At 37.4% G+C, this 71,484-nt stretch overlaps 1 protein-coding gene across 1 annotated transcript; it reads left to right on the top strand.

The window, feature by feature from the left end:
- Positions 1-12,050: 12,050 nt before the first annotated feature.
- LOC131857918 (uncharacterized) lies at positions 12,051-42,505 on the top strand. The gene is made up of 4 exons (XM_059210707.1): positions 12,051-12,156; positions 12,512-12,993; positions 13,225-13,757; positions 42,430-42,505. The coding sequence occupies exons 1-4, from the start codon at positions 12,051-12,053 to the stop codon at positions 42,503-42,505; spliced, it is 1,197 nt and encodes a 398-aa protein (XP_059066690.1).
- The last annotated feature ends 28,979 nt before the right edge of the window (positions 42,506-71,484 follow it).

The raw sequence follows: 71,484 nt of genomic DNA, 5'->3' as shown, positions 1-71,484 counted from the left end.
CGCTTTCTGAACACAAACGTGCCTATGCCAGACACAAACGCGACCAGGGGACACAGACGTCCCTACATGACATAAACGCTATTAAAAATCACAGACGCTGCTACATTTCACAAACGCGTCCGCATTCAACGCAAACGCGGTTCCAGGCACAGACGCGCCTGTTGGACACAGACGCGCCTGGCGCTGACACAGACGCGGTTACGCGTTTTTGCACTTTTAAACTATCCTATTCCTAGCGCATTTATTGCTCCTAAACATGCACTTATGACAAAACTCGAAATGCGTGAAAGTACGAGGAGGTTTTCGGGTACTTACCGGCTCTCCTGCATCGGCTGATCGCTGGAATCGGCGGACACGGTCGAATCTATGAACGAATGCCATCGCTGCTGACTGCTGCTGCTCTTTACTCGCTCTGCACTGTGATCTTCTATGGGTGTGGATGACAATGAGGATGTCTTTTGCCCGTGGTCTATCTTATAGCCTACCCTAGCCCTGACCTTCATTTCCCGAGTCAGTATTCTTCATCCTGTGACTTTGTCACATTATCCACTCAACCCATTCTATTTTCATCTTTCTTATCGAGAGATTGTCTGCAATCTTTTCAGACATTTTCATCCAATCTCTCGAGGGGGCATATAATTCCTTATTCTGGGGCAACTCTGTATCAGTTCATCTTATCTTCTTTGAAACAACGCGACAAGCCGCATTGTCTCAAAGAGGGGCAAAATGTAGACACTCAAAATTGTCATGTTTAATTAAATAAATATTTTATTTATTTAATTATCTAAGCCTAATTCTTTTATTAATTAAATAAATTTTTATTTATTTAATTAATTCATTTATCCTCTTCTAGCCTTATTTCTCATTTAAATAAATACATTTATTTATTTAAATTATCCCTTTCCTAAATTAAATAAATATTTTATTTATTTAATTGTCCTACTTCTTCTATTAATTAAATAAATCTTTATTTATTTAATTAATTCATTATCTTTTTCTACACATGACACATGTCATTCATCTCTTATTTCCTACACTACCTACCTCTTTCATTATTTTGGTATTTCTTATACCTACCCTCTAATCCTAGCCGACCTCTCTTTTTACACCTCTCAATCTTAACCCTCCATTTCATATTGTGTCTTCTATTTAAGGAGATGCTTTCTTCATTGTCAAACCCTAATCAAGCATTCTAATGACATACCCTAACTACTGGATCAATTGACTACACTACAATTCTACTTGCAACCACATTCCATTCTTTGTTGAGCTCTTGTGCATACAAAAATCTGAGAGCAAGCATATCAAACAAGATCAATGGAGATAGGAAGAATGGAGATCAAAACCCTAGTGGACATGTGATGGTATAATCTTTGTGATTTTTTTTGAGTTATTTTGCATTGTCTTAGGTTATCTTCATATGTTATGGTGGATCTTTGTTCATTGTTAGGCTAGGGTTTGGTGGTTGAATCCATTTTAGTCTTTCAATATTGTTGTTTATTGCTATCCATTTTCACCATATACAACTACAACATAATCAAATCCCCTAACCAGGTAAGCTCTAACAAGCTTCATTGTACAAATTCTCTAACAAGGTGATCCATTAGTTTGGATTCTCAAATCCTCCAGCGAGGTTACTCCTAATAGGGTAGTACTCTTAACGGGGTATAAGCTATTGGTAGTCCAATTACAATGAGAGATTGTTGGCATTTCAATAAGGATATTGAGAAGGTTGTTGAAGATTATGGATATAACTAATCAAGGATATTTACTGTCTTAATATTATTATTTTGTCATTGATGTCAAGAAATTGATTTTCTAATTCAATATGATGTTGCCATATCTTAAAAAGTATGATTTGATGAATATAAAGATGTCGGTAAAAGACACAGAAAGAATGTGATGAATAAGGGGAGAAATAAGTTATTCAATGGGCAACTATTCCCGAAGATAATGATGAGATCATGATGTTTAGATTGTTTTGATATCCTATATATGTTGTTGATTGTAAAGTTAATACTATACTATGTCACCGAGCAAAGAACCTAGTCGGTAAACCCTAAGGAGCCTAGTCGGTAAACCCTAAGGTTATCACTATCGGTTAATGAAGGCAGAATATCTACCGAGTGAAGTTTAGTATTTACTGAGTTGCAACCGAGCAGTAACAAAATGCATTGGATGAATAAAAGCATTATTTAATGAAGGAAGCTAATGAACTGGAAGTGATTAAATGATTGGCATGCCCTGCATGAAGTTTGTTAAAGGATCTATGGCAATGGAAGATCGGCACGAAGATCTACAACTCAGATTGAACCGCAATACCCTAGCACAAGTTCCAAGAAATGTATGCAAGTTCCTAGGCGAGGTAAAACATTTTCAGATTGAAGGATACATTGAACCTAGTCAAGTTTGAAGATCTAATGGCTATGATTGATCATGGGAAATGTGATCAAGGAGATTCAGTGGTTAGCAAATTGTTTATAAATAAGGAATTGTTGATAAACAATGTATGCGGACAAGTGTAAGCACAGGGATGCTACATAGTGATTATCGAGCACAGAAGCTTGAAAACTTGTTTGAATAACAGAGTATAGAGCCTAGCAGAGGGACAAGATAAGTCCTATGACTAAGAAGTATTGAGCAAATAAGAATCTGCTTTAGCATTTTAGATGTAAAGTTGTAGATACATTCTTATTACTCTTATTTTGTAAAGTGACAGAAAATCTCTTAACCGAGTGGACTTAACAGTCTTATTTGTAAAACCCTCTAGCAAGGTAACATTCTAGTTGAGTGTTTGAAATCCTTTGATAAGGTCACTTCTAACAAAGTGAAGATCCTAATAGATCTGAGGGAAATCTCTTAACCGGGTCACATCTAGCAATGTGTTTTGTAATCTTGAACAGGATTTTCTTTTAACCGAGCATACTCTAGAAGAGTATATTTCTTAGTGGGTCCAAAATCCCATAGTGGTTTTTCCCTATTTGGGTTTCCACATTAAATTTGATGCTGGATGTGTTGTGATGTTATCTGTTTTATGAGTTTACATGTTTTACAGTTTTGGTTACATATATCTGTTAAAGCTACCAAGGTTGAATCTGTTGATTTTATGGAAGATTAAGTTTGTATGATTCACCCCCCCCCTCTCATCTTGTTAGCTTGGCATCTGTACTTTACATTTAGTATCAGAACTTAACAATTGGTATCAGAGCTTTGGACTCAGGAGGAAAAGTTAAAAGGTACTTGAGGCAAAGATCCAAAGATGTATAAGAGGGATGCACCGAAGCTTAACAAGTCTAGTTTCTCTACATGGTAGAAAAGGATGAAGCTGCACTGATTAGGAGTTGGAGAATATGCAACATATTATCTGGAGAATGATTTCATTACACCGATCACCTATCCATTGACTATGGAAGAGATAAAGGCAAAGCAAGAACACACTCAAGCAATGATTGAAATATCATCAGCACTGACTGACTCAGAGTTTAATGACCTAGAAGACCGTATTGATGCAAAAGCAATGTGGGACAAGCTCATATCTGTGTATGGCGATGATGAACATGTTCAAAGAGCAAAAGTGGATAGTCTAAGAGGACAACTTGAATCTATGAGGATGAATGAAGGAGAGAACATAACCCAGTACAGTACAAGACTAAAGGAAATTGGCAATCAAATCAAAGGAGCAGGAGGAACTATTGAAGAAAAAGATGTCACAAGTAAGTTATTGAGAACCCTTCTACCTGCTTATGCAATTTGAGCCTCTGCAATCAATGAATGGAGGTCTATACCTAACATGCCAGTTTCTTTAGATGCTACTATTGGTAAGCTACATGCATTTGAGTTAAGTAATTTTGATAACAATGGGTCTTTGGTAAATAAAGTTGAATATGCATTCAGTTCTTTTCATCTTGGTGAATCTAATGATTACAATGATAGAATGAGTAAGTATTCTGAAGGGAATCACAGTGGAGCAAGTGAAATATTTTGTAAGAATATGGAAGAAGTACACAAACTGTATGAGGAAATTAGAAAGAAAGAAGAGTTTGAAGCACTATTAGCCAGAAGGTTACCAAGAGGCAAAGGTAAGTATAAAGGAAAACTACCTTTAAAATGTTTCAATTGTGATAAGATAGGACATATGTCTTCTAACTATCCTGACAAAGATTCTACTGAAAGGAGAGATTACCGAGATGACAGACAAAAAGATAATCATTACAGAGGATATCGAGACTTTAGAAGAAGAGATAGAAAGTCATGCCTAATTGCCAATGAGGAAACCAATGATGATAAATCTGATGAAACTAATACAGAGGAAGTAGTTTATGTGGCTATCAAAGATGGATCAGATGAAGAAAAGTATGAAGAAAAAGCCCTAATATCTCACATAAGTAAAAATGATTCTTGGATCATAGATAGTGGATGCTCACATCACATGATAGGTGATAAACTCAAGTTTGTTAAATTAGAATATTATGATGGAGGTTATGTAAGATTTGGTAATGATGCACCATGTCCAGTAAAAGGTAAAGGATCCATAACACTTCTTGATAATGCTAAATGTAATGATGTTTATTGGGTTGAAGGTTTGAAATATAATTTGTTGAGTGTAGCACAACTAAACAACATAGGTTACCAAATAGAATTTCAGAAAGGAATTGTCAAAGTTCATGACAAGCATGGGAAGTTAGCAGCTACCGGGACTCAAACAAAAGGTAACACATTTCACCTTGACTCAACTCGGAATAATTGTCTTTATGCAAAGATAGATGATACCTGGTTATGGCATAAAAGATTTTGTCACATAAATTTTGATAATCTGATCAAAATAAGTAAGAAGCACCGTGTAAGAGGTCTACGGAGTTTGGAAAAACCTAAGAATGCTATGTGTCGAGGATTCCAGATGGGTAAAATGACAAGATCAAGCTTTACAAGTAAGTCCTACACTTCTAAGGGAATTTTAGATCTTGTGCATACTGATCTTTGTGGTCCTATGAAAGTTCAAAGTTATTATGGTGACAAATATTTCATATTATTTGTGGATGATTATTCAAGGATGATGTCAGTTATGTTTTTAAAAGAAAAATCAGAAGCTTTTCAAATGTTTAAATGGTACAAGGCAAGAGTTGAAAATGAAACAGGAAGACAACTAAAATGTCTTAGATCTGATAGAGGAGGAGAGTTTACCTCTGATGAGTTTAACTTATTCTGCAATGATCATGGTATAAAAAGACAAGTCTCTGCACCGAGAACTCCACAGCAAAATGGGATAGCTGAGAGAAGAAATAGATCTATTGTGGATTGTGCCAAAACCCTAATGATTGAAAAGAAAGTGCCACAAACATTTTGGAGAGAAGTAATAAGCACAACAGTTTACACCTTGAACTGAGTACAACTGAAGAAAGGAACTTTGAAGACACCATATGAAATCTGGTATGACAAGAAACCTAATGTAAGTTACTTCAAAATCTTTGGAAGTAGATGCTATGTACACAAAGATGATAGAAATGGAAAGTTTGATCAAAAATGTGAAGAAGGAACATTTCTAGGTTATTCTTGTAGAAGCAAAGCATTTAAATGTCTGATCAAATCATCTAACAAAATAGTAGGAAGTGCAAATGTGAAAATTGATGAATTTGCAGAAAGAAATGATGAAGGAAATTCCAAGGAACCAGAAGATTATGAAGAATTTGTCTATGTTCAACCGACAAGTCCTACCGAGAGAGTTACTGAAGAAAATAAAGAGGATATCCATTTACTGAGTGATGAAGAAGATCATACAGAGCCTACCGAGCCTGTATTAGCCAAGTATGTTAGAAGGAATCATGCATCTGGTCAAATTATAGGAGATAAGGATGATCTGGTGATGAGAAGGAATAAACTGAGACAGAACACATGTCTGATATCTGAATTTGAACCGAGAATAGTAAAAGAAGCATTTAACAGTGAAGATTGGGTAAATGCCATGATAGAAGAGATTGATCAAATCAAGAAGAATGACACGTGGACACTGGTCCCAAGACTGAAGGACAAAAATGTAATCGATACAAAGTGGATTTTTAGAAACAAGCTAAATGAAAAAGGTGAGGTCATTTGAAATAAAGCAAGACTAGTTTGCAAAGGATATGCTCAAGAAGAAGGAATTGATTATGGCGAGACCTTTGCACCTGTGGCAAGACTTGAAGGAGTAAGAACATTGTTGGCATATGCTGCTTTCAAAAATTTCAAGGTATATCAAATGGATATCAAATCTGCATTTTTGAATAGTATATTAGAAGAAGAAGTTTATATTGAACAACCTAAAGGATTTGTTGAAGACAAGAATAAAGATCAGGTATGTAAATTGAACAAAGCTTTATATGGTTTGAAACAAGCACCTAGAGCATGGTATGAGAGATTGCACTCTTATTTGATCAAGATTGGTTTTATAAGAACAAGTGAAAACAATAATATGTACATGAAGAATGATGAAGACAATGGAATACTGATCTCAGCCGTATTTGTTGATGACATTATATTTTGTGGAAATGATTCTCTATGCAAAAAAATTGGTAATGAAATGTGCAAAGAATTTGAGATGTCACTAATCGGTGAGATAAAGTATTTTATAGGTTTACAGATACTGCAAATGAAAGATGAGATTTTCATACTCAATCCAAGTACATAAAGGAAATCTTGAAGAAATTTGGAATGGAGGACTCAAAACCAGTAAGTACTCCTATGACTACCAACTGTAAATTATCAAAGAATGATGAATTTGCATCTATTGATAAGACACTTTACCGATCCATGATTGGAAAGTTACAATATGTTGTTCATAGTAGACCAGATATAGCACATGCAGTAGGTATAGTTGCAAGATTTTCTGCAGATCCCAAAGAAACACATATGACAACAATCAAAAGAATTTTCAGATACCTGTGAGGCACTAAAGATTATGGCTTAGTATATGGCAAGAGAAATGATTTTGATTTAAAAGTGTATACTAATGCTGATTGGGCAAGCAACATTGATGATAGAAAAAGCACAAGTGGAGGAGCTTTCTTTTTAGGAGAAAGACTAGTAAGTTGGCTTAGCAAGAAACAAGGATGTGTTTCACAGTCAATAGCAGAAGATGAATATGTTGCTGCAGCATTGAATTGCACTAATATAGCATGGATTAAACAACTGTTGGAAGACATAAATGAGAAAGTTACCAAGCCAGTAACTATATTATGTGATAATACTAGTGCCATTAACATTTCAAAGAATCCTGTAATGCACTCTAAGACAAAGCACATTTCTATCAAATATCATTATCTTAGAGAAGAAGTTCAAGAGAAGAAAGTGGTGTTGGAGTATGTTAGCACAAAGGAACAAATAGCAGATATCTTCACCAAGCCACTGCCAAGGGACACTTTTGAGTATCTCAGAAGCAAGTTAGGGGTCCTACCCCTATCTTCTACTCACTGACAGAGTTCAGTGAAAGCATCAATTCGATGAATCTACAGAATATTATGTGTGGATTGATGCTTATTTACACACTTTAGGAGGTTTTCTAAAAATGTGCCGAAAAAAATACATAACAGGAATTGAAGACACAATGCTTTGACCGAGATTGAGTTGATACATAATAGCAAGGAATTCACTTCTCAAAGGAAGAAATCATGTTTTAGTTCTTTTACTTTTAGGCATTGTTGTCAAAGGGGGTGAAGACTAATGTATGGGGGAGAAGACTAATGATAGGGGGAGAGCATTTCAGAATCTCACAACAATCTGAATCTGAATCAATTAGGTCAAATCAATTGGTTTTTCCATCAATGCCAAAGGGGGAGATTGTTGGTATTCCAATTACAATGAGAGATTGTTGGCATTTCAATAAGGATATTGAGAAGGTTGTTGAAGATTATGGATATAACTGATCAAGGATGTTTACTGTCTTAATATTATTATTTTGTCATTGATGTCAAGAAATTGATTTTCTAATTCAGTATGATGTTGCCATATCTTAAGAAGTACAATTTGATGAATATAAAGATGTCGGGAAAAGACACAGAAAGAATGTGATGAATAACGGGAGAAATAAGTTATTCAATGGGAAACTATTACCGAGTTAGACAATGATGAGATCATGATGTTTAGATTGTTTTGATATCCTACATATGTTGTTGATTGTAAAGTTAATACTATACTATGTCATCGAGCAAAGAACCTAGTCGGTAAACCCTAAGGTTATCGCTATCGGTTAATGAAGGTAGAATGTCTACCGAGTGAAGTTTAGTATTTACCGAGTTACAACTGAGCAATAACAGAATGCATTGGATGAATAAAAGAATTATTTAATGAAGGAAGCTAATGAGCTGGAATTGATTAAATGATTGGTATGCCATGCATGAAGTTTGTTAAAGGATCTATGGCAATGGAAGATCGGCAGGAAGATCTACAACTCAGATTGAACTGCAATACCCTAGCACAAGTTCCAAGAAATGTATGCAAGTTCCTAGGCGAGGTAAAACATTTTTAGATCAAAGGATACATTGAACCTGGTCAAGTTTGAAGATCTAATGGCTATGATTGATCATGGGAAATGTGATCAAGGAGATTCAATGATTAGCAAATTGTTTATAAATAAGGAATTGTTGATAAATAATGTATGCGGGCAAGTGTAAGCACAGGGATGCTACATAGTGATTACTGAGCATAGAAGCTTGAAGACTTGTTTGAATAACAAAGTATAGAGTCTAGCAGAGGAACAAGACAAGTCCTATGACTAAGAAGTATTGAGAAAATAAGAATCTGCTTTAGCATTTTAGATGTAAAGTTGCAGATACATTCTTATTACTCTTATTTTGTAAAGTGATAGAAAATCTCTTAACGGAGTGGACTTAACAGTCTTATTTGTAAAACCCTCTAGCAAGGTAACATTCTAGTTGAGTGTTTGAAATCCTTTGACAAGGTCACTTCTAACAAAGTGAAGATCCTAACAGATTTGAGGGAAATCCCTTAACCAGGTCACATCTAGCAAGGTGTTTTGTAATCTTTAACAGGATTTGCTTTTAACTGAGCATACTCTAGAAGAGTATATTTCTTAGTGGGTCCGAAATCCCATAGTGGTTTTTCCCTATTTGGGTTTCCCCGTTAAATCTTGTGTTGAATGTGTTGTGATGTTATCTGTTTTATGAGTTTGCATGTTTTACAGTTTTGGTTACATATATCTGTTAAAGCTACCGAGGTTGAATCTGTTGATTTTATGGAAGATTAATTTTGTATGATTCACCCCCCCCTCTCATCTTGTTAGCTTGGCATCTGTACTTTACATATATCATAACTTAACATAAGCTTCTAATCAAGCTTGGAATCTCTAACAGGATTTGCTCAGAGCTCTTTGTAAGGCCTTAACCGGTCAGTTTTCTATTACTGCAGATAGTTAACTTGTGAGTTCCATCTCACCATGGTTTTTACCTATTTGGGTTTTCCACGTATAAAAACTTGTGTTATGGTGGATGCTTTACTTTTTGTGGATACTATTATATCATTTTGGATAACATATATTTTGTTTAAATGCTTGGTTAAGTTCATCTACAATAGTGTTCGAAGTAGTGTTAATTTTGGTGTCACTGATTTACCCCCCCCACTCAGTGCTTTTCAAGTAAATCAATTGGTATCAGAGCTCAACTTCTTTGAAGCCTAACCGCTTAGAAGGGAATCTTGAAACCACCATGGGGGATAGAAGCTACTTTGAGATGGTTAGAGAACTAGAAGCTAGTAGAAATGAAGTTGACACTCTTAGGGGCAAACTAAAAGCTTCTCAAGTCAAGAGGAGAGAGCAATCTAAAAAACTGTTAGAAATATCTGACAATAGTTCTTCAGACAAAGCCAATATTGATGCTTTAACAGAAGAAGTTGAAAAATTGCAAGGTGAGAAACTAAATCTAAGGAGAGAGCTAGAAGGTCTCAGTATTTGTATGAGTCAGGAACTGGAAGCCAGGAGAGTTGTTGAAGATCTTATCAAGGAAAGAGATCAAGTGATTTTAAAGATCAAATGGGAAAGAGATATTATGCACGAGGACCTAATTGCTGAAACAGAAGAAAAGGAGAACCTAAAGCTAGACCTTGAGTTGGCATTATCTCTGAAAGAAAATATGTCTAAGCATAATGAAGATCTTGTCAAAAAGCTTACTGAAGCCAATGAGAAATTGGAGAAGTTCATCAAAAGTTTTGCCATGCTGGAAGAACAAATCCAATCACAGAGAATGAAGGGTAATATCTCTGGACTTGGCTTTCACACAACTGAGAAAGGTGAATCCTCTGGTACAAAGAGAAACTATCCAAAGAATCAACATGCATCTAAAGTCAATAAGACTACCGGCAAGAAAACTTTCAAACCTGTCTATTTTGTCTTTCATAAGCCTAGTCATACTGTAAATAATTGTAGGAACAAACCTATGAGAAATGCAAGTTATAATACCAATACTAGGTATATATCTAGAAAGTTTGAAGGACATTGCTACACTTGTGGAATGTATGGGCATAAACATATTGAGTGCAGATATGGTGCAAACAATCCTGTACCACACATGCATCCTAGACCATATGGTGACTGAACAAGAAACTATGATAACCAGGTAAACAAGAACTGACAAAGATCCTACGACAACAGTCTTAGTCCATATAAGATGGAAAAGGTAACAAGTGTGGTGTGTACCTTTTGCAATAAAGTTGGTCATGTGGCTATGAACTGTAGAAAAAGAACAGGAAGAGGAAGTATGAAACCCTGAAGATCATTTGGTATGGTATGTTATCACTATAACAAACCAGGACATCTGACTAAGTTTTGCAGAACAAGAAACAGAAAACCGGTCAACTCCTCTCAGGATCAAAAAGGCAAGCATAAGGTTGATAAAGAGTAAACAAGAGAAGACATGAATCGGAAATGAAAAAACAAGAGCAAAGAAGTGCCTGCAGAAGAAATCACTCCTTCACCTAGTGAAGAGAGTCTAGCACCAGTAACTTAAGCCTATCTAAAAGGGCTAAGGGGAGCGTAACGGTAAAACATAATTCAGACCCCTTTGTAGAATTTGTGAGAAAGGATCTTTTTGAATTTTGGTGACTTTTTTTTTGTGTTGACATGTTAATCATCTAGTATGTCTCTTAAGCGGCAAAATTAAGGTTTTTTAACCTAAAAGTATGAACATTTATTACGGTCAATAAAAAGGATAAAAGCAAGTTTTACCTTATCATTTTTACCCTAATCCTTTCGAAAAGAATTGAAGAAATTGCAGAAGTAGAGAAAAATAGTCTTGGTATGAATTATCAAATTGCTTTGAGATTGAGAGAAATTAAGTTGAATTGGTAAGCTGCAGAGAAGCGAACGAGAGTGCATTTGAACAATTCAACCAGGAAATAGAGCGACATACAAGACATTAGGTATTTCTTTGAACTTCGTCTTGAATCCTGTTTATTTTCAAATGGCATCTACATCTAAACCAATAGAGAGATTATTAATCACTGTTAAGCCTAAATAAGTTGTAAAGGCAAATAAAATTATGTCTTATAATGCATTATCACAAGTACCGAGTGGAGTCGTTGTCCAAGGTGATTTGTCCAGCTATATAAATTGCAAAATTGAGGATATGGGAACTCGTCACATCTATACTTAGCTGAAATCACTCTGTGATGAGGAAGGAAAGATAAAAACTAAGTATGCTAGAGTCTTTGAGAAAGGATTTCACAATTATTCCTACCCTCTTGAAGATTTTGAAGAAGAACACATAAGAATAATTCTGAGTCGAGTACATGGAGAGAATATGTATCTGGAAATGACTCATACAATTACCAAGGAAGCCATTAGGGCGGTAACGGGTTATTGCTCAACCGGTAAAATTCCTGAGTTAAGGAAAATAAAAAAAGATATAGTCTTCAAGCTAACCGGTTCCACCTTTGATGGGCGTGCTTTCTTTGTTAACAATATCAGAGATCCTGCGGTGAAGCTTGCATCAATGGTAATAGGCTACAAAGTATTTTACTCCAGTAGACTCAATATTGTTCCATCTGCAGCAATTCATACAACCTACAGTATGATTATTGAAGATGAAAACTATGATATCTGTGAAGCTATTAGAGAAGAACTTTTTCTAAATTTGAAATCTGTCAAAAAGGATAATACCCAGAAATTTAAGTTTGGTCAGCTACTAGTTGGGTTATTTTTTTATTTTTTAGAATTTTCTACCTGGAATAGGTGACATTGAATGGTCCAAGGAACAACCGGCCAATGCTCAAATAAGAAATAGCATCAAAGCTATAAAAAATACCTTTTCAGCTGCTGCCAACAGATACTTCAATGAATTTCAGAAGAAAATGAGCATGAGGATGATGCTACTGGAAGATGTAGTATGACATTTTGAAAAGGACATAATCTTCATGGTTACAACTAATTTTTGCTTAATGCAAGTAAGAGAACCTAGAGAGGAAGAGATGGAATAAATGAGCTATGAAGTCAATGATGACTTACTGGTTGGCTATGCTAATACTCTGTTAGCATCGCCTGTAGACAAAAAGAAGGTGAAATTGGATATTCTTGCAATCCAAGCTGCACTTGCTGAAACCAGTATTGAATCAGTAGCTAACGCTAAAGGAAAGCAAAAGAAAAGTGAGGAAAAAACTCCTGAAAAGAAGACTACAAGGGTGACTCGAAGCGCCCTAAGCAAAAAGGAACAAGGACCCAAAATAACTGAGACAAAGGAAAGTGTACCAAAGAAGAGGAGAAATGGGAAATTAATTTTGCAATCAGAATCTAAGGGAACAGAGTCTGATGAAGAACCTAAGAAAGTGAAAGCAACTGGCAGAATGTCAAAAAAGGCAAAGGTAGTACCAAAGGTAACTACACCTCTAGAAATTGCCTCCTACAAACCTGAAACCATGTTTGAAAGAATGAAAATGTTGGGAAGGAATAAGTTTGAAAATGTTAAAGAATATTATGACTCTTTTTCTAAAGATGAGCAGAAGCAAATACACCAACAGGTAATAAGCTTGTTGATTCATTACAATAGATATCCACATGAACTAGAAAAATAAATTTCAGTATCCCTGTATAATACTTTGTTAGAAAAATGGGAAGAAGCCACTCAGTTAGAAAAGGAAATTATCGATGAAATATTTGTACAGTATTTTCCCACATTGTCATCAAATGGAATTAGTGCTTTGACTAAGGAATACAAAGTATATTTTAATTTTAAAATTAGAAGATTGAAGCTTCTTAATGGAAAAAGAGCAATTATTGAGACAAAAACTCATCAATTGGCCTATCAAATCAAACAAAGGATAGATGCCCTCCAATCTATCGCTAAGGATGAATTTGCAGATGATGTTTCTCTACTCGAATTGGACATAGAGGAAATTGACCCAGCTAACATAGTCTTCTCAAATGAGAAGAAGGATGACTTAGTTATTCATATTGATGAGGACATTGAGGATTTAGTAGACCTATCGGAAGAAATTACTGCACCTAAAATGGATCTTCCTTCAATCATAGAAGTACAAAATACAACAGATAATCAACCAGCTACTCAAACAGAGGAAGTCCATATACCGGTAACTAAACAACAAGAGAAACCTCAACCGCCAAATGAAAAACTGGAGAAACCCAAATCTCCACCGGCCATTGAGATCACTCAAAAGGAGACCACTAAGGAAGCTGTTACACAGAAGGAAGAAGATAAAATGGAAGCAAATACAGAAAGAGCCATCAGTAAGTGCATGTCCTCTGACAAGGGAAAGGAAAAACTGTTTGATGATGATGATGATGAAGACTCTTTAAGTATTTCAGGACCTATTAATATGAATACCCTGAGTGCTTCTGAGATATTGAAGTTTGCGCATATGATGGAAGATCGTGCACATAAGAAGCGGATGAAAGAACAAAAAATTGAGGCACAGACAATTCAAAATGTTGTAGACATCTTGTCTAGATTACTACCGGAAACCTCTGTTGCACATCTTCCCACTCCTATCAGCAAACTCGGTTAGTTAGTTGTAGAGGCATTTGATCAAATCAAAGCACTTGAAGAGGCTGCTCAAATATCTGTTGAAAAGAGCCACAAGAAGGCATATAGAGATAAGCTAGCAAAACACATTGAGAATAGAAAAATGGCTTTATCTCACAATTGCAATATGTTGAAGAAAGCCATTGAATCTGGAGGAAAGTATCTTGCCTCTACCTCCAATGTTACTTTCTTTTATTCTGATATTTCTAAAAATCAAGCTGAAATTGAGCAAGAAATAGAAAGGTTATGTAAGGCATATGTCCCACTTCAGGACTCTATTCATGTCTTTAACCGGTCTATAGATGAACTGCATGACAGACTGATCCGGAATGATAATGAGAGAGCTAAGAGATTCCAATCTCTACGAGAGCTCAAGAATTAGCTCACCTCACAGATTGACATTCTTCAGAAAGCCTACTCTTGTGTTGAAGCTCTTCTTACTACTCAGGAAATGTGCTTGTATATGGTGAAAATGGATACAATAATAACGATATTGAAAGGCTAAATGAATTCAACCACAAAACCCTAGCCTAACAACAACAAAGATCCACCATAACATATGAAGATTACCTAAGACAATGCAAATCAAACAAAATCACAAAGATTATACCATCACATGTCCAATAGGGTTTGGATCTCCATTCTTCCTATCTCCATTGATCTTGCTTGATATATTTGCTCTCAGATTTTATGTGCAAAAGAGCTCAACAAAGAACGGAATGTGGTTGCTAGTAGGATCGTAGTGTAGTCAAGTGCATAAAAGATGATTAGAATGCATATAACGATTAGGGTTTGATAATGAAAGAAGCATCTCCTTATATAGAAGACACTATATGAAATGGAGGGATAAGATTGAGAGGTGTAAAAGGAGGTCGACTATGATTAGAGGGTAGGTAAAAGAAATAATAAAATAATGAAAGGGGTAGGTAGTGTATGAATTAAGAGATGAATGACATGTGTCATAGATAGAAAAGGTTAATGAATTAATTAAATAAATAAAGATTTATTTAATTAATAGAAGAAGTGGGATAATTAAATAAATAAGATATTTATTTAATTTAGGAAAAGGATAATTTAAATAAATAAATGTATTTATTTAAATGAGAAATAAGGCTAGAAGAGGATAAATGAATTAATTAAATAAATAAATATTTATTTAATTAATAGAAGAATTAAGCTTAGATAATTAAATAAATAAAATATTTATTTAATTAGACATGACAATTTTAGGTGTCTACATTTTGCCCCTCTTTGAGACAATGCGGCTTGTCGCGTTGTTTCAAAGAAGATAAGATGAACTGATACAAATTTGCCCCAAGATGGGAATGATATGCCCCCTCGAGAGATTGGATGAAAATGTGTGAAAAGATCATAGACAATCTCTCGATAAGAAAGAAAGGATAGAATGGACTGACCAGATAAAGTGACAAAGTCACGGGATAATGAAGACAGACTCGGGAAACGAGGGCTAGGGCAGTCTATAAGATAGACCACGAGGGGAATACATCCTCATTGTCATCTACACCTCCAAGAGATCAGAGTGCAGAGAGAGAGAAAAGAGTAGCAGTAGTCAGCAGCGATGGCTTTGGTTCACAGATTCGACTGCGTTCTCCGATTCCAGAGGCTAGCAAAGGTAGGAGAGCCAGTAAGTACCACAAAACCTCCTTGTACTTTGATGCATTTATTGTTGTCATTAATGCACACTAGGTAATGTAATAAATGTGCGTTCATGTCAGGAAAGCGTGTTTGTGTCTAAAAATGTGAATTTGTGTCTTCTAGGTCAAATCGGCAGTTCTGTGATGAACATATGCTGTCGATTGGATAAGCTGCTGAGAGGATACACTCAAGCAGGTCCTCTAGGGAAGACTAGGATAGATCAAGGCACTTTGTGATGAACAGTGAGTACCAAGATAGAGTACTTTGTGATGAACAGGGAGTACTAAAATATGAGCAACACTTTGTGATGAACAGTGAGTGCAAATGTGAGCAACACTTTGTGATGAATAGTGAGTGTCACACACGTAGTACTTTGTGATGAACAGGGAGTACCACTAGGATAGAAGCAACACTTTGTGATGAACAATGAGTGTCACTAGGATAGAATGCCATATGCATTTAGATAAAAAGTAGCATTTTGTGATAAACAGGGAATGCCACTATGACTGACATGATTGATTTGTTTGACTGCAGGAGTATTTGCCTATGCTGGAGTCACGGGAGAGATTCCCATCGACTCAGAGGTTGTGACTTGAGTTGACATTTGAGGATAGAGCCACGATTGAGGTTATGGGTCTGCGACATATTCTGTATGTGCCTGAGTTTCGGGCGAACATGGGATTGCTGACTACACTAGCAGAGAGGTGGCACTCTGTGACTTGTACTTTCCATTTGCCGACGGGGGAGATGACAGTCACCCTGGAGGATGTATACAGGATTTTGTGGATATCGATCAATGGAGAGCTGATTTCGTATGATCGAGACAAAGACAGGGATGCCCTTAGATGAGTGTTCTAGGATCTGGGACTGGAGATGAGGGCTGGACATGTGGCATGGGACACGATGACATAGACAGGATTAGCACTACTAGTAGTATTGGCAGGAGTTATCAGTGGGTTCCTCTGTCCAAATAGGGCGACATGAGGGGTGGCTGCAAAGGACATAGGGGCCAGGAGAGATGATCTTGGGGCGGGTCCTTCTAGGGCTCAAACTCCATCGAGGCTAGCCGGCTCTGAGGGAGGGAGTTCATCATAGCCGTAGAGGGCTCCCTATGTATTAGTATTGTACCATTTTGGTATGATGATGTAGACACCTGCAGGTGATTGTAGCCATATGATTTTGACATCATTGTATCATGACACTTTATATATATATATATATGAGATGATTCATCTTTGCAGCAGCTATATGCATGCGTACCTATGTGATGAGATGTTCTTATGTGATGCTTATGATATGCATGCAAATATGTATATGATGCAATGCAATATATATTTTTTTGTTCTTTTATGTTTTATATGTGTATGCATGATGCAAATGTGAATGTATGTAATGCAGATGAATATGATAATGCAAATGTAAATTGTGCTAACAGGTGTTGTGTGTAGGATGTGATGCAGTTGTGATACCTATATGTATGTATGAAATGCTTATATGTGGTAATGCAGGTGCAACTACATGAAATGCAAATGTTTTTGGTGTGTCATTATACTCAGTCATGTGATAGCAGGCTACGTGGACTCGAGAAGGATGATGGAAGTTAATCAAGAAAGGGGGATGGAAGACAAAAGATATGAAAGTGAAAGAGCTTCTTGTGTGTTATCATCATTGAGCTTTATTATGGCAAGTAGGTTATGACAATCGAGGCATATGTTCGACCTAGAAAGTCATTGTACCTGTTTGCATGGAGATAAGACAGTCATAAACAAGGAATGCCCTAGTTCACACTAGACTCACAGTGTCCTCATATCCTTGGACAAGTCATATCATTACTAAGAGACAATCCACAGACAACAAATACAAATAGGTGACGATACCCCATCCTTGCCTTTCTAGTCAAAGACATTCTGGAGATAGAATCTCTAGTCAAAGACATCCCGGAAAAGCTAAAAGACATGTCACCAAAAAAAAGATGAAATCAAAAGAAAACCAAGACTCGACACCAACATCCACTGTAGTCCTCAAGTTTAGTGTCTCTTGTCACTTGTATAAGTCTTATTTGATTGTGGTCACAATGTTTACTTTCATACAAAGGATAGATAGCACTGAACCATAATGTTGTCTGAGTCTATTGAAAGATTTGATTTGTTGAAGCCCATTGTTGCTACTGTGTCTCATCTGAAACTGACTGAATCCATGAAACTGATACTTTATTGTGGAGAAGATGAAACTTTATTGCAGATTTGTGAAGCAAATGTTGCTTTATTGCAGATTGTGCGCGGATAGACTAAAGGAAGCTGGAAGAAGCTGTACTCCTCGAAACATGTGATGTTCTTAGTTCCACACCCATCACTAGACGTAGGATTTGCCTTAGCCACAAATAGGATCAGATTTATTATGGATGGAAAGGGAGGTGAAAAGGGAGGTTTATTATGAATAGCTAACCAATCTTGGGTAGATGAATAACAAGCCATGATGGGAATGGGTAAGTTTATTATGAACGAATAGGTTGTGAGTGTGTGCAAAGTGAAGGATGAAAGAGAATCTTGAAGGAGGGAGGAGCAATGTCTCTACGCATGGCGTTGGTGACCCAGTTTTCACCATGGTACTTGCCCAGGGCGCCACCGAAGTGGTTTTCACTGTTGGACGAAATTCTCTTTACTTTTTTTTTTTCAATGTTTTTTGTGTCACAAGGCGCCTGTTTGCCAGGTTTTCACCAAGTAACAATTTTTTTTGTTTTATGATTTTTTTTGTATTTTTGAATTTTTTTATTTTTTTGTATTTTTGAAATTTTTGATTTTTTTTTTTTTTTTTGAATTAGGATATTCCAAAGAGCTATGTGTAGAACTTGCGAAGGTGCATGTTGTTGATAGGATCCTCCAAAGGTTCACCTTCTGTAGTTGAGAGCTGATATGCCCTAGATCCATATGCTGTTGTAATGATGTAAGGACCAAGCCAATTTGGTTCAAACTTGCCCTTCTTCTCTCTGTCTTTTTGATTTTTGGGATTTTCTCTGAGAACCAAGTCACCTACCTCAAATGTGTGAGGCTTAACCTTGTGATTGTAACTGCATTGTTCCTTGATTGAATGATGTGTAGCTTGAGTGTCTGTCTTCCTTGATGAAGGAACTAAGATAGAATTACTAGTGTGTGGACTACACAAGCTCGTATGCGTGTCACCTAAAGAAGCTTGGGCATCCCTGATAACAAAGTCCTTCGAGGAAGCTCCATTAAAGGTCCATGATGTATCGCCAAAAGGGAAAGGATGTGTGGAACATGTGGATGAGGAATGAAGGCTTATGACTGTGAAAAGAAATGAAAGTAGGATAGCATGATGCAGACTTAGGATCAACAAGTATGATTTTTGACTTAAAATTGTAGAACTTTTGCCCCCAGTTATTTTGATATTAGGGGAGATTAACTCTTGTTCTTTTTCTTTCATAGGGTTTTTATCCTTGACTTTGATTTTTGCAGTGTCCAATAACTTTTGATTTTGATTTGAACTAAAGGACTTCTCTCTATTTTTGACTTTTAGATTTTTCTTTTCAAAGCTTGATTCTTGATCCCCAATGGGTAAGGGCTTTTGTAATTCTTGTCGATCCAAGTCTGGAAGTGGAGTGGAAATGGAATGAGTGGGTGAAATGGTAAAGCTATGTGAGTTCTCAAGAGGGCTGGCGATATGCTCAATAGATTCTTTGTTGGAACCATTCTTAGGACTATTGATATCAAGAGCTGCTTGCACCACTAGAGGAGATTTGCATTTAGACTTAGTAGCCACAACACTAGGTGGTTCACACCCAATTACTTGATATTGCAAATTGTTTGTAGATTGTTCATGTTGACTGAATGTGTTAGGAGATAGTGGGAGTTGCTCAACATGAAATATATACTCACCACATCCCATGTCTTTAAACTTGAACTTTTCTTTGATCTCTGTTTGTTTGGATGTAGAAGCTTTCAAGGATTCTGGATCCACATATGCTGAAGATGGAACAACTTCTTGATTTACTGGGATTGTTATTTCCGATCTATGGCACAAATTGTTGCAATATATGAATGGATTTGGATCCGCTTTGACAGTCACTTCAACTCCATTATGAGGAAACTTGATACATCGATGATATGTAGATGGGACTGCGCTCATCTCATGAATCCATGGGCATCCTAGCAATATGTTGTATGTGAGATCTAGGTCTAGGACTTGACAAACCACATCTTTTGTAACTGGCCCAACTCTGAGAGGTAAGGTGACTGTGCCTTTGGATGAACATTCCTCATCATCATATGCTTTGATAGTAATTTTGTTTGTATAATTCACAGCTTTGTCGGAATATCCCAATTGTTTAATAGTGCTCAATGTACAAATGTTTAGACCTGCTCCTCCATCTATCAGGACTCGTTTTATTCGATGTTTGTGTAGGAAGGCTTCGATGTGTAAAGGTGAATTATGTGGTTGACTTACAGAGGCATCATCGGCTTCTGTGAATGTAAGGGAGTGTGGAATGGAAAGGTATCCCACCATGGCTTGAAACTGGTCCACGTTCAGATCAGTAGGAACGGCGGTGTCTCTCAAGATTTTGTCAAGAATGGATTTATGTGCGGGGGATATGCGTAAGAGCTCAAGGATGGAGATGAGCGCAGGTGTCTTCCCTAACTGTTCTACAAGGTCATACTCAGGTTTGGTTGATGAGGAAGCGGTATTTTTAGCTGGAGCACCTTGCAAAGTGAATTTACCTTGACGGGTTGTAACATGACATTTAGAGGTAGGTTCGGAAGAAGATCCAACACCTTTTAGGACAATCTTGGGTCTCCGGGTAGAATTCTCAGACGTTTTGTCCTTGATGATAATGGTAGAGACATAATTGTCCATCGAGATGTGATTGATAGTTGAATCATAGTTGTAGGATGCTTTGGTCTAGTTGGTTTGATCCTCTGTGGCTTTAGCTTTTCCCTTGTCATGTTTTGGGAATGGTTCCTTAAACATCTCATGTTCTTGATTGGAGGAATGTCCCTCAATCTCATTGTCACCTCTATCAATGAGATCTTGTATGATGTTCTTCAGTCGATGACAATTTCCTATCTTATGACCCTTACTCTTATGAAATTCACAATATTCATCATCATTCCACCAATTTGGTTTGACCTTTGGTTCATATGGAGGAAAATCTAGAACTGTGATTACCTTGTTTGCCACTAGCTTCTTGAAGACTGATTCAAGTGGTTCTCCCAACGGGGTGTACTTCCTTCGTGATCTGGAAGTTGTTTGAGTATTCACTTGATTGTTTGTAGAACTTGATCCAGAAAAAATGAATTTGGGTCGCACTGTGTTGGCATCAACAACACCATCATTGACTGTGTTCTTGTTTTTATTCCAAAATCTTGGCTTGTCTTTTCCTTTAAAGTCATCTTTGTTTTCCTTGAATATCTTGATGACTCCTTGTTCAATTAGGACCTTTTCTGTCACTAAGCCTTTTTCAATAATGTCCTTGAAGGTGGACAAACAAGCTTTCCTTAGATCATAGCCAATGTCTTTGTTAACATTTTGGGTGAACATTTCTACCATTTGTTTTTGTGGAATTTCACAAGAGCATCTGCTGGCTAGATTCCTCCATCTTTGTAAAAATGATGCAAAAGATTCTCCCTCTTTTTGCTTGGTGTTGCACAAAGTAGTGACTGATATGTCTGTCTCTATATTATAGGAGAAATGTTGAATAAATGCCTCTGCTAAGTCACCCCATGACTTAATTCCAGGTGGAAGTTGGGAGAACCATTCCATAGCTTGATCGCCTAGGCTCTGTGGGAATAATCTCATCAAATATGTATCTTCTTTTGCTATCTTAATGCAAGCTGTGAAAAATTGTCTTATGTGTGCCTTAGGATCCCCTTTCCCTCTATACTTATCAAATTTAGGTGTCACAAAGTGTGTAGGAAAAGGAGGCATTGGAATGCTCTTGTCAAATGGATAAGGACATATGTCTCTCATTGTGTATGTTGGCTTTGGTGTATTTATGTCCTCCATTTTCTTTTGTAAGCCCCTAATTTGTTGCTCCAAATTGCTCTTAGGTGGAGATCGACTTCTTGGACCATACCTCATGCTTGAGGCACCAATTGGAGGAGAAGCATGTTGCATATATGGATGATATTGATCATACACATGTTCATATGGAGGAGGTCTATAATGATGCTGCATATATGGACCACTTGGTATAGATTCATGTTGAGGAACGAAATATCTATTTTGTCCATGTATACCATACTCTACAGGCATGTCATGTTCTAATGTGTTGCCCCCAAATTTGACATGGGGTTTCCTTGTGTCCAAATTTTGAGCATGCCTTTGAATATCCAATTGCTTTGGTGGTTGATCCATAGCATTGATATGTGATTGAGCATATTTCTCTGTATAAGACTTCCATAATGGTTTGCGAAGGTGAGTATCATATGCTTGACCATGTGTATGTAGGACCTCTGGTTTTTGAAACAAAGATGATGGTGATTCAGGTACCATATGTGGTCCTCTATTGCCTCCACTATTAGGTCTCCTTTGATCCATGTTGGAGTGAGTTTGTTGCAAAGGTCGATTTTCCATTATTTGAGACATGTCAAAATCATGAGGTATCTTGGCTCCACTTTGTGCCATCATTTGTAAGAAGTATTGTCTATCCCTCCTCATTATTTCCTCAATCAATCGATTGAAGCGGGGGTCCATAATGGATTCTTCCACATCTGCTGAATGTACGGAAAAGTTGTCCATATAGTCATTGTGTGTATCATTGTTGTTTGTAGTGTCCATGTTCTCAACATTTGGAATGTTTCTATAGGCATTCATGTCAGGTAATGTGTTATGATTAGTATTGAAAAAGACATCATTGTCATACTCATAAACACTCATGTTTGCGGACTCTTGAGCCTCTTTAGTTTCTCTCCTAGATTTTTGAAGATGGGTTTCAACCATGAACTAGGTATTGACCGAGATGTGTGAGACTAGATGAAAATGGAAAAAATATGGAAGACCAAGGGTTGGATGGAATGTAAATGAATCTGAAGTGTACTTGCAATGTCCAAAGTGTAAGACCAAGTATGTATGTAGTAGAGTAGGTGTGACTTCCAAAGAGAGGATAGTTTCTCTTGATGAGGTAAGTTGACCTTGACTCTAAGTAAGACCAAATGAGACCCAAAGGTGATAGACCTTGATGAGGGACCACTTAGCAAAGTGTTGTTGTAGGTAATGTGTTGACAAAGTATGGTGAGGACAAGCAAGTGACCCTTTGACTCAAGTTTAGACAAATGTAAATTTAATGCAAGATGTAAAGCAATGATGGACTTTGTGAGACCCAAAGACAAGTTGAATGCTAGATGAAAACCTGGAGAAACAACCTAGGAAGCTCAAGAATTCCGAAATTGATTGCTCTTGTTTGCTGGACTGTAAAATTTTTCCAATTTGTGAAGTTGTTGGTTGTGACCAAATCTGAATGTTTGACTATTTTTCGTGACAAGAGGACACAATGTTGATGAGGACTCAATGTTTGCAAGTGTTTAGACTCAAAATGACTCCAAGAAAAGTTTGTTGTTTGATGTAAAAATGTTTTGCATACACTTGAAGACACAATGTTTTGCTGTTTGGTCTTGAATGTTTTGAATGTTTAAAATAAGTCAAGCACAATTCTTCTGGCTGGCCAAGACAATAGTTGTTGATCCCACATGAGGTTTTACCCCCGAGGCTACGCTATTCAGAGTGGATACTTAGATTCTTGACCTCACTGGCTCCACCCTCGGCACTCACTTCTCAGGTCAGCCAAGCATCAGCCCCCACGAAAATTCCCGGTGGTGAACTTTGTATCTCTACTAAGAATCGTATGTGTGTGGGCCGCTACCAGAGCTTCGACCTCCTGCCCCAACAACTAGAAGGATTCGGGCTTCTAAAACAAAAAGGTGCTAGTAAGGGCATCCGCTCGTGTGGCCATACATGCAACACTTTCAGCTCTATAAATATAGAAGGCTCCCAGCCGGTAGGGGTTATGCCCTACAACTGATCAAATAAATTTGATCAAACGGGTTTATGGGGAGACATAGTGTCGGTATGAACTAATCAGCACACGTTATCCATAGTTTTCACCATGAATACAATTGTTTATAGTGGTTCGGAAGAGGTGGGTTTTTCTCACTACCACTTGGGTCATTCTCTTCTCACTAGTAGTCCTAATGACCACACAGGAAGACAGGCCCTCTAAAGATTAAACAAAAAGAGCCTATTGCTCAAGACACAAAAGACAATGATTCAATTTTAGTGCACCAATTGAAGTGTTTGCTAGTCTATGAAAATAAGGCACACAATAAAAATCCAAAAACCCTTGCCAAGGACCTGCAACAAAGATTTATTAGTAGTTTGGATTGTTTCAAATGATCACCCCTTCCTGCAAGCACACAAGTTAGGTGAATTTTAGATCCAAAAGACTTTGTGAAATAGGGGCCTTCAACAATGTGTTTTGTTGACCAATTCAAAGATCTGATTCATCATAAAAAAATGACACTTGTAAAATTTCAAGAGATTTCCAGAAATGTAAGAAAATCCAAAAAAATTGCTAATTTGCTCCAAAAATTAATTTTTTATGAAAAATCATAAAAAATTCATATAAAATGCAAAATCGATCCAAAAAATTTGAAATTTTTACTGGAGATTCTTGATGCTCTTCCAAACCTGCATAAAAAAATTTCTGCAACAAATCCAAGCAGTTTGTGAGATATGAGTAACATAATGCAAAACCCTAATTTTCAAAGATCTAATTTTTGAGGAATTATTTTGCATCAAATATAAAATCACAAAGAACATATCTTATGTATAATTATGAGAGATTTTAAAAAAGTAAGAAAATCCAAAAAAATTGCTAATTTGCTCTCAAAATTAATTTTTTATGAAAAATCATAAAAATTTCATATAAAATGCAAAATCAATCCAAAAAATTTGAAATTTTTACTGAATCTTTCTAATACTTTTCCTAACTTGCAAAAACAATTTGATGTCAAAATTTGAAGCCTTTTGTGAGATCTAATCAAAATAAGGAAAAACCATAATTTTTAAAGATCTAATTTTTAGGGAAATATTTTGCATCAAAATTAAAATCACAAAGAATATATCCTGTGTATAATTATGAGTGATTTTTAAAAATGTAAGAAAATCCAAAAAATTCTCTCATTTGCTCTCAAAAATAATTTTTTATGAAAAATCATAAAAAATTCATAGAAAATGAAAACGTGCTCCAAAAATTCTGAATTTTGGATTGAGAGCTCCTCATACTTTTTTCAACCTTCAAAAAACATTTGGTGCAAAATTTCCTAGCCGTTTGTGAGATATGATCAAATCTCTCCAAGATCTTGATTTTGTGTCCAAAACCCTAGCTGCACAAGGTTATTCTCTAAATTGTTTTACAAAATAGCAATATAGGGTTAGAAAAATCTGCAAAAAACACAGATCTAAGAAAAATCCATGTCCCACAGGGCGTGCCAAAATGTATATGGTGAAAATGGATACAATAAGGACGATATTGAAAGGCTAAATAGATTCAACCACAAAACCCTAGCCTAACAACAACAAAGATCCACCATAACATATGAAGATTACCTAAGACAATGCAAATCAAATGAAATCACAAAGATTATACCATCACATGTCCAATAGGGTTTGGATCTCCATTCTTCCTATCTCCATTGATCTTGCTTGATATATTTGCTCTCAGATTTTATGTGCACAAGAGCTCAACAAAGAACGAAATGTGGTTGCTAGTAGGATCGTAGTGTAGTCAAGTGCATAAAAGATGATTAGAATGCATAGAATGATTAGGGTTTGATAATGAAAGAAACATCTCCTTATATAGAAGACACTATATGAAATGGAGGGATAAGATTGAGAGGTGTAAAAGGAGGTTGGCTATGATTAGAGGGTAGGTAAAAGAAATAATAAAATAATGAAAGGGGTAGGTAGTGTATGAATTAAGAGATGAATGACATGTGTCATGGGTAGAAAAGGTTAATGAATTAATTAAATAAATAAAGATTTATTTAATTAATAGAAGAAGTGGGATAATTAAATAAATAAGATATTTATTTATTTTAGGAAAAGGATAATTTAAATAAATAAATGTATTTATTTAAATGAGAAATAAGGCTAGAAGAGGATAAATGAATTAATTAAATAAATAAATATTTATTTAATTAATAGAAGAATTAAGCTTAGATAATTAAATAAATAAAATATTTATTTAATTAGACATGATAATTTTAGGTGTTTACAGTGCTCACTTGATTTAATGGAGGAATTCTATTCTCAATTGTTGTCTATATCAGAGTATACGAATCATATACTGCAATCATAGCAGCACACTCTATCTCGGATGAAATAGAATTTCAACCATACTTTCATGAGGATTCCTAATGCATGACTTTGTTTTCAAAAAGTCATATCTCCTAAACTTTTTGATACAGACTTTTTACACACACACACACACACACACACACACACACACACACACACACACACACACACACATATATATATATTGTGCTTTATCATTTTGGCATTGCTGTCAAAGGAGGAGTAATAATAATATGTATGTATGTGTGTTTGATTTTGAAAAAAATTGTATTTATGCATACACTAAGGGGGAGTATTAAAATGTTGTAGATATGTTGTATGCACACTTAGCAGTACTGTCAATTACTTAAAATTTTCTAAGTGTTTCCATCAATGCCAAAGGGGGAGATTGTTGGCTTGATGATGATTGTAATGTATTTATCACTTGTTGTCATTGATGAAACACTCTCACACACATATATGATTACATTGGCTACCGATGTAACTTCAATTGGCTTACACTGCTAACTGACATGTTTAAGGTGATAGTTCTGATACTTAATATAAGTACAGATCCAATAGCCAACAAGATGAGAGGGGGGGGGGTGAATCATACAAACTTAATCATCAATGAAAACATTAGATTCAACCTCGGTAACATATATCAGTCATAGAATAAAACTGTCAAACATGCAAACTCGAAAGCATGTGAACTATATAAACCTCATAACACCAGATTTAACGTGGAAACCCAAATAGCGAAAAACCACTATGGGATTTTGGACCCACTAAGAAATATACTCTTCTAGAGTATGCTCGGTTAAAAGCCAATCCTGTTAAAGATTACAAAACCCATTGCTAGATGTGACCCGGTTAAGGGAATTCCCTCAGATCTGTTAGGATCTTCACTTTGTTAGAAGTGACCTTGTCAAAGGATTTCAAACACTCATTTAGAATGTCACCTTGTTAGAGGATTTACTTATAAGACTATTAAGTCCACTCGGTTAAGAGATTTTATGTTACTTTCACAAGCTAATAGTAATACAATCTATCTGCAACTTTACATCTAAAATGCAAAAGCAGATTCTTATTTGTTCAATCACAATCTAGACATAGAACTAATCTTGTCTATCTGCTAGGCATCAATACTCTGTTATTCCAACAGGTCTTCAAACTTCTGTACTCGGTGATCACTATGTAGCATCCCTGTGCATACACTTGCCCGCATACACTGTTTATCAACAGTTCCTTATTTATAAACAATCATCTAACCGCTTAATCTCCTTGATCACATTTCCCATGATCAATCATAGCCATCAGATCTTCAATCTTGTCTAGGTTCATTGTATCTTACGATTTGAAAAATGTTTTACCTTGCCTCGGAACTTTCACAATCATCTTGGAACTTGTGTTAGGGTAATGCGGTTCAATCTGAGCTATAGATCTTCTTGCCGACTTTCCATTGCCTTAGATTTGTTAACAAACTTCTTCCACGGATTGCCAATCATTGATCCGCTCTAGCTCATCAGCTTCTTTCATTAAATATCACATGTAAACATTTAATGCATTCTGTTATAGCTTGGTTACAACTCGATGATAACTAAACTTTACCCGGTAGACATTCTGTCTTCATTAACCGACTGCGATAACCTTAGGGTTTACCGACTAGGTTCCTTAGGGTTTATTGACTAGGTCCTTTGGCTGATAACATAGTGTAGTATTAACCTTTACATTTTACAACATATGTAGGATGTTAAAACAATCTAAAACATCAAGATCTCATCATTGTCTAACTCGGTAGAGTTTCCCATTGAATAACTTATCCCTTTATTCATCATATTCTTTCCTATGTCTTTACCGACTTCTTTATGATCTTCATATCATATTTCTTAAGATATGGCAACATCATACTAAATTAGAAAATCAATTTCTTGACATCAATGACAAAATAATAATATCAAGACAACAAAACATCTTTAATCAATTATGTCCATAATCATCAACAACCTTCTCAATATCCTTGTTATATTGCCAACATAAGGATTATCTCTAAACTGGTACTTTGTGTCAACCGGTATGTACATAAGAGATAACGTGTGGCTACACTAAGTCGACATCAAAATGACAATGAAAATGAAGATGGAGATCAAGTGGAAGATTCCAGGACAACGGTTCACTAGTTTTGTTCCAATCGGTATTGATTGTTCTAACCCGTATCTGATTTTGTGATGGGTTACCAGCACCATTTTCTTGGCAGTCATTTTTGTGATAAGTTATGTTTACTTGTCTAGATACACTGCACCTAGGAAATTGTGTTGTGATTTCCTTGAGCCAACATAAGATTTGGATGTCTATTTAAAAGACATCTTAGTGAATCACTTTGTGCTTACAAGAGAGAGAGAGTTGTTATGTGAATACTAAGTGAAAAGCTTTTGTTGAAGAGCGATAAGTGTTAAGATGAAGAGCAGTGTTGAATGTACTTAGAAGGATCTGATCAAGCAAGTTTTGTGCTACTCGGAATAGATCAAACCGTTCTTGTTGTTTTGTAATCACTACAATATAATCAAATCCCCTAACTGGGTAAGCTCTAACAAGGTGATCCGTTAGTTTGGATTCTCAAATCCTCTAGCGAGGTTACTCCTAATAGGGTAGTACTCTTAACAAGCTTCTAATCAAGCTTGGAATCTCTAACAAGATTCGCTCCTAGCAGAGCTCTTTGTAAGGCCTTAACCGGTCAGTTTTCTATTACTGCAGATAGTTAACTTGTGAGTTCCATCTCACCATGGTTTTTACCTATTTGGGTTTTCCACGTATAAACACTTGTGTTATGGTGGATGCTTTACTTTTTGTGGATACTATTATATCATTTTGGATATCATGTATTTTGTTTAAATGCTTGGTTAAGTTCATCTACCAATTAGTGTTCGAAGTAGTGTTAGTATTGGTGTCATTGATTCACCCCCCCTCTCAATGCTTTTCAAGTCCATCAGGATATACATGGGGAATAGACTCTCTAGAAGAAGGATCAATATTACTCTCTAAAGTTTCACCTTTGATAGGGAGATATTTGAAAGATATGTAAACATTCTCTTCTTGAACTGAGGTATCCTTATGAGTAGAACCTAGTTGGGGGAAAGGAGATGCCTTACCTTTAGAGGAAAAATGATTAAGATTCATAGAAGGTGAGATGCTATCAAGGGGGGAACTCTCATAGGGTAGAGAATAATCAACACCTTATTCTAATGGTTCATCCCAAATAGTGAGGTCATTAAAAAAAATATTAGAAATATCTTGCACAAAGATGTCCTTATTGTTATTGCCAATTTTAGGAGAAGGGATAACATTGTTCATTAATTCTTCATCCTTAGGAGGGAGAGAATCACTACATGTGTTTGAATCATCATCTTGCCTCAAAATGTGTTCAATATAATATTTAGGGGAGAGAGAATTAAGGAAATCGATTATGATTTCATCTTCTTTTTTTAAGGCATATTTATGGGTAAGACAAGCTTCGGGGCAAAGAGAAGAATTTCTCACTAATGCGTCATATCTAGTGGGAATTTTGTTGAAGTCAAAAGAGGAAATTCCATCACTAGGAAAATTAGGGACAATACCATCTTCTTGCACAAAATGATCCTCATGAGGGGAGTATTCTTTAGGAGGGAGATGAACATATTTCTCCAAAGATTCATGCTTAGGAAGGAGATCTTTGAAAGAAGTGCTCATGCCCCCATTGGTAAGACCAAATTTAGGAGAAGTTAAGTCAATGTCCATCGATACCTTTTCACTTAGAGAGGCATCATGTAAATAAGGTAAAGTAACATTAAGAAAGGTGTTTATGATATCATCCTCTTCCTCTAAGATAGCCAGATGGGAAGGGAACATTTTAGGAGAATTGTCAAGATCACTCTTCAAATCTTCATCCTTAGAGCATGGGAGAGTTTTGAAGGGGTTGTTTACAACTATTTTAGGCAATAAAATGTTGTCATAGATAGGAGGAGTTTATTTAAGAGATGGAAGAATTGAAACAAGGGAAGCTAACCCATTATCACATTTATGAAATGAATACATCATGACAAAAAAATTCCTCTTTGAAATGATAACATATGAAAAATAGAAGGAAATGTTCACTTTTAACCAATGCTAGCACTCTAAATGTTGATTTAGAAAATGAAATTTATGAGTGAAATGAGTTCCTAAATCAGATCTGAAATTAATGATCCAAATTAAGTTATCCACATGTTCAATTTTGAATTGAAAAATTAGGGTTTTAACAAAATTGACATCTAATTTTTTTTAAAATTGCAAGGAATTGAAACTTGTAAATGTAAATATGAATTTGAAATAGAAAAAGCACTCAAATTTGAGAATATAAATCAGAATTAAAGAAGATTGGATTCACGTTGGGTTCACCAAAATGTGGAGGGGAAAAAGCAAGAATAGGTGACTAGGACCTAATCCCACTTTGAATATGAAAGAGCCTAGGGAGATAGATCACTTTGGCTACTTCTTATGAGAAAGAGAGAGCCAAATATTATCTCTTAGGGTTTCTATTCCCCATGTTGTATGTGATGAAAAAAATAGGGTTTGATTAATCAACTAGACTAGCAGATAAATAATGAAGCACATATGAACTGAAATTGAATAAACTTGCAGATCTGAAACTGAGATACTGAAAGAAGACAAGGGGGGGAATTTGAATCTACACCCAATGCTGAAAACTGAGCCAAATTGACCAGGACCAGGGTGGCATGCCCTTGTCTTGTTTCTGCAGATAGGAGGTTGTAACTGACAGACTGCCCAAAAATCATTGGAAAGTGGAGGGAGCAGGGTACCATTCCCTTGTCCTAGGTAGGACTAGGGTGCTATTACCCTATCCTAGATAGATTAGAACAATTTTGAGGGTTCTAGGTTGTACTTGTGCCCTTTTCTGAGCTTTAAGTCCACCGGGGTACCTATTTCTGCACCTGCGACTGAAAAGAGAGGGTTTGGGTGGATAGAGAGGGTTTGGGTGGATATATAGGGTTTTGCCTCAGTCAAAACCTTGTTTTGGTGTTTTCCACCTCCACAAATAGTTTATAATGTACTAAAAATGTGTGTGCTAGAACCTTGTGTGTATGAAAGATCCTAAATGAGAAAGATAAGAAACTAGAGCTACCCTACGCTTTGGAGAGTAAACCCTAAATGTAAATGTAAATGCTCTAAATAAAATATGCTAAATGATCTAAAGTATGAATGTAAATGTGCAAATAAGTGTAAAGAAGCTCATACAAAGACATGAAAATAACATGAAATCATACCAATCCCCAAGGGAGAGATATTTGCCACTAGATCTCCTATTACTCTTCAATGTCTTCAAGGCTCCTAATTGATGATAATTGATTGATGAAATTTTGTTGCATATTGTTGAATTTTGTTGAAGACTCCACATAGAATTTTCTTTCACTACATAGAAGGCTCCTTGTAATCACTTTTTCAAAGATCTTAGATTTCCTTAGATTCGATTCCTTAGATCCCTTAAAATGAAGAAAGAGAACTCTTCTGTATGATACCCTAGATCTTAATTTCATCTTTAGGTCAACTTAGAGATTGAATTTATCACCAATTTATTGGGGTTAAGCATTATAATATCATAGAATTATGCTCCCGAAAATTTGGGAAAAAAGTCGATGATCATGTGCACTTTTTACATGGTCTGACCAACTTTTCACAAAATTTTTAGGGCCATTAGATATGATGATATTGGAGTGAATCAAAAAGTTAAAACTTATTTTGAGATGTTTTGATATGCGAAACCGGGCCTTAAAAGTCAAAATAGGACATAATTAGGGTTTATGAATTAATGATTTATTGGAGGAATAAAATAAAAAGGGGCACACTTAGAGTAAAGGGCCCAATTTTATGATGCGGGGAGTGATGAAATATGACTTTATATTTAATTAAATTAATTTATTAAATGCTTAAAGGTAAATTACAATGCAAGATGCAAACACACTTTAAGGCGGGTGCTAAACTAAGCATAAAATTATGCCACCCTAGCAAATGTGTATAATTTACGACGTTGAAATACTATATGAAATGATAGATATGATTAAATGAATGCAACTTAAATGAATGCAATATGTTTTTCCTTGATAATGTCATAATATCACTTTATTTGTTTTGACTCAGATATACCTTTGAAGAAATGTTAGTAAAATGAAAGAGAGAATAAATTGATGAAAGAATACTGTTAGATGATAGAATGTGATTCAGAAAGAGATGATGGGAAAAGAATCATCAAACCTTTAAATAAGCATATGAGGTGAAATGAGAGTAATTGATTCACAAACTTGTGTCATTTATTTATAGCACAATATATATTCATCACTGAGCCTTATTATGGAATAATGAAAGTTAGCACATCAGGGTATAAGGAACCAAAATGCAAAGATATCTCATTGAAGAAACAAACACGTAGTAGACAAGGAGTGAACCCTCCATTCTGGGAATTATTCTAGGGGTCGGGGCATGTTTAACATTCACAAGCTGAATGCTCCTATCATAGACACCCACTAGAGCAATTGCCCTAGAAGTTGATTGGTTCACACCACAAACAAAAAACAAAGAAAAAGATAATGACCATCGTGGCTCCTCTAGTCACTTGTGGAAATCCTTGAGTAGCATAGGTACATAATTTGTCACCAAATAATAAAAGATAAAGACTGACCTGGACAAAACTCAACACCTACACTGACATGTGCCTTCATTCTCAGTTTCCTGATGTGATGGTTGACAATGTCTAATCTTAGAAAGTGCGGACCCCATTGAAGACAAACCTGTTTGATTTAAAGTGTATCCATCTATGTTTAAGACAAGATAATGATCACTTGATAAGGATATGATACGATTGATAAGACAGTTTGATCAGTTGATTGTAGATGTTAGATTGGATAATTGTATCCTTTGCTAACTTCATGCGAAGCCTTTATTGGATATCTTCTAGGGTGTTTGATTCTTATGAGACATTTTATTGTAATTTTTTTGATAATTTTTTTGTTGTTTTTGGTTGTTTTCAGGACTTCATCTAAATGTTTTTTGGATTTTGTGGATTGATATTTGAATGTTTTTTGGTAGATTTTTTTAGGATCGTATTTGAATGTTTTGGATTGATTTTTTTCAAGATCCTATATGGATGTTTTCTATATTTTCTCTAGATCATATGTGAATGTTTTTTATTTTTTTTTCAGGACTTTATCTAATTTTTTTAGGATTTTGTGCTTTTCGATGTTTTTGACTTTTTGTGTTTCTCAATGTTTTTGGATTTTTTTCAGGACTTTATATGATTTTTATGATTTTTCAAGGTATGCCCCTAGTATGAAGACCTATATGACATGATTATATGTAGAGTGAATGTAAAGACAATGAATTTTTGACATGACCTATGTTAATGCAATATGCATGATGAAGACGCATTTCCTATTCGAACAAGGATTATTGTGTTTGTTTAGAATTTTGTAATACACTAATTGAATTGGAGGTACAAAACATTTCATGGATAAGCGATCAATTGATCCTTAAGGTCCCTTGGAACATCCAAATTAACACACTTAGTGAATAGGATTTACAAATGGAGACGTGAAAAACTTCCCCATTGAATCTTGAAACTTTGATCTTTTTTTCCCCATGTGTGTGCAAATGAGTTAATTCCTGCTCTTGTGTTCACTAAATATCGTTAGCATACTATGTGACTAGCTACATGGACTATTCTAACTTCAAAAGAATCTCAGATAGAGCCTCGCTGCTAGCAAGCTTTTAGAGCTCCAACGAGGTTATACACTATAATTTATCGAATATTTCTCCATTGCCAACATGCGTCCATAAGCCTGATGGAGTTATTCGCATGTTCCCATAGTCAAGCTTTTTATCACACTTGTATGCGTGATATTTCAGTTATATATCATTTCTCTTTTGCCTTGTGATGGATATTTGGCATAACACTTTTTCTTTTTATTTTCTTTCCTTGACTTGTAAGTAATGAAACCTACATGGGTGTGACAATTACATCGACGCTGAAGTAGAATATTGGATTTTTCACTAGCCATATGATCAGTTAGGTGTATAGAATGAATTAGATATTTTGTTAATGTATTTGAGATATAGAAATTGATAGAATTTGTGTTAACAAGACTCAAATAGTGAAATCGCTTCCCAACTAAAGGTAAATCATCGTCAGAGGGTAATGTTTAAAATGAATAACCTTAGGATCTCAAAGACTTTATGTTCGAATATCTAAGAAAGTAGATGAACCTTGTTTCTCTTGAGTGCAAACAGATGGTAAACTTGGACAGTTGCCTTGTTTTATTGATTCCGCTATATATAAATACAAAAACTATATGCTATGTAAATTGTGAATGTGATGTGCTTGAAAATAAACTATATACAATGCAGTGCTTTTTAAGGAAATGGTATGCAATGCAGAAAGTAAAATCTAAACTAACCCAACCCTTAGATGTAGTATCGTTTAAGGTGCCTGTTGTTCATAGGGTTAGGAAGTGGATCTCCCTCCATAGTAGCCAAGTTATATGCTCTATTTCCTATGACCCTTGTTCTTATAAAAAGACCTAGCCAGTTAGGTTCAAACTTTATTGACTTTTCACGCTTTGCTAGGATCATTTGGTTCTCTTTGAAAACTCGATCTCCCACTTCAAAATTCCTTGGTCGTACTCATTTATTGTAACTCCTTAGTCTGTTTTGGTAGCCTTGCAAGTGATTTAAATAAATTTGTCATTTTTCATTGAGCATTTCAATCTCTTCCAATCTTTCAGCTTGATAGTTTTCCTCCGATATGATGCGTTTTAAGAAGACTCTTAAAGATGGTAGTTCTATTTTAATGGGAAATATTTCTTCTATTCCATAGATCAATGAATACGGTATTTCTCCTATAGGTGTGCATACCCCTATTCTATAAGCCCAAAGAGTGGGATTTAACTGGAGATGCCAGTCCCGTCCTACATGAGTGACAACTTTCTTCAGTATCTTCAATATTGTTTTGTTTGTTGCCTCTGCTTTTCCATTACTTTGGAGATAATAGGGCATTGTAAATCTCTATTGTATCTGTAATTGATCACATAGTTCTCTCATTTATTAATTCTTGAATGGACATCCATTGTCTATCACTATACACATTGGAATCCCATACCAACATATGATATTAGTTAAGAATAAATTTTTCTATCTACTTACTAGTGGTGTATGTTAGAGGGATTCACTCTACCCATCTGCTAAAATACTCAGTAGCCATTAAGATGAATTTATGACCATTGGATGAAGTAGGATTAACTTTACCAACAAGATCTAACCCCCATTGTGAAAATGGCCAAGGTTATGTGATAGGTTGGAGATCCTGCGCTGGTGCATGAATGACATCCCCATGCACTTGACATTGTGTATACTTTTGTACATATTTATATGCATCCTTTTCCATAGTAGGCCAATAGTATCCAGTTCTTAGTAGCTTCTTTGATAGTGCAGGGCCACTTGGATGTGCACCACAAATTCCATCATGTACCTCTTTTAAGGAGAGTTGTGCTTCTTCAAAATTAAGACATCGGAGACGTGTTCCATCTAGACTCTTTTTGTACAATGTGTCGGTGATAATGGTGTGTCTGGACACTTGACGAATAAGAGTCTTCTTTTGATTTCTAGACAAATCAGGAGACATATACTGATTATGTAAGTATGCGTATATCTCATTATACCATAGGGATTCAAGACCCACAATGACACATACATATTCTGATGAGGGGATCTCATATGTTGGTACCATCAACTATTCTACAGTGAACTCGATCCGAGTTTCATTATTAGGCATATCTAGGAGAGACCCTACTATATCCATGACATCGGCTTCCTTGTTTTGTAATCTTGGAATTTTCTCAAAAGTGATGTTATTGAAATGTTCTTTGCAATCTTTTACCATTTATTTATAAGGCATTAGTTTATCATCTTTTGTGTTGTAGTCATCATTGACTTAAATTATAATTAGTTGTGAGTCACCATATACCTGTAGTTCTTTTATCCTCCATTGTATGGTGGTACAAAGTCGTATGATGAGAGCTTCATATTCAGCTATACTGTTTGTATAGGGAAAATTGATTCTGAATGACTTCAAGATAGACTCACCTTTGGGGTGATGAAAAGAATCTCGACTCTTGCTCCATGATTTGTGTAAGAACCATCAAAGTACAATTTTAAAGTTGTGTATGTTGTTAATGTAAACATGGATTCATCCCAAAAATCCACTAGTAGTAGGTGAGTGTCTCGCAAGGGAACTTCTTCTAATTGATCTTCTATAATCTTCCCTTTGATTTCCTTTATGTCCACGTACTCTATATGTCAAACTCACTTAAAATCATGACCCACTTGGCCAATCTTCATGTTAATGTTGCTTTGCACAATAGATACTTGAGTGGATAAAATCATGCTATGAGTTGAACTTTGTGACTCAACATATAGTGTCTTAGCTTTTGAGATACGAAGATCACTGCTAGACATGCTCATTCTATGGGAGTGTAATTAAGCTCATATCCAATTAGGGTTCTACTTATATAGTAGATTGCTCTTTCCTTTCTTTGTTCATCATGTTGTACCAAAAGGGCTCCCAAGTATGAGTTTGTTGATGATATATATAGTAATAAAGGTTTACCTTGAGTAGATGGAACTAATACTAGAGTATTCAGAAGATAATCTTTTAAAGATTGAAAAGATTCTTGGCACTACTTTTTCCATTTGAAGGTAACTCCTTTTCTGAGTAAATTTTGAAATGGGCGATATTTATTTACTAGCTATGCTATAAACCTTCTTATAGACTGTAATCTTCCTTGTAATCCTCTTAAATGCTCGAGTGTTGATGGTGGTTGCATATCAAGGATTTATTTGACCTTTGTTGGATCTACCTCAATGCCTCTATTAGAAACAATAAATCTTAAAAGCTTTCCAGCAGTGACACTGACACACTTCTTTGGATTTAATATGACATTATATTATTCTAATCGATCAAATATCTTAGCAAGGACTTCTAGGTGACCTTCTCTTGTTTATGATTTAGCCAACAAATCATTAAAATAGTCTTCCATGATATTGTGGATCATGTCATGGAATAATGTTGTGATATCCCTTTGATATATTGCTCCAACGTTCTTAAGACCAAATGACATGATGTTCCAACAGTATGTTCCCCATGGATAGGTAAATAAAGTCATATGTTGATCTTCTACTGCAATCCTAATCTAGTTGTATCCTAAGAAATTGTCCATTAGTGAAAGCATTTCATTCCCAACAGTTAGGTCAATTATCATGTCTATGTTACGTAACAAGAAATCATCCTTAGGACATGCCTTTTTTAGATATTGGAAGTATGTACAGATTCTTATGTCGCTAGTGGGTTTAGTCATAGGCACTAGATTGGATATCCACTCTGCATAGTCAATAGGTCTAATGAAACCCACATCCAAAAGTTTCTATAGTTCTAGCTTTACCAGTAATGTGATCTATGGATACATCTTTCTAAGCTTTTGTTTGTCTGGTTTGATTCCTGGTAACAATGAAAAGTAGTGCAATACCAATTTTGGGTCTAAATCTGGCATATCTTCATATAGCCAAGAAAAATTGATTGAGCGTTGTTTGAAAAACTATATGAACTTGTCCTTTTCTTCCTGATTCAATGATTCTGCTAAGTGGATATTGTGTATAACCTCTCCTTCTGTTATATTGATTTCTTCAATCTTTTCCATGAGTAATATTAAATTCTCTTGTTCAATAGGGAGATTGTCTAACTTGCTTTTTCCATTGTTATCACTTTCATCCGTATCTTTTGACATAGAGGAACTTGCCTCACCAAAGGATGTTGTTCTATCCAAGTCTATAGAAAATCCTGCCTTATGATCACCATGGGGAAACCCTTCTCTGACACCAAGGAATTCCGTAATAGCTTCATAATTCTCAAACTAGTCTAGACTTGGTTTTTCTTCTCTCCCCTAGTCAATTAAATTTGAATTTACAAGGGGTAATTCATTGCTTTCTTCTTGTGAAAAAGTCTCTGACAATATGCATACCTAGTTATTTTGAACATGTTTTACTAAATTTGGATGGTCTGGTATATCCTAATTGTCAATTTCATCATCAATGGGTGGTTGGTTATGATATGTTGTGTCTATTTCTTGTGGGATACTATCATGGTTAGATAGAAATTCATAGTCGTGAGAATCTGTCACACTTTCTATGTATGTTCCATTGTCTGAGGTTGTGTCACTTATCTCAAATTATTCTTGTAACTAAATTTGTTCCTAACTTGTGGATCTCCTTTGTGTGGTGGAGACCCTTCTTAAGCCTAGTATAAGACATTGCAACCTTTCTTTATATGACTCATTTGGTAGAGATAGGTTTATTTCCCTTGGTAAAAATATTGACAAAATCCAAGGATTATGCTCATTTGTAGGTGCTAAGACAGGTTTTGTTACCACATTTTCTTATGAATATCTTTCAAGTACTATATTGTTAGGTGATTATGCATTAGTTTCTTGTAGATGATTCCATACTAGGATATGTTATTTCTTTCTTACTTCTCTAAGATGAAGGAGGAAATACTTGTGTTTCAATAACTAATTTTGCGGTATGTACTCTGATGGTAGCCTAGGTTTGTTCAATATGTCAAGTGTCCAATGTCTTGCCTCTGTTATCTTTGGGATGTGCTTATAACCTAACTCTTGATTCTTTGGGTTCTCCTAAGGTAAAAAAGGCCTTCTAATCTTCCTTATTCCTGTAGTCCCAAGCCTATGGTATCATCGTACCCATGTTTTTGTAGAATTTTGAGACAACTGCCATACTGATCTAAAGGTAACCTGGGTATTGTCATGTCATCTTCATCTAGGGATTCTTCCTGTAAGTCTCCCCATCTAATGAATGAGCATGAATCTGAGTACTTGACTATCTCTTTTCCTTTATCTTGTTTCATCATAGTGTTTTGAGGTTTCCCAAAAAGATCTAGGAGAAACAAATAATTATTTGACATTTGACATACTTGTAGTGGAGTATTCCCCACAATGGACATCCTTAATCCATAAATAAGATGTTGTTGGTGTATCTTTTTGTGCTTCTGTGATTTTCAATGAGTTTATTTGTGTAGTAAGTGGTGTTTCTTGATTAATGGGTACTTGGTTATCAACACTTGCCTTTACGTGATTACAGTGTTGAAATAGGTTGGGATCACCCTAAATGGTGATTTCAATACCATTGTTTGGGAACTTAACACATTGGTGGACTGTTGAAGGTATGGTCTACACAGTATGAATCCATGGGCGGCCTCAAAGCATGTTATACCCTAGTTGTCTATCTAAGACTTGAAAAGTAACCTTTGTTGTAATAGGTCCCACTTGTACTGGCAATGTAACCACACCTTTTGAAGGAAATTCTTCATCATCATATGCTTTTATGTTTATTCTCTTTGTAGGATCAATGTGAAGTTCAGAATGGCCCAATTCCTTGACCAAGTTTAGTGTGCAGATGTTAAGACCGACTCCTCCATCTATGTGTACTCTCCTAACTTTCTTCTTATGTATGTAAGCCTATAGATGTAGTGGATCATAATGAAAAGGTCCATCATTAGGAACATCCCATTTTGTGAAAGTAATATGGGTAGAATCAGCCAGATTCCCTACCATGGATTGGAAAGCTTTTTCATCTATGTCTTTAGCGACTACTGAGTCTTGAAGTCCTTTATCTAGGATAGCTTTGTGATTTATGTGATATACACAACAACTCAAAAAGGGATATATGTGCTAGTGTTTTCTTGAGTTTCTCAACCATATTATAGTTCCCTACTACTGGTGAATTATTTAATGGCACTCCTTGTAAGGTCACTTTTCATCTACGCGTGAAGACGGTACAATCTCTATCTCTTGGATTTATAGTGATAGTAGCTATTGTATTACCTCTTGTGAGGGATATTTCTTCAACATATGTTGTATTATCAAGGTTATTTCATATCCCATCTTATGATCATTATGTGAAATTATGACATTCGTGATTTTTTCTATAATTTTATCTTGAAACCATCTTGAATAAAGTGGTTCTACCTTCCCCCAGTCCATGAGACAAAGATTCTCATCTTTATCATACCTTGGTGCTTCTGACGTCATGCAAACTTGGTTATCATAGTTATCGGTCCATTGACTTTGCTCAACATCATCAATTTCTTTTTTTGGATTAACATTTACTTCATCTCCTAAGCTAATAGCATGAATGCTATAGTCATGTGAGACCTTTGTATAGTTAGCAGTATTGACTTGTGTTCCTGATGTTGATGCCTTGCCTTTGTCATGTTTGACAAAAGGGTCTTTAAAGATGGTATGATTTGTGTTTGTCAAATTTTTGTTGGTGTCAATTGTGATATCACCTTGATCTATCAGATCCTGAATTAGGTTCTTCAACTTATAGTAACTTACAGTTTTATGAACTTTTCTATGATGATAATCACAGAAATCGTTATCATTCCACCAATTTGTCTTGAAAGGACCTGGTTCATACACTCTAACCTCTGGGAAAGTGATCATATTTGTCTTTATTAATTTCTTGAATACTGATTCAATTGGCTCACCCAGTGGTGTGTATTTCCTTCTTGTAGCATTCACTCTTGGGAATCTTATGATTGTATCTTGTGTAGCGTTTGCATTTGTTGACATTGTGTTATTTTTTGTATATGAACTTTTATTTTGACTAGATGATTGAATTGGTCCTTGTAAAGATACAATTGGTTAAGCCCTATTCACTATACGAGCGTCTACAACACCATCATTGGTCACATTCTTGTTTTTTGACCAGAACTTAGATTTATCATTGTTTGTGTTATTTTTAGAAGTTCCATATTTTATGATACCTTGTTCTACAAGTCCCTTCTCACATTTTAAATCCTTTTTAGTGATTTGTTTGAATGAGGTCAAAAATTGCATTTGTATAGGATACTTAATCTTTGGAATTAAGTTCTCTGAAGACATGTCAACTTGCTTAGTTTCAGGAATATTAGTCTTGCATCTTCTATAGAGATCCATCAAGGATGCCAATGTTTAATTTTCATTTTTTTTCGTAGCACATAGATCCATCAATGTAACTGGGGTGTCAATGAACTATGTGAGAAGTTTGCAATGAATTTTTTAGATAGTTCACCCCATGATGTGATCATTCGTGGGAGGCATCGAAACCACTCCAAAGCAAGACCTTCGAGAATTTTTGGAAACAATCTCATTAGATAGGTATCCTCTTGTGCAACCTCTATACATGCAGTGAAAAATTCTCTGATGTTATCTCTAGGATCAACTTTCCCTAAGTATCTAAAAAAATTCGGTGTTTCAAAATGTGGAGGGAAAGTGGGTATGTATATTGTATGATCAAAGAGATAAGTGTCATGCCCAAACTTTTGGGCACAAATGGAATAATTTTTTTTTAAAAAAATACTTAACCTAATACAACTAACCTAATTAAAATAATGCAAAACTAGTTTAGTCTTAACTATGTTTTGAGTGATTTCAATAACTACACCAATTTGGTGAAAAACCATCTAAGTTAAAAGCGCGATTATAATTCTCCAACAGAATTAAAATTATCTTAAATTAATAAATAATTAAACTTACTTAGCAAATAATCTCAACATTAATTGATAGGGGATATTAATAATCTCTTATAGTTCTTTAATTACCTAGGGTCTAAATAAATTTGTCCTAGCTCTTAGATTTAAGTAAATCTATTAAACACAATTTTCAATTAATTAAAATACCTCATAATTTAGAATTTGAAAATGGGCCAACTTGACATACATAGTTCATTTTAATTCCCTAATATTTATCCTCCCAAGAGTTTAAATTTAAAACTTCTTATTAAAATGCTTCATCACTCCTATAATATTTGGAAGTGGTTATAAATAATTTGCATTTAAACTATTTGGTTCCAAATAAATATAAAATTCTACATACGTACATATATATATATATATATATATATATATATATATATATATATATATATATATATATATATATATATATATATATATATATAAAAGGGATATGGAGGAAATGTAAAAATGTACTTCTACCCACACACACACACACATATTTAAATATATATTTATAAGTATAATCAAGGGATTAAGAGGTGGTCCTCTTTTCGTTTTATTAATTTACCTTTTTAAAAGAAAATTCTAAAAATCCCTATGATAACCCTAACCTCTTTTAAACTCATATCCCACACACATTTTCTTTTAAAACCCATGTGTGTTTGCCCTAACCCGAAATAAGGGTTAGGGCATGTGTGTGATAACTCTTTTTTTTTTGTGTGTGTAATTTCCATCTTTTTTTTTTTTTTTAGTGTGTGTGTGCAGGCGTGGAGAAGCGGCGGCCATGGATGGTGACGCTTATTTTTTTAATGCCACGGTGGGGGTTTGGAGTTTCGCGTAGGGCCAAGCCAAACGGTCCGTGGAGGAGGGGAGCGGTACACTCGCAAGCTGTGGACAGCTCTGCCCACGGCTATGGTGCTTTCACAGACTATGGACGATACCACCCACGACTGCGGCGCTCCCGCAGACTGTGGATGTCGCCGCCCACAGCTGTGGTGACCCGCAAACTGTGGACGACGCCGCCCACAGCTGCGGCGCTTCCGCAGACTGTGGACGTCGCCGCCCACAGCTGCGGTGACTCGCAGACTGTGGACGTCGCCGCCCATAGTTGTGGTGACCCGCAGACTATGGACGTCGCCGCCCACAGTTGTGGTGACCTGCAGACTGTGGAAGTCCATAGCTGCGACTCTCCCACAGGTTGTGGATGTCGCCGCCCACGGTCTCGACCCTCTCTCTTTCTTTATTTGTATTTTTTAAAAAGAAAAAAAAAACATTTAACATTTATATATATATATATATATATAGCTCTGTTTTATTCTATTTTATTTAAATAAGGTTTTTTTTTTTCAACATGAATAGTTGATATATATATATATATATATATATATATATATATATATATATATATATATATATATATATATATATATATATGAGTGTTAATATATATTTACATATAAATAAAGGTTCATATAAAATCTCAATAACACTCATAGCCAAACTTTAAGTTTCCTTCCTGTTTAATTTATTTTTACATGTGAAAATTAACATGATCATTTACAGCATGATGATAGTGGAAAAATAGATATTCTTTTTTTTTTTTTTTTTTCTTTTTCTAAAAGGCATAAAAAGAAAAGTATTTTATATTCTGTAACTAACATTTTAAATGCATATAAACAACAACTTAAATGTAATCTTTTCTGGTATAATCATAAAACTATATCTAGATGCTAATCCTTTTTTTTTTTTAAATAGGCTATTACTATAAGATTTAATTTTCTGCTTTAAATGAAAGAACAAATAACAAATTTAATTTATTTGCAGCAGCATAAATAAACATAAATGAACATATATTATTTTCAATAGCAATAGGAATTTAATCCCCAAATATAGACATGTTTCCCTTTTGTGTAAACTAACCAAATTGAAGAAATGCATTCCTTTAAACATATTAAAATAAATATTGTTACAAATGGGTTTGAAACCCCAACTAGAATTTTCCTTCCATAGGACTATGAATAAATACATACACTCCTTTTCTTTTGGAAAGTAAATACAACAATGGCTCTTTTTTTTTTGTTGCTACCTATAAATACATTTTTTTTTTTTATTGAAACTTTTCTACAACTCTTAAACAACAACAAATCTCTTCATCTTTTCTTTCCATCCCAAGCAACCTGCAATAAAAATACAACTTGACCATGGAGTGCTCACCTCCCAGCCTAGGCTTACTAGAAGCCACCCCCGAGCTTGGAGAACCAAACACTAGATGGGTCACAAACAAACAAACAACACAACAACAAAGGGCAACCACTCAACATGCATTTTCCCATCCCAAGCTACACTCTCACCACAACTTGTGATGAACTTTCCACGGGTGGAAGTGGACTAAATACCATTGGGGAGACTGCAAGCATAATACAACTCAAGCCACCTCATGGCAAAATAAAATACAACAAATTCATCTCCACTCCCTTATGCCCCCCAAAGGCATAAAAGACATATTTTCTCCCCTAATGACCCCCAAATGCATACACAAGGCTATGTAGCAAGGGTCATAAATGACACACTTGAGATCACTCTCCATAAGGAGAGCCTCTCACCCAAGGCTGTCATACTTCTTCCACCCCAAGACCATCTTACTCTCCCAAGAGTAGGAGGCCTTGGACACTCCCAAAACAAGAACACATAAACAAAGAACAAGGAAAAGAAAATTTACATTTTTCTCCTACAAACAATTTACATACACACATCTCCTCATACAAGCATTTCTTTCTTTCAAAACAACATAAACAACATAACTAAAAGGAAGTAAAACCAACCTTATCTGCCAATAGGTATGATAGACTTAGTTGGGGATGAGTAGCCCAAATCCACACAAACTCTTCACCAATACTTCACCAAAAATTCTATCCTACAACTAATTTTCAAAAAAAAATGCATTATCTCCAACAATGGAGAGTGGGTGTTTACTCACTAAGTCCCTAATCCTTGCCTAAGAAGGCCTCTCTCACACTTCCCAACCCCTTGGGTAAGGTGAGAGTTCCCATTGGTTTCTCTTCCCAATCTCTTACATGTTGCTAAAACTAGAAAGGGAAAAGGTGAGAGAGGATGGGAAAGAGAGTTTGACATCAAAAGGGAAGGTTGTCTATCCTAGGAGGAACCTTCTAAGTTGAATTTTCGCTCAGCTTGGGAAAACCACTTTTTGAGGTGACTAAACAGTCACATGGGAGTAGTCACATATTTAAAAATACCCCTAACCCATAGGTATACCCTTTGGACCTTTGGAAAAGCCTTAAAACTGACCCTAGGAGTCCATTTGACCCCTTAGAAACCCAACTGAAGTTAACCTACGGGTCAAACCTGAGTTGACCACTCCTAAGACTCCCTACCCAAGACAAATTTGGGAGCACACTCATGTGTTTGAATGGCTTTGGTAGAAACAAAACTCCCTCCAAGAGACAAGTCAAAATCAATGACACTAATCAGCACATGTGTCAAGTGACACAATAAAATACAATATAAAAATCACACATGGAATTTGTCTCTTGTAGGTTTACACAATTAAATAAAATCAAATTAATACACATGCATCATTTACTTTCACAAATAAAATACAATACAAATGGGGTGTTGTCTCTCCAAATAGACAACCCCTAGCTTAACAAATGTACATTGGTCTAGGTTTGGTTCTCCATATTATTTCCATGGTCACATGGATAATTTTCCTGTGCATCTCAATTAACACATTAGTAATTCCAAATAATCACAATTATATATATAATTAAACACATGGATTTCATTGCACATAAAACACTCATACATTTGACAATAATAATTCAATATCCCATTCATTTAAATTCGATTCCACATAAGTAATTATCATACTCCTCAAAATTGAACCATTCATATAATAAGCATCCTATTTCTATCATAAAAAATGAAGTCCTGCAAATCCAATATTAACATACATCATTTCAAAAGAATTCTATTCTATCAACATATAAAGTTTCATAATCATAATGCATAACATGAAGCATCAATATACGTCAATGTGATCCAAATCATGGAATCATATAAGTTCTAAATCCATAATGCATAAAATAAAGCATCCATAATAGTCTCAATATGAAAATAACAGAAAATGTCAGGATGAGTCGGGGTAGGGTCTCACACCCTCCCCCTCTGGGCATGAACTTCCTCCTAGAGTTCATAAAAAAGGTGGGGGTACTGTGATCTCATACGTGCTGCATCCTCCCATGAGGCTATAACCTCATCATAGCAATCCCACTAGACCCTAACCTGGTCCAGCTGTCGACCTTGAAGGCCTAGCGTCTGGCGTGCCAAAATGCGAATGGGCTCCAAAGTTAGCTGCCTGTCCGACTCCACCTGCAAGGAATCCCAATCTACAATATGAGACTCATCATAGATATACTTCCTCAAAACTGAAACATGAAACACATCGTGGATGCGCGACAGGCTAGGTGGCAATGCTAAACGATAAGCAACTAGTCCTATCCTCTCAAGGATCTCAAATGGTCCTACAAATTGAGGTGCGAGCTTAGAACCCTTTCCATAATGGATTGGACTCTTATGCGGTCGCACTCTCAAGAAGACTCTGTCTCCAACCAAGTAGCTACGATCTATCCTCTTCGCATCTGCATATTTCTTCTGTCTATCCTGTGCCTCTCTAAGACGCTACCTAATCAAATCCACCTACTGCTCCATATCCTGAACTATCTTAGGACCAATAGCAACTCTGTCCTCTATGCGGTCCCAACTCAACGGTGTCCTACAGGGTCTGCCATATAATGCCTGATAGGGTGGCATACCCAAAGATGTGTGATGCCCATTGTTATAGGCAAACTCCACCAAGGGAAGGTACTCTTCCCATCTGGTCTAGTGATCCATGACGTACATGCGAAGCATATACTCTAACACCTTATTAACTCTTTGTGTCTGACCATCCATTTTCGGATGATAGGCTGTACTGAAATTGAGCTTGGTACCCATAGCTGCCTATAATGCCTTCCAAAAGGAAGAAGTGAAGAGGGAATCCCTATCGGAAAAGATCTTGCATGGAATGCCATGAAGTCTGACAATGTCTCGCAAAAACACCTGTGCTACTGCTGGTGCTATGAAGGTGGTACAAACTGGTGAAAAGTGGGCCACTTTGGTCAACTTATCAACCATCACCAAGATGGCATCATGGCGACGAGATGACATATGGAGACCAATGATGAAATCCATGGATATAGTATCCCACTTCCACTCTGGTATAGCATGAGATTGGAGCAACCCACCTGGATGGTGGTGCTCTGCCTTGACTCTTTGACACTCAAGGCATCGGGCTACCAACTCTGTAATAAGCTACCGCATTCCTGGCCAATGGTACAATTCCCTCAAGTCTGCATGCATCTTCTTAACCCTGGGATGTACTGCATAAAGAGCTCTATGAGCCTCTGTGATAATGAACTCCCACAATCCCCCGGAAGAAGGTACATAGATGCGCCCTCTATGGCGTAATAATCCATCAGACTCTAAGGAATAATCCACATATTTCCCTTCTAAAGTTTTCTAAGATCGTATAGCCTGGCAAACCTCTAAATACCATCCGTCTTCTGGCAACTGCTGCATTATCCGATCTCTCAAATTTGTGCCCATAGATATGGTGTATACCTCGTGACGTCTCCTACTCAAAGCATCTGCAACTATGTTTTCTTTCCCCTTGATGTAGTGAACGTCAAAATCATATTCGCATAAGAATTCCATCCATCTCCTCTGACGTGCATTAAGATTCGGCTGAGTGAATATGTACTGAAGGCTCTGATGGTCTGAGTGCAACTCAAAATGATGACCCAAAAGGAAATGTCTCCACTTCACAAGTGCATGCACTACTGCTACAAGCTCAAGGTCATGAGTAGGGTAATTAAACTCATGAGTCTTGAGTTTCCTAGACTCAAAAGCTATAGCTCTGCCATCCTGCATAAGGACTGCTCCTAAACCCTCTAGGGAAGCATCTGTGCAAACCATGAAATCAGCTGAAGAGGATAGGTGTGGTAGTAAGTGCCTTTTTAAGTTCCTGAAAGGCCTTCTCGCACTTCTCTGTCCACTCAAATTTCTTCCCTTTACGCTGAAGAGAAGTAATAGGATGAGCGACTCTAGAGAATCCCTCAACAAAATGTCGATAGTAACCTGCTAAGCCCATGAAGCTCCTGACCTCTGTCACACTGGTTGGCGCTGGCCAATCCATAATGGCTCTGATCTTTGATGGGTCTACCAAGATCCCATCACTGGATATAACATGACCAAGGTACTTGACCTCTATTCTAAAGAAAGCACACGTTGACAAACTGCCATACAACTGATTATCCCTCAAACACTGCAAAACCTATCTTAGGTGCTCCTCATGCTCCTCCTCATTCCATGAATATATCAATATGTCGTCGAGAAACACAATCACAAAATGGTCAAGGAATGTGTGGAATACTCCATTCATGAGACTCATGAAAATAGCTGGGGCATTCATAAGACTGAATGGGACCATGGTGAACTCATAGTGGCCATATCTAGTGCGAAACGCGGTCTTGTGGATATCGCTATCCACTATCCTCAACTGATGGTACCCTGACTTTAGATCAATCTTGGAAAATACTTTGGCACCCTGAAGTTGGTCAAATAAATCGTTGATCCTGGGCAACGGGTATCGGTTCTTGATGGTTACTTTGTTCAACTGACGGTAATCCATGCATAATCAGAGAGATCCATCTTTCTTCTTCATGAAGATGACTGGTGCACCCCAAGGGGATACACTAGGACAAATGTGGCCTTTCTCTAGGAGTTCCTCAAGCTACATCTTGAGCTCATTAAGCTCATTTGTGGTCATCCTATATGGTGCTCTAGAAACTGGTTCGACTCCTAGAACAAGGTCTATATGAAAATCAATCTCTCTAGGGGGCGGCATACCAGGTAACTCTAAAGGAAATATGTTTGAAAGTCCCTTAAGGATAGGATGGTCATCAATAGATGGTTCCTTTTCTTCTTCTTCTTCTTCTCTATCACTAATGGTGATGGCAAATAACTGGCATCCCTTTCGCATGCTTCGCTTAAGCTGCATGGCGGATATTATACGAAGAGACACGGATCTCTAAATTCCAGTGATTACTATGGGAGAACCATGATCATCCTCACACTCAATCCTTTTCAGGTGACAATCCATCTTGGCTCTATGGGCATAAAGCCAATCCATGCAAAGTACGATGCCATATAATCTGAGTGGTGTAACTCTAAGATCTACTAGGGTGGTATTATTACCAATCTGAAGCTGACATCCCCTAACCTCTGATTCCACTAACACTCTAGCCCCTGAAGCTAACTCCACTTCCCAACTAACCTCTTGTCTAATTACCACTAGCCCACAACCCTCCACAACCAATGGAGATATAAAAGAGTCAGTAGCTCCTGAATCAAATAATATAGATACACTGCTACCTCTGATCATACCTGCAACCTCAATAACCGTGGCCTGATGCTCTTCCTAGCGGTTGTCAACCGCTACGAAGACCCTATGGGACTTGCCCATATCCCAAACTGTCGGCTCTGATGCTGCCATCCTCTGACTGCCTGCCATCTGACCTTGAGGACAGTCTCTCGCCATGTGTTCCATGGCTCCACATGTGAAGCAAGCGCCACGTGCCTGAAACTTCACTCCTTGTGGTTTGAAGAAAGACTGTCCCCCTGTCCTGCTAGAACCACTTTACCCACCCTTGGAGGACTGTTGAGTCCTCGCCGAAGGTGTGTAAGGGCCTGAGATCTCTGATCTCACCTCTAACCCTGTGACTACCACTGCTTGGGCTTCGCGCCCTACTGACTATGCGGAGGCCTTTGCCTCTAGTTTTTCTATGATTGCTGCGGAGGAGGGGGTTTGGAGAACTCGATGTGTGTCTATTGTTACCCTTCCAATGGGGTTTCTGAAACCCGTAATTCTGGGGTGTAGGGTTATGGTTCTGGAACTGATCCCTCGAGTCCTAGGGTCTGACCTGAATCTCCTTTGCTATTAAAGCCTTCTCCACGACAACCCAAAGGCTCCCTGGAGTGGCCATCCTCACCGGTCTTGCTATGCCGGAATTCAACCCTCTGATAAATCGGTTGACGAGAAGCTTCTCGTCTTTCAGGTAGTCTACATACGGTAAGAGTTCAAAGAACTTGTTCTCGTACTGGGTCATTGAAAGACCCTTCTGTTGGAGGTCATGTAACTCATCCACCCTACGCTGTCTGTAATGCTCTGATAAGTACCTCTCCCTGAATCTCTCTATGAAAATCTCCCAAGTGAGAGTATCTATCACTAAGCCACACTTATACTCTTCCTGTCTCCACCATGTGGAGGCTATTCCTTGCAATAGGTGGACCGCTGCACGTGCTTTTAGATTGCTCTCATAAGAGAGCAATGCAAAGCACCTATCTAGGCTCAAAAGCCATGCCTCTACTTCTACCCCATCGGTAGATCCCCCAAAAGATGGTGGCTGAAGATGCATAACCTCTCTGATTAGATCCCCTGGATCCCGACGTGCCCTCTCATAATACATTGGTGCTACGACTGGAGGTGGTGCTAGTAGGTGAACGGATTCGGGCTCATGTCCAGCCTGACTCTCTATGGGATTAGGAGGTGGACTCCTACTCCGTTCCTGTTCTACTGTTCTACGGCTTCCTGAGTCCTGGTTCTCAACATTATGATCTACTACCGGAAGCCTATCCTGAACTATGCCAATCAGGTTCTGTAGAGCTACCAAGATGTCTCAGTTCAGGTCAACTGGTCATTCGAGAGGAGCTTCTGGGTTCACTTCTGGAACCAATTCCTCCCTATCGACCTCTTTGCGTGTCATGCATTCATGCCTAGGGCCTCTACCACGTTTGCGAACTTGTCGCGTAGTTGGAGGTGTATATGGTGAAAATGGATAACAATAATAACAATATTGAAAGGCTAAATGAATTCAACCACAAAACCCTAGCCTAACAATCAACAAAGATCCACCATAACATATGAAGATTACCTAAGACAATGCAAATCAAATGAAATCACAAAGATCATACCATCACATGTCTTGTAGGGTTTTGATCTCCATTCTTCCTATCTCCATTGATCTTGCTTGATATATTTGCTCTCAGATTTTTATGTGCACAAGAGCTCAACAAAGAACGGAATGTGGTTGCAAGTAGGATCGTAGTGTAGTCAATTGATCAAGTAGTTAGCTTATTAGGTCATTAGGGTTTGATAATGAAGGAAGCATCTCCTTATATAGAAGACACTATATGAAATGGAGGGATAAGATTGAGAGGTGTAAAAGGAGGTCAGCTATGATTAGAGGGTAGGTAAAAGAAATAATAAAATAATGAGAGGGGTAGGTGGTGTATGAATTAAGAGATGAATGACATGTGTCATGGGTAGAAAAGGCTAATGAATTAATTAAATAAATAAATATTTATTTAATTAATAGAAGAAGTAGGATAATTAAATAAATAAGAATATTTATTTAATTTAGGAAAATGATAATTTAAATAAATAAATATATTTATTTAAATGAGAAATAAGGCTAGAAGAGGATAAATGAATTAATTAAATAAATAAAGATTTATTTAATTAATAGAAGAATTAAGCTTAGATAATTAAATAAATAAAATATTTATTTAATTAGACATGACAGTTTTAGGTGTCTACATTTTGCCCCTCTTTGAGACAATGCGACTTGTCGCGTTGTTTCAAAGAAGATAAGATGAACTGATACAGAGTTGCCCCAGAATGGGAATGATATGCCCCCTCGAGAGATTGGATGAAAATGTCTGAAAAGATTGCAGACAATCTCTCGATAAGAAAGAAAGGCTAGAATGAATTGACCGGATAAAGTGACAAAGTCACGGGATAACGAAGACTGACTCGGGAAATGAATGCGAGGGCTAGGGTAGGCTATAAGATAGACCACGGGGGAAAATACATCCTCATTGTCATCTACACATCCACAAGAGCATATTGCAGAGCGAAAATAGAGCAGGAGCAGTCAGTAGCGATGGCTTTCACTCACAGATTCGATCGTGTTTGCCGATTTCAGAGGCCAGCAGAGGCAGAAGAGCCGGTAAGTACCACCAAACCTCCTCGTACTTTGACGCATTTAATTTTGTCATTAATGCATGTCGAATAGGGTAATAAATGCGCTTAGACTAGGGTCCAAAAAGTGTCAAAAAATGTTTAGGCGCGTCTGCGTTGGTGCCAGGCGCGTCTGTGTTCGATAGGCGCGTCTGCGTTTGTGCCAGGCACGTCTATGTCTGGACCCGCGTCTATGTCAAATGAGGCCGCATCTGTGCTGTTTAGGCGCGTTTGTGCCAAGAAGGCATATCTATGTCAACTAGGTGCGTCTATGCAGAGCATAGGCACGTTTGTGTCAGGCAGGCACGTCTGTGTTGTTCAGGCACGTCTATGCAGTTTTTGAGTGCGTTTGTGTCATGTAAGCACGTTTGCGTTTGAAAAGTATGAATTTGCATCTTCTAGGTCAAATCAGCAGTTCTGTGATGAACATATGCTGTCGATTGGATAAGCTGCTGAGAGGATACACTCAAGCAGGTCCTCTAGGAAGACTAGGATAGATCAAGGCACTTTGTGATGAACAGTGAGTACCAAGATAGAGTACTTTGTGATGAATAGGGAGTACTGAAATATGAGCAACACTTTGTGATGAACAGGGAGTGCAAATGTGAGTAACACTTTGTGATGAACAGTGAGTGTCACACACGTAGTACTTTGTGATGAACAGTGAGTACCACTAGGATAAATAGCAACACTTTGTGATGAACAGTGAGTGTCACTAGGGTAGAAGCAACACTTTGTGATGAACAGTGAGTGTCACTAGGATAGATAACCATATGCATTTAGATAGCGAGTAGCATTTTGTGATAAACAGTGAATGCCACTATAACTGACATGATTGAGTTGTTTGACTGCAGGAGTATTTGCCGATGCTAGAGTCACGGGAGAGATTCCCATCGACTCAGAGGTTGCGACCTGAGTTGTCGCTTGAGGACAGAGCTGCCATCGAGGAGATGGGTCTGAGACATGTGCTGTATGTGCCTGAGTTTCGGGCAAACATGGGTTTGCTGACTGCGCTAGCTGAGAGATGGCACTCTGAGACGTGCACATTCCATTTGCCTATGGGTGAGATGACAGTTACCCTGGAGGATGTATACAGGATTCTGCGGGTGCCGATTGATGGGGAGCTGATCCCATACGATCGAGATGGAGATAGGGAGGCATTGAGATGGGTATTTCAGGACCCTGGATTGGAGATGAGAGCAGGACACGTAGCATGGGACACCGTGACAGCCACAAGGTTAGCATTGCCGGCAGTGATCGGAGGAGCTATCAGTGGGTTCCTATGTCCAGATAGGGCGACACGGGGATTGGCTGTGGGCTGGGGGGGAGCACTGGAGACGCTGATGACACAACATACCAGATATGCCTGGGGACCATGTGTGCTGGCACACTTGTATTACGAGTTGCATCAGTTTGTTTATCATGGATCAGTGGGATTGGACTGCGGAGTTACCTTGCTACAAGTATGGGCTTACGAGCATCTACCGGTTACCCGACCGATACACTTTAGTGGCAGAGGTTATGGATGCAGCTTTGTGCATTTATATGATATGATCACATCGTAGCCACAGATTGGCAGGCTAGAGTATTGGCGGCGAGTGATTGATGACATTGATGAGGTCATATGGCGACCATATCTGGGTTGCGAGCAGTGAGAGGATGATGCAGTTGAGCTTCCCTACACCTTCTGGAGCAGGTATTTGATTGGGCGGACGCCCTATGTGCTGGAGAGGCAGCTGGTAGATAGGATTGGTCGACAGTTTGGCCGGATTCAGAGGATGCCCCGGGGATCAGGCATGTATGCCTGCATGGTCAGAGATCAGGCATAGTTTGGGCCGCTACTATCATATGATCAGGCAGTGACTTAGTTGGTGGAGATGATACCTCTTCCTTGGGACATGTGGCCTGAGATTGAGGACGCCGGGATGGATGCTGAGTATACAGCATATTGGGCAGAGCATCCATTCCCACGGTTGACAGATCCTGGAGAGGCACTGGAGGGAGATGGTGGGGGAGATGATGATGATGGTGGAGGTGATGGGGGCAGAGGCCGACGGAGGAGGAGAGGAGTAGTTGGGGAGAGACAAGTTGCACCTCGGAGGGAGGGTGGAGAGGAGAGGCAGACTCGGGTGGTGAGGGGTCGCAGTGGATTGCCTTTACAGGTGCTAGTAGCACAGGGTCCCAGGCAGGTGCAGATACAGGGACAGGGACAAAGACAGGTACCAGTACAGGCATAGGGGCAGGTACAGGGGCAAGCACCCACAGAGGAGGAGCCACAGGTAGGGACAGAGGCAGAGGGGGTTGACCTAGTGGAGGCTGAGCTACTGGATCTAAGGGAGATCTGCCAGGGCCAGGCAGATGAGATTCAGGATCTGGAGAGGGAGAGGGATCAGCTCAGGAGCAGGCTCAGGGATACTGAGCAAGAGCGGGATCAGGCTATCCAGCACTACGCAGAGGCTGAGATGGCACTGAGGGTAGGGAGACAGGTAGATGAGGATACAGGGGCAGGATACGCTTATGTCCTATGGGCAGGAGAGGAGATAGCCTACTGGAGAGACCTCTACTACGGTGCAGTGATCTGATCAGCGGGCGAGGAGCTTCCATAGACCGTCGCGTACAGCGACAGCTACGGGAGGGAGCCAGAGGAGACAGGCATCGAGTGGTGGGGTCATGGGTTCTCCACCACCACCAGATAGAGGAGACATGAGGGATGATCTTGGGGCGGGTCCTTTAGGGGCTCATATTCCACCGAGGCCAGGCCGCCCTGAGGGAGGGAGTTCATCATAGCCTTAGAGGTCTCCCTATGTATCAGTTTTGTACCATTTTTGTATTGTAGACACCTGGGGGTGATTGTAGCCATATGATTTTGACATCATTGTATTATGACACTTTATGATTATATATGAGATGATTCATCTTTGCGGCAGCTATATGCATGTGTACCTATGTGATGAGATGTTCTTATGTGATGCTTATGATATGGATGCAAATATGTACATGATGCAATGCAATATTTTTGTTCTTTTATGTTTTATGTGTATGCAGGATGAAAATATGAATGTATGTAATGCAGATGAATATGATAATGCAAATGTAAATTGTGCTAACAGGTGTCGTGTGCAGGATGTGATGCAGTTGTGATATCTATATGTATGTATGAAATGCTTATATGTGTTAATGTAGGTGCAGCTACATGAAATGCAAATGTTTTTGGTGTGTCATTATACTCAGTCATGTGATAGCAGGCTACGCGGACTTGAGAAGGACGATGGAAATCAATCAAGAAAAGGGGATGGAAGACAGAAGATATGAAAGTGAAAGAGCTTCTTGTGCATTATCATCATTGAGCTTTATTATGGCAAGATAGGTTATGACAATCGAGGCATATGTTTGACCCAGAAAGTCATTGTACCTGTTTGCATGGAGATAAGACAGTCACAAACAAGGGATGCCCCAGTTCACACTAGACTCACAGTGTCCTCATATCCTTGGACAAGTCATAGCATTACTAAGAGACAATCCATAGACAACAAGTACAAATAGGTGATGATACCCCATCCTCGCCTTTCTAGTCAAAGACATCCTGGAGATAGAATCTCTAGTCAAAGACATCCCGGAAAAGCTAAAAGACATGTCACAAAAAAAAGATGAAATCGAAAGAAAACCAAGACTCGACACCAACATCCACTGTAGTCCTCAAGTTTAGTGTCTCTTGTCACTTGTATAAGTCTTATTTGATTGTGGTCACAATGTTTACTTTCACAGAAAGGATAGATAGCACTGAACCATAATGTTGTCTGAGTCTGTTGAAAGATTTGATTTGTTGAAGCCCATTGTTGCTACTGTGTCTCATCTGAAACTGACTGAATCCATGAGACTGATACTTTATTGTGGAGAAGATGAAACTTTATTGTGGATCTGTGATGCAAATGTTGCTTTATTGCGGATTGTGTGCGGACAGACTGAAGGAAGCTGGAAGAAACTATACTCCTCGAAACATGTGATGTTCTTAGTTCCACACCCATTACTAGACGTAGGATTTTGCCTTAGCCACAGATAGGATCTGATTTATTATGGATGGAAAGGGATGAAAAGGAAAGTTTATTATGAATGGCTAACCAATCTTGGGGAGATCAATAACAAGCCATGATGGGAATGGGTAAGTTTATTATGGATGAATAGGTTGTGAGTGTGTGCAAAGTGAAGGAATGAAAGAGAATCCTGAAGGAGGGAGGAGCAATGTCTCTACGCATGGTGCTAGTGACCCAGTTTTCACCATGGTACTTGCCCAGGGTGCCACCGAAGTGGTTTTCACCATTGGACGAAATTATTTCTCTTTACTTTTTTTTTTTTTTTGTATTTTTGAATTTTTGAATTTTTTTGTATTTTTGAATTAGGATACCCTAAAGAGCTATGTGTAGAACTTGCGAAGGTGCATACTATTGATAGGATCCTCCAAAGGTTCACCTTCTATAGTTGAGAGTTGATATGCACCAGATCCATATGCTGCTGTGATGATGTAAGGACCAAGCCAATTTGGTTCGAACTTGCCCTTCTTCTCTCTATCTTGTTGATTTTTAGGATTTTCTCTGAGAACTGAGTCACCTACCTCAAATGTGCGAGGCTTGACCTTGTGATTGTAGCTGCGACTCATTCGTTGTTGGTAAGCTTTAAGATGATTAAAAACAGTTTGTCTTCGTTCATCCAATAATTCCAGCTCTTGTAAGCGAGAGACCCTGTAGTCTTCATCACTGATGATGTTTTGCAAAGAGACCCGTAAAGAGGGTAGCTCGACCTCAATAGGCAAGATGGCTTCAGAACCATAGACTAGTGAATAGGGTGTAGCTCCTATAGGTGTATGGACACTTGTGTGGTAGGTCGAAAGTGCAGGATTAAGTTGGATATGCCAATTACGACCAGCATCGTCGACTGTCTTCTTTAGGATTTTAATAATTGTTTTGTTAGACGCCTCAGCTTGGCCATTACCTTGGGGGTAGTGTGGTGTGGAGAAATGATGGGAGATATGGAAACGGTCATAGAGTTCACGAACATCCTGATTTTTTAAGGGACGCTCGTTATCAGTGATAATGGAAACAGGAATACCATATCGGCAAATGATATAGTTAAGGATGAATGTAGCAATCTGTTTTCCAGTAACTTGTGTGAGAGGCACGACTTCAATCCATTTTGTAAAATACTCTATGGCAGTGATAATGAATTTATGACCATTGGAAGAAGGAGGGTGAATCTGGCCTATGAGATCGAGTCCCCATTGACAAAAGGGCCAAGGAGACGCAAGTGGTTGAAGTTCTTGTGCTGGCGCATGTATGAGGTCTCCATGAATTTGACATTGCTTGCATTTCTTGACAAACTGATATGAGTCTTTCTCCATATTGGGCTAGTAATATCCAGTCCTGATGAGTTTCTTGGCCAAGGTAGGACCACTAGCATGTGGACCACATATCCCTTCATGCACTTCCCGTAACGCAATCTGAGCTTCGTCGCTTTCTAAACATCTAAGAAGAGTGCCATCTAGACCTCGCCGGTATAGGATATCAGCTAAAATGACATATCGAGAGGATTGGTGAATGAAAGTGCGACATTGGTTATTTGATAGATCAGGAGGTAAAGTATTGTCACGTAGGTATGTGAAAATGGAACCATATAACTGGGATTCGGGACCGACAACGCATAGCGTCTCAGTAGGAATGATCTCATATGAAGGGACCAAAAGGTTATCCACCAAGAACTCATAGCGGGTCTCGTTTGGAGGTAGATCGATCAGTGAAGCAATTGTAGCCATGGCATCTGCGGTGCGATTCTGCTCTCTTGGTATCTGCTCAAAGTCTATCTTTGTGAAATGTTGTTTCAGACCGTCCACCATTTGTTTATAAGGCATTAACTTTTCATCTTTTGTTTGGTAATCATCAGTTGCTTGACGGATAACAAGTTGGGAGTCCCCAAAAACACGAAGTTCCTAGATTTTCCATTGAACTACAATTCGTAATTCTGTTGTTAATGCTTCATATTCTGCTATATTGTTAGTGCAAGGAAATGATAAGCGGTATGATTTTGGTATAGAATCCCCTTGAGGAGTTATAAAGAGGATGCCAGCTCCTGCCCCATGCTGTGTATATGAGCCGTCAAAGTATAGTTGCCATGGCTTTGCATGTGACATTGTCAAAATGGATTCATCTGGAAATTTTGAACTTAGAGGAACATCATCGATCATGGGGGCATCTGCTAATTGATCTGCGATGGCTTGTCCTTTTATTGCTTTTCTGTCCACATGCTCGATGTCGAATTCACTCAGTATCATTACCCATTTGGCCAGTCGCCCAGTAAGTGTTGCCTTATTGAGAAGGTATTTCAATGGATCTATCCTTGCAATTAACTTTGTCTTATGAGTAAGCATGTAATGTTGTAATTTCTGTGAAGCAAAGACCACAGCGAGGCATGCGCGCTCAATTGGTGTATAGTTTAGCTCATATCCCACCAATGTGCGACTGATATAATATACTGCTTTTTCCTTGCCCTCAGCAATTTGTTGCGCTAAGAGTGCCCCCAGTGCTATTGAAGTAGCTGATATGTATAGTAACAGAGGTTGATCTGGAACTGGTGGCATCAGAACTGGCGGATTTAGAAGATAATCTTTGAGCATTTGGAAAGCCTGTTGACAGTTGTCATCCCATTTGAATTTGATGTTTTTATGTAGCAGGTGCTGAAAAGGATTACACTTATCTGCCAGTTGTGCTATGAATCTTCGAATGGACTGGAGTCTGCCTTGTAAGGATCGAAGTTGACTAACATTTCTTGGTGGTTGCATTTCCAAGATAGCTTTGACTTTTGCTGGATCCGCTTCAATTCCTCTTTTAGATACAATGAATCCTAGGAGCTTCCCAGAGGTTACTCCAAAGACACATTTCTTAGGGTTTAATCTTACTTTGTATTTTTCCAACCGATCAAAGGCAACTGAAAGTATGTCCAAATGTGTATTTCTGTCTATTGATTTGACCAAGAGGTCATCAACATAATCTTCCATGGTTGCATGCATGAGATCATAAAAGATAGTAGTCATGGCTCTTTGATATGTAGCACCTGCATTCTTTAACCCGAAAGGCATGACATTCCAGCAGAAAGTTCCCCATGGACAAGTAAATGATGTTTTGTGTTGATCTTCGGGTGCGATTCTTATCTGATTATAGCCAGAGAATCCATCCATTAATGATAGCATTTCATGACCTACTGTGAGATCAACAATCAAGTCAATGTTTGGTAAGGGGAAGTCATCCTTTGGACAAGCTTTGTTGATGTCTCTGAAATCTGTGCAAATTCTGATGCTGCAATCTGGTTTACTGACAGGTACCAAGTTGGAGATCCATTCAGGATAATCAATTGGGCGTATGAATCCGACATTGAGTAATTTCTCAAGTTCTGCTTTGACTAGTAATGCCACTTGTGGATGCATTTTTCTTAATTTCTGTTTTACTGGTTTTGCCCCCAGTTTGACTGTCAGATGATGCATTACCAAATCCGGATCCAATCTAGGCATATCAGCATATGACTAGGCGAAGTTGATTTGTCACTTTTTGAAGAAACTTATGAATTTTGACCTTTTAGACTTTGTCAGTGATTGAGCTAGGAATATGTTGTGTGGAACCTCTTCTGTACCGATGTTTGTTTTGATAGTCTCCTCTACCAACATGGATGATTTTTCCTCATATGATGCTGGGAGAATGTCGAGCCTTCCATCTTTGGGCGCCTCAGAGAGGTTTTCACCCTCAGATACGTCCTTTCTTTTTACTTTTTTGGGGTCAGATAGCACCACAATGTGGTTTTCGCCATAAGACCCTTGATTTGCTCTTATTTTCACATTTTTGCGACTGGGAGGTCCGACACCCTCACCAAAATATGCCATGCTATTGAGTTCTATAGTGTATCCCGCTTTATGGTCTCCAGGGGATCATCCCGTATGCCTAGATAGTCAATAAAAGCTTCATCATTTTGGAATGTATCCAACTATGCAGGTCTGTCATGATCCCAGTCAATGAGTTGGTGGTGGACAAGGGGAAGGCCGTTAATGTCTTCAAAGTTAGCGGGGCTAAGAGTGAAGATGTGGTTATATTCGAGTATGTCAAAGTAATTATCGAGGTCATCGATGGCACTCTCCTCATCAGTCTTGATCACGAACGAATCCAAATTATCATCACTAGTAGCGCATTCCGGGACAGGTGTTCTCATCCTATGTGATTTCAACTTAGAACCTTGAGACAAGGATTGTGCAGACTCCTCCTGGGTTGTTTCCTGACCAACTCTGAATCTGTTATAAAACTCCTCCTCTTCTGTGGGTTCACCTGGCTCTCTGAATGTCTCAGTGAGCTCGTAGTCACTGGAAGACTTGTCGGAACCCCACTCCCATTTGTTGGAATCTATGGAATAGCGATTCTCTTGTTGAATTTTGGCAGCTTTGATTTGTAAGGCTTCTTCTGTCCTTTGGGTGTGGACCTTGGAAATTAAGAAACCAAGTCCTTTCGAGCGTTCCTTGTTGAAAGTCAATTCAGGTTGTAAAGGTTCAATGATGCCTTCCTTTCGTAACCCCAGAGGGCTTTTTCCATCATACCCGAATTTTTGTAGAATTTTGAAGCCTTTGCCATATTTCTCACATGGTAGATTGACGTGATCTTGTATTTCCTCTTCATTGTCTCTGAAAAGCAATTGGTATAAATCTTCCTCTTCTAGTTCACCCCATCTTTGAAAGATAGTAGGGTCCCATTTGAGCATCATGATGGAGATTTTCTTGTTAGGATGTGGTCTTCCATATTCTTTTGGGGAACTCATGACTTGTCTTAAGTACATGGTCTGATTGAAAGTATATTCCCCCATGCCTTTGTCCTGAAACTTGCCTCTAAGCTCACCTTGTTTGGATGTCGAAGGTTTTAATGACTCAGGATCAATGTATGCCGACAAAGGAACAGCCTCCCGATTACTAGGAATGATGGTCTCAGTCTTTGATTTCAGGTTATTGCAATATATGAATGGATTAGGATCACCGTTAACTGTTACCTCTACTCCATTATGAGGAAAATTAATGCATTGGTGATATGTGGATGGAACTGCCCTCATTTCATGGATCCAAGGACATCCTAACAATATGTTATAAGTGAGATTTAAATCCAGGACTTGATAGACCACATCCTTTGTAACTGGCCCAACTCTGAGAGGTAAGATGACTGTACCCTTGGATGAATGCTCTTCATCATCATATGCCTTAATGGTGATCTTGTTTGTAGAATTCACAGCTTTATTAGAATATCCCAATTGTGTGATAGTGCTTAATGTGCAAATGTTCAGACCTGCTCCTCCATCTATCAGGACTCATTTTATTCGATGTTTGTGTATGAAGGCTTCAATGTGTAATGGCGCATTATGCGGCTGACTTACAGAGGCCTCATCAACTTCTGTGAATGTAAGGGAGTGTGGAATGGAAAGGTATCCCACCATGGCTTGAAACTAGTCCATGTTTAGATCAGTAGGAACAACAGTATCTCTCAAGATTTTATCAAGAATGGCTTTATGTGCGGGAGATATGCGTAAGAGCTCAAGAATGGAAATGAGTGCGGGTGTCTTCCCTAGCTGTTCTACAAGGTCATACTCAGGTTTGGTTGATGAAGAAGCTGTGTTTTTAGTTGGAGCACCTTGCAAAGTGATTTTACCTCGGCGGGTTGTAACATGACATTCAGAGGTAGGCTCAGAAGAAGATCCAACACCTTTTAGGACAATCTTGGGTCTCTGAGTAGAATTCTCAGACGCTTTGTCCTTGATGATAATAATAGAGACATAATTGTCCATCGAGATGTGATTGATAGTTGAATCATAGTTGTAGGATGCTCTGGTATAGTTGGTTTGATCCTCTGTGGCTTTAGCTTTTCCCTTGTCATGTTTTGGGAATGGTTCCTTAAACATCTCATGTTCTTGATTGGATGAATGTCCCTCAATCTCAATATCACCTCTATCAATGAGATCTTGTATGATGTTCTTCAGTCGATGACAATTTCCTGTCTTATGACCCTTGCTCTTATGAAATTCACAATACTCATCATCATTCCACCAATTTGGTTTAACCTTTGGCTCACATGGAGGAAAATCTGGAATTGTGATTACCTTGTTTGCCACTAGCTTCTTGAAAACTGACTCAAGTGGTTCTCCCAATGGGGTATACTTCCTTCGTGATCTGGAAGTTGTTTGAGTATTCACTTGATTGTTTGTAGAACTTGATCCCAAAAAGATGACTTTGGGTCACACTGTGTTGGCATCAACAACACCATCATTGACTGTGTTCTTATTTTTATTCCAAAATCTTGGCTTGTCTTTTCCTTTAAAGTCATCTTTGTTTTCCTTGAATATTTTAACGACTCCTTGTTCAATTAGGACCTTTTCTGTCGCTAAGCCTTTTTCAATGATGTCCTTGAAGGTGGACAAACAAGCTTTCCTTAAGTCATAACCAATCTCTTTGTTAACATTTTGGGTGAACATTTCTACCATTTGTTTTTGTGGAATTTCACAAGAGCATCTGCTGGCTAGATTTCTCCATCTTTGTAAAAATGATGCAAAAGATTCTCCCTCTTTTTGCTTGGTGTTGCACAAAGTAGTGACTGATATGTCTGTCTCTATGTTGTAGGAGAAATTTTGAATAAATGCCTCTGCTAAGTCACCCCATGACTTAATTCCAGGTGGAAGTTGGGAGAACCATTCCATAGCTTGATCACCTAAGCTTTGTGGGAATAATCTCATCAAATATGTCTCTTCTGCTGCTACCTCAATGCAAGCTGTGAAAAACTATCTTATGTGTGCCTTAGGATCCCCTTTTCCTCTATACTTATCAAATTTAGGCGTCACAAAGTGTGTAGGAAAAGGAGGCATTGAAATGCTCCTGTCAAATGGATAAGGACATATGTCTCTCATTGTGTATGTTGGCTTCGGTGTATTTATGTCCTCCATTTTCTTTTGTAAGTCCCTGATTTGTTGCTCCAAATTGCTCTTAGGTGGAGATCGACTTCTTGGACCATATCCTATGTTTGAGGTACCCATTGGAGGAGGAGCATGTTGCATATATGGATGATATTGATCATACACATGTTCATATGGAGGAGGTCTATAATGATGCTGCGTATATGGACCACTTGGTATAGATTCATGTTGAGGAACACCATATCTATTTTGTGCATGTATACCATATTCTACAGGCATGTCATGTTCCATTGTGTTGCTCCTGAATTTGACATGAGGTTTCCTTGTGTCCAAATTTTGAGCATGTCTTTGAACATCCAATTGCTTTGGTCGTTGATCCTTAGCATTGATATGTGATTGAGCATATTTTTCTCCATAAGACTTCCATAATGGTCTGCGAAGGTGAGTATCATATGTTTGACCATGTGTCTGTGGGACCTTTGGTTTTTGAAGCAAAGCTGATGGTGATTCAGGTACCATGTGTGGTCCTCTATTTCCTCCACTATTAGGTCTCCTTTGATCCATATTGGAGTGAGGTTGTTGCAAAGGTCTATGTTCCATTATTTGAGACATGTCAAAATCATGAGGTAGCTTGGCTCCACTTTGTGCCATCATTTGTAAGAAGTATTGTCTATCCCTCCTCATTATTTCCTCAACCAATCGATTGAAATGGGGATTCATAATGGATTCTTCCACATCTGCTTGTTGTACTGAAAAGTTGTCCACATTGTCATTGTGTGTAGCATTGTTGTTTATAGTGTCCATGTTCTCAACATTTGGCATGTTTCTATAGACATCCATGTCGGGTAATGTAGTATGATCAGAATTGAAAAAGATATCATTGTCATACTCATAAGAACTCATGTTTGTGGACTCTTGAGCCTCTTTAGTTTCTCTCCTAGATTTTTGAAGACGGGTTTCAACCATGAACTAGGTATTGACCAAGATGTGAGAGACTAGATGAAAAATGGAAAGAGTATGGAAGACCAAGAGTTGAATGGAATGTAAATGAATCTGAAGTGTACTTGCATTGTCCAAAGTGTAAGACCAAGTATGTATGTAGTAGAGTAGGTGTGACTTCCAAAGAGAGGATAGTTTCTCTTGATGAGGTAAGCTGACCTTGACTCTAAGTAAAACCAAATGAGACCCAAAGGTAAGAAACCTTAATGAGGGACCACTTAGCAAAGTGTTGTTGTATGTAGTGTGTTGACAAAGTATTATGAGGACAAGCAAGTGACCTTTTGACTCAAGTTTAGACAAATGTGAATGTAATGTAAGATGTGAAGCAATGATGGACTTTGTGAGACCCAAGGACAGGTTGAATGCTAAATGAAACCCTAGAGAGATGACCTAGGAAGCTCAAGAATTCCGAAGCTGACTGTGTTGTTTGCTGGACTGTAACAGTTTTTCAATTTTGGACACAGACGCGCCTGTATACTTCACAAACGCGGTTTCCCGACACAGACGCTTCTCTGCTTAACACAGATGCGCTTCTGAGATTTTTTGCTTGCCAAATGCAATGTTGACTGTTGGAACACAAATGCGATTCTATCCTTCACAGACGCGACTAGACAACACAGATGCTATTATGCCCGACACAGACGCGTTTCTGCAAATTTTGTGCAATTTTTCCAATCTGTGAAGTTGTTTTGTTGTGATCAAATCTGACTATTTGACTGATTTTCATGACAAGAGGACATAGTGTTGATGAAGACCCAATGTTTGCAAGTGTCTAGACTCAAAATGACTCCAAGAAAAGTGTGTTGTTTGATGTAAAAAATGTTTTCCATACACTTGAAGACACAAAAGACACAATGTTTTGCTGTTTGGTTTTGAAATGTTTTGAATGTTTAAAATAAGTCAAGCACAATTCTTATGGCTGGCCAAGACAATAGTTGTTGATCCCACATGGGGTTTTACCCCTGAGGCTACGCTATTCAAAGCGGATACATAGATGCTTGACCTCACTGGCTCCACCCTCGGCACTCACTTCTCGGGTCAGCCAAGCATCAATCCCCATGAAAACTCCCCGTGGCGAACTTTGTATCTCTACTAAGAACCGTATGTGTGTGGGCCGCTACCAGAGGTCTGACCTCCTGCCCCAACAACTAGAAGGATTTGGGCTTCTAAAACAAAAAGGTGCTAGTAAGGGCATCCGCTCATGTGGCCATACATGTGACACTTTCAGCTCTGTAAATATAGAAGGCTCCCAGTCGGTAGGGGTTACGCCCTACAACTGATCAAATAAATTTGATCAAACGGGTTTATGGGGAGACATAGTGTCGGTATGAACTAATCAGCACATGTTATTCATAGTTTTCACCATGAATACATTTGATTATAGTTGTTCGGATGAGGTGGGTTTTTCTCGCTACCACTTGGGTCGTTCTTTTCTCACTAGTAGTCCTAATGACCACACGGGAAGACAGGCCCTCTAAAGATTAAACAAAAAGAGCCTATTTCTCAAGACACAAAAGACAATGATTCAATTTTAGTGCACCAATGAAAGTGTTTGCTAGTCTATGAAAACAAGGCACACAATAAAAATCCAAAAACCCTCGACAAGGACCTGCACCAAAGATTTGTTAGTAGTTTGGGTTGTTTCAAATGATCACCCCTTCCTGCAAGCACACAAGTTAGGTAAATTTTAAAACCCAAAAGACTTTGTGAAAATAGGGGCCTTCAACCAAACGATTTTGCTTCCAAGACAAGCTGCACCAATTTTGTTAGCTAGATCTGAAAATGTTAGTCCAAAAATAAACCAGATCTGAAACCCTAAATGCAAAATCCAAAAACTGAATCAATGAAAAATGCAAAATTTCAAAACTGGTGAACACAGACGCGGTTACCCTCTACACAGACGCGCCTCTGTGACACAGACGTGGTTCTGTGAATCACAGACGCGGATAAAAAATACAGACGCGCTTTTGGAAACCTGCAAAATAAAATTTTGTCAAAAACACGAACGCGATTCCAGATGTCTCAGACGCGCCAGAAAATCAAAAACGCGATCTGAAAGTATGTAGATGTGAAAATGTCAAAAATGTTGTCGGAAATGCCAGATCTGCAACTTCGAACACAAAATCTGCAACCAAAGGTTAAATGCAAAAGGGACAAGAGTTCCACCGGGCGTGCCAAAATGTATATGGTGAAAATGGATAACAATAATAACAATATTGAAAGGCTAAATGAATTCAACCACAAAACCCTAGCCTAACAATCAACAAAGATCCACCATAACATATGAAGATTACCTAAGACAATGCAAATCAAATGAAATCACAAAGATTATACCATCACATGTCCAATAGGGTTTTGATCTCCATTCTTCCTATCTCCATTGATCTTGCTTGATATATTTGCTCTCAGATTTTTATGTGCACAAGAGCTCAACAAAGAACGGAATGTGGTTGCAAGTAGGATTGTAGTGTAGTCAATTGATCAAGTAGTTAGCTTATTAGGTCATTAGGGTTTGATAATGAAGGAAGCATCTCCTTATATAGAAGACACTATATGAAATGGAGGGATAAGATTGAGAGGTGTAAAAGGAGGTCGGCTATGATTAGAGGGTAGGTAAAAGAAATAATAAAATAATGAGAGGGGTAGGTAGTGTATGAATTAAGAGATGAATGACATGTGTCATGGGTAGAAAAGGCTAATGAATTAATAAAATAAATAAATATTTATTTAATTAATAGAAGAAGTAGGATAATTAAATAAATAAGAATATTTATTTAATTTAGGAAAATAATAATTTAAATAAATAAATGTATTTATTTAAATGAGAAATAAGGCTAGAAGAGGATAAATGAATGAATTAAATAAATAAAGATTTATTTAATTAATAGAAGAATTAAGCTTAGATAATTAAATAAAGACATGACAATTTTAGGTGTCTACAGGAGGCATCCTTTTAAGAAAATAAAATAAAATGAAATAAATAAATATTTTTGGAGAAATAATTTAACTATTTAAAAATAAATATAATAAAAATAATTATAATTTAATTAATTAAATAAATAATTATAGAGAAACGTAATGGAGAAAGGTTCCTAGTGTTGGAAACCTTGCTCTGATACCAAAATGTCATGCCCAAACTTTTGGGTACAAACAGAATAATTTTTTTTAAAAAAAATACTTAACCTAATACAACTAACATAATTAAAATAATGCAAAACTAGTTTAGTCTTAACTATGTTTTGAGTGATTTCAATAACTACACCAATTTGGTGAAAAACCATCTAAGTTAAAAGCGCGATTATAATTCTCCAACAGAATTAAAATTATCTTCCATTAATAAATAATTAAACCTACTTAGCAAATAATCTCAACATTAATTGATAGGGGATATTAATAATCTCTTATAGTTCTTTAATTACCTAGGGTCTAAATAAATTTGTCCTAGCTATTAGATTTAAGTAAATCTATTCAACACAATTTTCAATTAATTAAAATACCTCATAATTTAGAATTTGAAAAGGGGCCAACTTGACATACATAGGTCATTTTAATTCCCTAAGATTTATCCTCCCAAGAGTTTAAATTTAAAACTTCTTATTAAAATGCTTCATCACTCCTATAATATTTGGAAGTGGTTATAAATAATTTGCATTTAAACTATTTGGTTCCAAATAAATGTACACACACACACACACACACACACACACACACACATATATAAGTATAATCAAGGGATTAAGAGGTGGTCCTCTTTTCTTTTTATTAATTTACCTTTTTAAAAGAAAATTCTAAAAATCCTTATGATAACCCTAACCTCTTTTAAACTCATATCCCACACACATTTTCTTTTAAAACCCATGTGTGTTTGCCCTAACCCGAAATTAGGGTTAGGGCATGTGTGTGATAACTCTTTTTTTTTTTGTGTGTGTAATTTCCATCTTTTTTTTTTGTGTGTGTGTGCAGGTGTGGAGAAGCGGCGGCCATGGATGGCGGCGCTTATTTTTTTTATGCCACGACGGGGGTTTGGAGTTTCGCACAGGGCCGAGCCAAACGGTCCGTGGAGGAGGGGAGCGGTACACCCGTAGGCTGCAGATAGCTCTGCCCACGACTGCGGCACTTCCACAGATTGTGGATGACGCCTCCCACGGCTACGGCACTCCCGTAGACTGTGGATGTCGCCACCCATAGCTGCGGTGACCCGCAGACTGTGGACGACGCCGCCCATGGCTGTGGCGCTCCCGCAGACTGTGGACGTCACTTCCCACAGCTGCGGTGACCCGTAGACTGTGGACGTCGCCGCCCAGAGCTGCGGCGCTCCCGCAGGTTGTGGACGTCGCCGCCCACGGTCTCGACCCTCTCTCTTTCTTTATTTGTATTTTTTAAAAAGAAAAAAAAAACGTTTAACATATATATATATAGCTCTGTTTTATTCTATTTTATTTAAATAATGTTTTTTTTTTTCAGCATGAATAGTTAAATGTTTATATATATATATATATGTATATATATATATATATATATATATATATATATATATATATATATATATATATATATATATATATATATATATATATGAGTGTTAATATATATTTACATATAAATAAAGTTTCATATAAAATCTCAATAACACTCATAGCCAAACTTTAAGTTTCCTTCCTGTTTAATTTATTTTTACATGCAACAATTAACATGATCATTTACAGCATGATGATAGTGGAAAAATAGATATTCTTTTTTTTTTTTTCATTTTCTAAAAGGCATAAAGAAAAAAGTATTTTATATTCTGTAACTAACATTTTAAATGCATATAAATAGCAACTTAAATTTAATCTTTTCTGGTATAATCATAAAACTATATCTAGATGCTAATCCTTTTAAAAAAAAAAAATAGGCTACTACTATAAGATTTAATTTTCTGCATTAAATGAAAGAACAAATAACAGATTTAATTTATTTGCAGCAGCATAAATAAACATAAATGAACATATATTATTTTCAATAGCAATAGGAATTTAATCCCCAAATATAGACATGTTTCCCTTTTGTGTAAACTAACCAAATTGAAGAAATGCATTCCTTTAAACATATTAAAATAAATATTGTTACATATGGGTTTGAAACCCCAACTAGAATTTTCCTTCCATAGGACTATGAATAAATACATACACTCCTTTTCTTTTGGAAAGTAAATACAACAATGGCTCTTTTTTTTTTTTGCTACCTATAAATACATTTTTTTTTTTTATTGAAACTTTTCTACAACTCTTAAACAACAACAAATCTCTTCATCTTTTCTTCCCATCCCAAGCAACTTGCAATAAAAATACAACTTGACCATGGAGTGCTCACCTCCCAGCCTAGGCTTACTAGAAGCCACCCCTGAGCTTGGAGAACCAAGCACTAGACGGGTCACAAACAAACAAACAACACAACAACAAAGGGCAACCACTCAACATGCATTTTCCCATCCCAAGCTACACTCTCACCACAACTTGTGATGAACTTTCCACGGGTGGAAGTGGACTAAATACCATTGAGGAGACTACAAGCATAATACAACTCAAGCCACCTCATGACAAAACAAAATACAACAAATTCATCTCCACTCCCTTACACCCTCGAAAGGCATAAAAGCCATATTTTCTCCCCTTATGACCCCCAAATGCATACACAAAGCTATGCAGCAAGGGTCACAAAGGACACCCTTGAGATCACTCTCCATAAGGAGAGCTTCTCACCCAAGGCTATCATACTTCTTCCACCCCAAGACCATCCTACTCTCCCAAGAGTAGGAGGCCTTGGACACTCCCAAAACAAGAACACATAAACAAAGAACAAGGAAAGGAAAATTTACATTTTTCTCCTACAAACAATTTACATATACACATCTCCTCATACAAGCATTTCTTTCTTTCAAAATAACATAAACAACATAACTAAAAGGAAGTAAAACCAACCTTAATCTGCCAATAGGTATGATAGACTTAGTTGGGGATGAGCAACCCAAATCCACACAAACTCTTCACCAACACTTCACCAAAAATTCTATCCTACAACTAATTTTCAAAAAAAAATGCATTATCTCCAACAATGGAGAGTGGGTGATTACTCACTAAGTCCCTAATCCTTGCCTAAGAAGGCCTCTCTCACACTTGCCAACCCCTTGGGTAAGGTGAGAGTTCCCATTGGTTGCTCTTCCCAACCTCTTACATGTTGCTAAAACTGGAAAGGGGAAAGGTGAGAGAGGAAGGGGAAGAGAGTTTGACATCAAAAGGGAAGGTTGTCTATCCTAGGAGGAACCTTCTAAGTTGAATTTTCGCTCACTTTGGGAAAACCACTTTTTGAGATGACTAAACAGTCACATGGGAGTAGTCACATATTAAAAATACCCTTAACCCATAGGTATACCCTTTGGACCTTTGGAAAATCCTTAAAACTGACCCTAGGAGTCCATTTGACCCCTTAGAAATCCAACTGAAGTTAACCTACGGGTCAAACCTGAGTTGACCACTCCCAAGACTCCCTACCCAAGACAAATTTGGGAGCACACTCATGTGTTTGAATGGCTTTGGTAGAAACAAAACTCCCTCCAAGAGACAAGTCAAAATCAATGACACTAATCAGCACATGTGTCAAGTGACACAATAAAATACAATATAAAAATTACACATGAAATTTGTCTCTTGTAGGTTTACACAATTAAATAAAATCAAATTAACACACATGCATCATTTACTTTCACAAATAAAATACAATACAAATGGGGTGTTGTCTCTCCAAATAGACAACCCTTGGATTAACAAACGTACATTGATCTAGGTTTGGTTCTCCATATTATTTCCATGGTCACATGGATAATTTTCCTGCGCATCTCAATTAACACATTAGAAATTCCAAATAACCACAATTATATATATAATTAAACACATGGATTTCATTTCACATGAAACACTCATACATTTGACAATAATAATTCAATATCCCATTCATTTAAATTCGATTCCACATAAGTAATTATCATACTCCTCAAAATTGAACCATTCATATAATAAGCATCCTATTTCTATCATCAAAAATGAAGTCCTGCAAATCCAATATTGACATACATCATTGTAGACACCTAAAAATGGTCAACGCTTGCGGAGTCATACTTTAACATTTGCGCATTGCCTTATTTTAAGGTTTTTGTGTCGCATTAACGTTTCTTCTATGTTACGCACTTGGTTTTTATCATTTGCGAGCATCGAGTCCTTCTTCTTCATTCTTCATTCGTCTCACTCTCAAATTTGGTCTTGTCGACAACACTCTCCAGTTATGATTTTGATCGATCTTATCCTATCACATCAATGTGCGTGCTCATTTGTCATCATTTTGGACATCGTCAATCCTAATTAGGGTTTTGTCCTCTTATCAATCTTGTCATCATGCGATTGATTTGTCATCGATTCTTGTCTTTTGATCAATTTGTCATCAATCTTGTCGTCTTGTGATCTATTTTGTCATTGATTCTTGTCCTCTTGTCAATCTTGTCATTTTGCGATCGATTTGTCATCGATCGTTGTCTATCTCAATTATGTCAATTTGGATCAATTAGTCATTGTTCCTCGTCAATTGACGCATTTGTCAATCAAATCATTTATCACATTGGTCCTTTGTTAATCCCAGCCATGATCGAGTCAATTATCTTTCATCAAGACCTAATTGTCATCCTT

Source organism: Cryptomeria japonica, chromosome 8 (assembly GCF_030272615.1).
Source record: "Cryptomeria japonica chromosome 8, Sugi_1.0, whole genome shotgun sequence".
Lineage (NCBI taxonomy): Eukaryota > Viridiplantae > Streptophyta > Pinopsida > Cupressales > Cupressaceae > Cryptomeria > Cryptomeria japonica.
This window is presented reverse-complemented; position numbering and strand designations above follow the sequence as displayed.

Bases quoted from the DNA above. Each gene is read 5' to 3' on its own strand.
- LOC131857918 (XM_059210707.1), top strand. From the start codon at position 12,051: ATGATTATTGAAGATGAAAACTATGATATCTGTGAAGCTATTAGAGAA. The intron at 12,994-13,224 runs GTAATAAGCTTG...AGAAGATTGAAG, and splicing joins AGAAGCAAATACACCAACAG to CTTCTTAATGGAAAAAGAGC. The intron at 13,758-42,429 runs GTTTGATGATGA...GTGTGTGTGCAG, and splicing joins GACAAGGGAAAGGAAAAACT to GCGTGGAGAAGCGGCGGCCA.